The sequence below is a fragment of the Phaseolus vulgaris genome, chromosome 1 (assembly GCF_000499845.2).
Source record: "Phaseolus vulgaris cultivar G19833 chromosome 1, P. vulgaris v2.0, whole genome shotgun sequence".
NCBI classification, from domain to species: domain Eukaryota; kingdom Viridiplantae; phylum Streptophyta; class Magnoliopsida; order Fabales; family Fabaceae; genus Phaseolus; species Phaseolus vulgaris.
Window position 1 is genome coordinate 38,852,174 of NC_023759.2, and position 72,089 is coordinate 38,924,262.

Here is a 72,089-nt window from a genome sequence, read left to right on the forward strand (position 1 = left end):
AATTAAATATAATTTATATTTTATCTTATTATTTATTTATTTATTTTTATAGGTGGTCACTAAGCATTGGATTATCATGTCTTTATGTTATTATAAATACAGCTTGAAATTTCTAATCATATATATTAAATTAGTATATTTAATTAATTTAATTAGCATACTATATATATAATGATTTTATCTATTATATAGTTTTAGTTATATTCATTAATACATATTAAATATTATATTTATTAAATATACAAAATTTATTAAATTTAGTAAATGCAATGAATGTCATCATATATTATATTCACTAACATTAAATATATATGAAATGCAATTAATGGTTATTATATATTTATTATAACTATTTGAATGATTACACCAATCCATGTCCAACGCACACGTGTAAATGTTTGCAGTAGGGGTGGCAAAGCGGGCCAGTCCGCCCTGCATTGGCCGTCCCATGCTTGGCCCGCAAAAATGTTATTGCGGGTTAGAATTCCCAACCCGCCCCGTATAAGAGCTGGCTCGCGTTTTTTTTTTTTAAATTAAATATATTTTTTTTACATTTTGTTCTTAAAAAATTGTCAAATTAAACCTATATATTTGTTATTATCAAACCCAATTTTTTTTTCTTCCTTTTCAAACATAGTCAAACATCAAAAAATTAAACATTAAGATAAATATCACTATTCTTCCACTTCCAAAACATTAAACATAAACATAAACATTAATCCAAAAACATTAAATATAAACATTATTGACATTCTTCCATTTCAATAACATTGGATGTCGCCTTACAAGAACTTTCATCCATTTTTTCATAATTATAATCTTCTCCGTCATCTACACACATTTAAACAATGACATTTTTTTTTTCTTGCGGGTTAGCGGGCCAGCCCGCCCCGCTGCTGGCCCGCGCGGGCCGCGGACTAATGCGGGGCGGGTTAGCGGGTTGAAAAGGTTAGCCCGCCCCGCATTTTTTACCTGTGGCCCGCGGGCCAGCCCGCATGACCCGCCCTGCTTTGTCATCCCTAATTTGCAGATAGGTAAATATAAATATTAAGGTGGTATTTTAATTATTATTATTATCATTATTATATATAATATAGTAGTAATTATTATATTTATTAAGTGAAACATATTCCTAATTTTAATAATATTATTATATGTTGAACACCATGATTATTAATCATGTTGTATGTTTGGTAGAGTATATTCATTTGAAGTTTTAAGTAAATATTGTCTAGAATGTGGGGTTGTATGATTTGTTGGTTGTATGAAAGGTGAAACAAGGATGAATGTGGCTCGCTACAAATATTTGAAGAACTGAAAATGAATGTATTATAATCAATTAGAAATGAGTTCATGCCTCAATCTCAATCAATTAGAGTATTGTATTTAATCAATTATCTATGTAATCAATTAGCCTGTGATTCTTAAACGATTAGGATGTGGAGCTTAATATCATGTGACAGTGGATTATCGATTATAGTTCATTGTTTATATTAAATAAGGTGAAAATTTTGTAATGGATTGAGATTAGTATTCGGAATGTTATATGCACGGATTTAATTCATTTTTTTATCATTTGGTACAAATATTTGTTTACATTTTTTAACAAATTCAAACATTAGAAAAAAGTATTAGAATATTTGGTAGGTATATTTGTGGTGCTATTTTATTTTCATGTTTTTTCTCATACTTATCTCATTTACATTCGAATTAAGATGTTTCATGCATGTCTATTACCAATTTTATTTTTTCACAATACGGTATAAATTATGCTTCCGGATATTATTCCATTTACCGAGTAATATCGCTTCAAAATATTTAAATGTGATTTTCCTTCTTTAATTACAAATTTCAAACACAAATATATAAATTTTAATTATAAAAATTCTTCTTTATTTTAAATCAAATCTTGCAAAATTTTAAGTCAGAAGTATTTTTAGTAAATCAATTAATAATACAATTATATCCTTTATATCATATTATTAGTTCTAAAAAAATAATTATATTTTTTCAATTACAAATTTCAAACACAAATATATAAATATATACAAACCTTAATATATAAACATTCAATTTTTTTAATTCAAATCTTTCACAATTTAAAAAAAAATTAATAAATTAATTAATTATACAATTAAAATATTTTACATTTCAGTTGTATCATCTACAAATTTTATACTCAAATTTACTTACTCTCAACTCAGTTTTCCTACCTCCAAACAACCTAATTCTCCATTTTTTTTCTCCTTTCATTTTTTTTTCACTCCACCTTCATTCAAACAAAGCATTAATGAGACAAAAGTGTTTATTGAAAAAAAGAAATCTTACTTATAAAACCGTCTTTTTCAATTAATAAAAAAACTTTTGAAAACATTGTTACCTTTATGACTAAACCTAATCATACTTCTTCTTTACTCTCTATATTTTTTTACCACTCACTCGTATCACCTCACCTAGGGTACATACTAAAAAAAGTTTTTGGACAAATTTTATAGACAGCTTCTTCTTGCAACTCCATGATTTCTTCGGGCACCTCCATAAAGTTTAAAAATACCAAAATTATCCTTCAGTAAAAAGATAAAAATGAGAAAGGAAGTTACTTCGTGTGGTGGGGTGCATCTGGAGCTTGAGTGGTGGTGGTCCTTGAAGTGGTGTTGGAGGTGGTGCTGAAGGTGGTTGAGGTGGTGCACGGTGGTAGGTAGCAGCGGTGGTAGGTGGTGTTGGCATTGACACCGTTGGTGAGGTACATTCTCATTCTCATTCTCATTCTTCTGCCTTAAATAAATATTTCTACATTAGTTAATCCGGTGGATCCACGGATCACATAATCCGGTGCTTAAGTAAAGCGTTTCGGATTAGATAACTTTTGTGCATACCGGATCCGGAACCTGCCAAAGTCGTATTTTCGGATTGTGTAATCCGGTACCAAATGAACTATGGATTACGCAATCCGGAAGTGATTTTAGAACTTTCAATATGTCTTGCGTATTACGTAGTCCGGTACTCGTTTTGCTATATGAATTTCAATTACGCATTACACAATTTGGAACATCAAACATGACTTATGAATTACATAATCCGGTAGTCATTTTGCTGTGAAAATTTTGACTTATGGATAACACAATCCGGAAGTCACCTGAAATGACTTATGGATTACATAATCCAGAATTTATTATGCTGTTAAAAATTTGACTTATGGATTATACAATCCGAAAGTCAAGTTGTCAATCACAAAATCTTATGCTATTTTTGTTTTGCATATGTGAATTTATGGAAATTATAATAAAATGAAAATTTATGTTTTATTAATGAAGGTGTAAGTATGGAAGAATTAATGAATTATGTGCATCAACATGGATTGTTTGAAGGGGACTATGGTATCCATTTTACAACAGATGAGGTGAATAAAATTTCATTTCATTTATGTTTATTGCATTATAATTTGAAGAAGTGATTTTGTAATATTGTTAGAATAACTTTGTGTAGGTGTTTCCTTCGCGAGAATACTTACTTGAATGGGTCCGTAGGGTTGGTTATGGACTTGGTTTTGTTGTTGTCATTATTAGGTCTGACATAGCAAATGGTAAGCAAGGGAGAAAGACATATGTCTTGTTAGGCTGTGAAAGGGGGGGTAGTTACAGAAAGTATAAAGATGGTTTGGAGGTTAGTGTAATTGGTACTCGAAAATGTGAATGTCCCTTTAAATTGCGAGGTAAACCTGTTAGAAAGGGTCAAGGTTGGGTACTTAAGGTAATATGTGGTACTCATAATCATGATTTGTATGATACCTTAGTTGGTCATCCATATGCAGGCAGATTAAAAACGAATGAACATTCAATGCTTGTTGATATGACTAAAAGCATGGTTAAGCCAGGTAACATTCTACGTACTTTGAAGGAGAATAACGAGGATAATATGACAACAATAAAGCAAATATACAATGCAAGATACTCGTACAAGAGATCAGTTAGAGGACCAAGAACTGAATTACAACAGTTAATGATGTTGTTAGACCGTGACAACTATCTTCACTGGAGTACGTGTCATGAGTCTTCAAATATTGTTAGTGATATTTTTTGGACTCATCCTGATGCTGTGAAACTCTTGAATGCATTTAACATTGTATTCTTAATGGATACAACTTACAAAACAAACAAATATCGACTGCCTTTGCTTGAGATTGTTGGTGTAACTTGTACAGGTTTGTCCTTTTCTGCTGGTTTTGCATTCTTATCTAGCGAGAAAGAAAAGAACTTCATATGGGCATTACAAAAATTTAGAGGGTCACTTTTGACATCGCATGTGGGGCCTGAAGTCATTGTTTGTGATAGAGATCTTGCTTTGATGAATGCCATCAATATTGTGTTTCCTAAACCAAGAAATCTTCTTTGTCGGTTTCACATCAATAAGAATGTTAAAGCAAAGTGTAAAATGTTGGTAGATTCTGTCGAGGCTTGGGAAGTTGTGATGGATTCATGGAAGACTATCATTGACTGTACAGAGATTGGTAAATTTGATGAGTTTGTGAAAAATTTTGAAACTATTTGTTCACCGTGGCCATTACTTTTTGAATATGTGAAGAACACTTGGATTATTCCGCACAAAGAAAAGTTTGTCAAGTGTTGGACAAATTTGTTAATGCATTTGGGAAATACAACATCAAACAGGTATATGAATGTCTTTACTTTGTTTAGAACGTGTATAATGTGTAATTGTTTTATTATGTTTTATACTTATACATGGTTGAATCAGCTCATTCGTCTTTGAAACGAATATTACAAAATAGCATGGGAGACCTGTGCTCGTGTTGGGATGCTATCAAGCATGTTATTATACTTCAACATAACGAGATTAAGGCATCATTTCAAATGAGTCTATATGTGATAGGACACACATTCAATTTGAAATTGTATAAAATGTTGGTTGGCTCTATATATAAACATGCTTTAATTCTCATTGCTGAAGAGTTTGATCGGGTCAATGATGTGGGGTTTGATAGTGAACGATGTGGATGTGTACTCAGACAGACTCACGGATTACCATGTGCTTGTCAGTTAGCCAGGTATGCTATGGGTGTCATTCCTATTAATGAAGTTCATGTTATGTGGACGAGACTAAGTTTTTCAGGTTTATCTGAATGTGATTCATCATCTCGGTTGTCAATTCAACAAGAATGGGATGTGATTCTATCCCGATTCGACGAGGTTGATATTTGTGGCAAAGTGACAATTAAAAACAAGTTGCGTGAAATTGCCTATCCGGACATGACAACATTATGTGCACCACTTAATGTAGTTAAGACAAAAGGATCTCAAAAGAGTCAAGAAAATAAATTTCAGAGGTCTACAAAACGCACCCCTTCATATTTTGAGCATGTAGATCGCATCCATTTTGTAAATGATAGTTCATCATCTTTGAAGACTTGTAAGGGAAAGGTTAAGGTGATGACCAACACCAATGCAATTCCCATGCTTGATCAATTTCATCCGAAATGTCACCCTTATATTTTGGATGTAATAGATGTTAAAGCTTATGGACATTGTGGGTTTCGTGTTATTGCCTCATTGTTGGGGATGGGTGAAGAGTCATGGCAACTCATCAGAATGGATTTATTCAAAGAAATATCTCAGTGGCGTGAAGAATACGCAACATTGTTAGGTGGTCATCAACGAGTAGAAGATATCAAGAGGTCCTTACTAGTGGAAGATTTGTCAGTGGTAAGTGCATATTCATAAGACTCATGTGCATTGATTAATTGAACTTGTATGCAATCTAATTTCATTATTGCATTTTGCAGGCTAGTGTTGAAAAATGGATGACAATACCGGATATGGGATAATTAATAGCAAGCAGATACAATATTATCTTAGTTTGTTTGTCATTGAAACAAAATATTACTATTTTTCCATTGCGTATTGCACCCCCTACCGATGCTAGTCTACACCGATTACTATGTATTGGTCATGTGTATGATTCACCCTTTGTGCAGGTAAGGTTATTACTCAACACATTATATACATATATATATATATATTCCTTTGTTTGCTAATTTTCATTTGTGGTGCAGGTAAAATTGCTTGATGATTGTCCCATACCTACCGCTAACATTTTATGTTGTACACATTGTTACCCAGAGGCAAGGTTATGGTCATCATATTACATTGCTCGGATGCAATCTTTTACCCAATTAATCAGTATTATCCCGACATATGTGAACCTTGGAGACGATTGATGTAAACATAATTTATTATGTCGGTTTCTGATGCATAATTTATTACTTCAATTTCGATTCATAATTTATTCGCATTTATTTCAGATAAAAAATAAAATAACAAACACTATAACATAAATTAATTAAACCATATTGCACACATACAAAGTTACTATCATTACAATCATGTAATAAAAAAAATATCAACGACGTCCACGAACATTACGTGATCGTCTCGTGTAGACTGCCCCGTCATCTGTCACACTCTGGGCTAACTGCAGCGCTGCCTCCGTACTCTCATATGCGTCAGTGCCTTCAGTGACCTGACAACAATCTATCATGCACTGGAGGATACTAACAATGCGCCTAAATATACCCTGCACCAATTTCAAAATAAATTAAACTTGTTAAATATATTGTTTAATCACATAACAATAAAAAAAAAACTTACCGCATGTGCACGCTCATCTTGAGACGAATGACCTGCCTGCTCAGCATTTGGACTACGAAGGCGACGACGTGGTACAACACTGGGTCGATCTCCAAGTTCACCTCTGCGAATGTATGGGTGTGATACCGTCCTAAACCAAGACATGTACTCAGGAACACATGCAGATGGACTAGAAGCAACTCTCAAACCTGTCACCACGTGGTGATCAAACTGCAACCACCTTTGATCAATGACATGTGCACTAGGAGCCTCAACCGCCATCGGTGATGATGGAATGCTCTGTTCGTACCCAAATTGGCGCAATACACGCTCGGGCATATGTCTATGTGATAAGCTGCCCAATCGCAAGTGACCCGAGAATAAATAGATGGTCTCAAATGGTCTGCTCAATCTATGGTCCTTATACGGAGTCCAGATGATGTCATCGTGTGTGACCCCATCCAACTGCACCCGCACATCACCAACTGCGCAAATCTGATGGGCAACAATATACCGTGCTGCCCGCGGGTGTACATCGTCATATGAGGGATTAATATCCCTTCTTCCCATGCCCGAGAAGTGCTCATAAATCCATGCCTACGTAATTCAATCATATTAATTATAAAATATTTAATACAAAACATTATGGAATGTAACATGTGATTGTTAATTATTTGTATGGTTTCATACCTGAACCAGTGTCGCATAACTGGCCAACTGCTTCGTGTTAAAATAAGATGCATCCCCCAACTGCTCATATAGATATGTAAGTGTTGCTGCTCCCCATGCATATCCATGACACATATGTAGATTGTTGAATAACAATAAGTACGATATAGATACAGAGGTGGCACTTTTATCTGCAAAAATAGTGCATCCAAGCAGATGCAACAAGTAAGCCCTGGCAGCACACTCCCAAGCCTCTTGAGCGCAACATTCCTCATATATATCTCGAAGCCAACTCAATCGTACGTGGACGCCTCGACACTGCCTCATCTCAACCTTCCCCCGAGTCTCATCCACCCCTAGTAACTCAACTAAAATTGTTGCAGCTCCGTTGTACTCTAAGGGCACATATGTTGGGAATTGACCCAAAATGGGGAGGTGTAAAAGAGATGACACATCATCAAGTGTGATGGTCATCTCACCTACGGGAAGGTGGAAGGAGTTTGTCTCCCGATGCCACCTTTCGACAAAGGCTGAAATCAATCCCTTGTCACCCACTTCATAACTTATATTGCACAAACTAAACAATCCAGAATTTTGTACAAGTAGCTCAATATTAGCATGAGGCATCCCAAATTTACGTAATTTCCTACCGTGAGATACCAATTTAAGTTCTCCCCGATCCTAATATAAATTTTGTATATATTAAATATAATTAAATAAATTTAAACAATAATTAATAAAGATAATTTAATTGAAGGTTTTTTCGTTCTTACCTCACCCTCCCAAAGCTTAACAGCAACATGGTCAGCAAAATTTACTAGTAAAGACATATCAGAAGGTCCTCCAGGAAACCCTTCTTCGTGGTCTACTTGGTCATCATTCTATAATCCTTGTTCATTGTCATTATCAATATGAACATCATCATCAATCCTTTCCTCGACACCACCTCGATCTCTTCTACGGACGGATGCCGTCGGTCTTCTGCGATCATGATCCTGAGATCCACCACCTCTAGTTTTAGCCATATCTATCCACAACAGAATTTAAATTTCAATTATTTACAAATAATAAATAATATAATCATGAATTTGTGTACATAATATAAAATTTAAAAAAAGTTTTTAACAAGTGGGTTGGAAACTAAATATATAACAAAAACGCAAAATCACAAAAATGCAAACTTTGTAAGAACACTACCGGATTACATAATCCGAAACACACACAATGTAAACTTAAACCGGATTACATAATCCGAAACACACACAATGTAAACCTAAACCGGATTACGTAATCCGAAATTACTAAAATACCTAAACCGGATTACCTAATTCGGAATTACTAAAATAACCTAAACTGGATTAAGTAATCCGGTATTACTTTACATTCACAACTATACCGGATTACATAATCTGGTGCCTATTATGAAAAAATGCAGAGAGTACCGGATTACACTACAAACGGATTACACAGCAGCAGGTTTCAAAAGCAATGCAAAATCTAGAAAATTCAACTTACTAACCTGTGAAGAGGACACTTTGGATGTGTGAGTGATAGAGAATGTGGGGTTTAGAGAGATTTGAGAGATGAAGAGAAAAAACCTTCGAATGGGGGTGTGGAGCGGCGCCGCTGGAAGGAACAGAGAGAAAACGCACGAAAGTGAAAGTGAAGGTGAAGGTTAGGTAGGTTAAAGGTATATTAAACTATTATTTTAATTTTTTAATATTTTTACTGAGGGGTATATTAGTAAATGTACTTTTAGTATAGGAGTGGGAGAAGAAGTCGTGGAGGTGCAGGAAGAAGCTGTCATTTTATAACATACTCACTCTAATCACCCTCACTTAGGTTACATGCTAAAAAAGGTTCACTTTTAACGAGAATAATGATATTTTGATAACCCATTAAAATAAAATAATTATTGAACAAATTTATTTTAATAATGTAATAATATATAGTTATAATTTAATTTTAAAAAATTAGAGTACTGTTAGAATATTGATATAATAAGTTATCGAATGGTTGTTGTGTTATTAAGAAAGTATCATTATGTTTTAGCAAAATTTACAAAAATGTTACATTATATACAAAAAGTTACCATGTTCGTTATAAAGAAATCATTTGTATCACTTGTACTCTGTAGTTACCATTTCCTACAACAAATTATATATTTTGAAAGTACTTTAGCAGGAATCCCACTTCCCAACCGGCCTCTCTGAAAAAAAAAATAATCACTGAGATCCTTGTCGCAGTGTTTGTAACAGCTCAGGTAGCTCGAAATGTATTATTAAAACTAGTAAGAAAAGGATACAAGTGTCTCTATATTTTTAAGAAAAGTAAAATAAAAAACAATAGATATTTAAAAAATAGTGAATAAATTGTAGTATATTATATTATTATATTATTAAAAGATATGAATGATTTGTAACGTATTATTTTGTTAAAGTATGTATAACATTTCTTTCATTATTTGGATAGTTTATTTTTTCAATTTGAAAATATAATTAAGAATAAAATAGAAATATAAAATATGCACATCAAATAAACAAATATTATATAATAATAATAATTTATAACTATTATAAAATCAATAATTTTTTTATAAATGATCTATTCAAATTAAACATTATCTTAAGATTTTACCCTTCGGTTTTATAACTATTTAATAATAATAATAATATTATTATTATTATTATTATGTTTGTCCTCTAATGAACAGGAAAAATTAAGGTAAAGGGAGACGAGGGCAACTTGATTATGAAAGCAAATTTGAAGCCAGAATTACTTTATATGCTTTAAACGTCATTCCTCTAGACATGTGAACCAAATAAAAACCAAAACCAAAACCAAATTAGCTCAACATTTGGAAGAATAGAGGTAAGAATGCAGAGGAGAAGGGATGCGAAGCGAGTCAAGAATTTAGGATATACAAATTGGACCAAAAAGGACAGGGAATGGAGGGGGAAGAGAAAATACCACACTTTCCTGAGAGCAACAATCTTTACACGCCTCTCTCTCAAACCACTCCTATTGAAAGCAAATTGTAATAATGGATCCACTCAGAAGCCACTATTACAAGATCACATCAAACATCAAAACTGTCCATCTGCAAACTCTCTCTAGTAGACCCTGAAACATCAGTTTCAGTTCCTTGTGACTTTTTAAGCTTTGCTACAAGGACCCACATGTTCGCAAGTTCATTTTCCAGGTATGCTTCTTTCTGCTTTGACTCCTCAATCTTTCTTTGAAGTTCGGCCTCTTTGTGATCTTTCTCTAAAAGGGCAGCTTCATATGAAAGTTCCCTTTCTTTGCTCAGGGCTAATTCTCTCTTGATATTGGTGTTTGATCCACCCTGATCATTTCGTCTGACTCTAACATGACTTTCTCTTCGTCCATTTTGAACTGTGCCACTAGTTCTACGTTCAGTGGTTGAATTCTTGGATGCACCTAGCTCAGCAGCAAGTCTCTCGTTCTGGTTCATGAGTTTGGCAACTTCTTCTGACAGTGCCTTAAGCTCAACAGCAGCAGCTGAAGCAAGCCCTTTAGCATATGAACTCTCTTCTGCCAACTTCTGATTTCTGAATTCTAACTGCTCCTTTAATTCTGTTAGTTCTGCCAATTTCTGCTTCAGCTCCTCTATCTCACTTGTCTGATTAAGTGCACAAGATCAGTGGGAATGATGACCGTATACAAAATACTTTATGCCATTTGAAGTGCGTGTTTAATTTGATGTCGGATGAACTCAAACGTGGATCTGTGATCCACGTTCAAGCTGGAGTTACTTTCACTAGCTTTCATTTCTCACATTTGAACCATGAATTCGAGACTTCAAACGCCATACCAAATACACACAAATATAACTTGACTAAAAGCAGAATAGATGGCAGATAAAACAATCAATCAGTTAAATGGACATTTCTTGTCTCGGGAATAACGTAGATAGTATCTCTTTTAGGTGCGTAATAATTTAAACTTGATAACTATTAAAAGGTTTCCTTCACAGACTAAAAGCTCTTTTCAGTTACACTTTTTTAGCATGTATCCAAACAGATCCTTAAACCAACTACACTTTTAAATTTTGTCAGAGAAATAAATAAGAAATCAGGTACTTTGCTGAATCAAAATTGGCTATAAATTAAATCATGAGTAGATCCCAACCTTTTCAAACTTAAAAGCATGGGACTGTAGACAGGCTGAGGTTTTGATGTACATGTCTTGACCATGGGATTATGTACGTCGCCTAAGATTAGAACATAACGTCAAGTTGTGATTTAATGTAATTTTTAATCTTGATTATTCGTGGTAGATCCAACAGTTAGGAGTGGCTCCCCATGCCAGTTGCCACTCATAATAAGTCACATAACAAGATGGTGCTCTTAAAATAAATCTTTGCCCGGTGATAGTAAAGTTAAAAACAAGTAGTTTGTAATGATTACCGTATCAATCATAAAAACATTAAGATGCAAATTTTATGGGAAATTGCTGGAAAATTAATCACAGACACAGGAATGCAAGACTAAGAACTGTAAGAGCACCCGACAAACCAAGATTGCACAAGGGAAAAAATATACCTGTGCCTGCAAATGAATCCCTTCATTAGAATTGTTTATCATATTCCCCTTGTCAAGGTGAATTTCACCACGATAGTCTTTGGTCACAGAGAAATTTTGTGAATGGTTGACAACAGGGCTGAAATTTCTCATCTCCAATGCATCTGCAAGTTGCTGTTTCAGAGAGGCAATCGTTTCTTGCTGGCTTTCACATTCACAAATCTGATAATCCCATTACTCTTAGCTATGGACACGACAAAAAGATACAATAAGTATTTCACAGAAAAAATTATGCTAGATATTTCACCTTCTGATTAAGCTGTTCTTGAATTATACGATTATCTGCTGCTTTGACCTGAATTAGCACAATAATGTGCATTAGTTACTACTGGGCTCATCTAAAACAACCGAGTAAGGCCACATGTTCATGCAGTGGTAGAAATTTTAGAATTTGAAACGTCTATGCTACATAATCATAAAAGAACCCTACTGATGTCTAGCATGATCAGAAGCATGGCTTTAAAAATATTGATTGTTATCAAATTGTTGACATAACTAAAATGTATATTTTATTCCGATTGGAAAGTACTAATTTTATTAAGAACTAATAAAATGGATTTGGAAAAAATTAGCAAGGATTAAATAACTGTCACCTCGAGTTCAAAGGATTTCTCATTTAATTGTGCCATCAGATCAGCAACAGTCTGTTGTACAAATAAAGTATTAGGCTTGACTAAAAATAAGTGAAACAAAGCAATAGTGATGCCTAGTGAACACACCTGCAATGCTCCGGACTGTTCAGTCTTGTCTGAAGCAATGAAAGAATTAGAAATTTGCTTTTCCAGCAAATCTATTTGTTCACTCTTTGCTGTAATTTCATCTTTCAAATTTTCCATCTCCACCTTGGTATGAATAACACAAAATTTCCAGCCATAATAGTCAGAGTCATAACTCTAATCACTCAAATAAACACAATTACATCTATATAGACAAAAAGGTGTTGGTAACCTACATGAATCTGACCATTCTGAGGATTTCTTGTTGCTTCATCAGACAGCCTCTTCAAAGCACTAGAATGAAGTGCCACTTCTCCAGATAAAATTTTGTGATGCTCCCTCAGAAGATCAATCTGATCAACTGATTTGGTGCTTGTCTAGAAATTAAACCCAAATGCAATGAGAACCCAATCTAATGAGGTAAAAATATAGATTTCTTCCATATAATATATATTCATCACACATATTTGCCAAGAACATAAGAATCAGATATCCACCATGTTTCCTCATTCTAATATCATAGATATTTCATACAAATAACAGAGAATTAATACCAGCTCAGGTACAGTGTCTTCAACAAAAAAGTAAAATGAGATCAGCAGATGAAGAAGTATTGTAATATTTGAAAAAAAAGAGGTATAACTGATCACAATCCAAATAAATAATGTGGAACACCGAGTGAAACTTTTCTGGCTAGACAAGGACACTTATTCACTGGGCTGCACTTGAGGGTAACACTGGAGACCAAAAAATATAAGCAGTGCTAGCAAAAATGAGGTTTCTCTGGTGGTTTTAAAGCATTTTAGTTTTGACATGACAATCACTTTACAAATATTGGAAAAGCATATATACACTGCCTAGTTTCTTTGTTCTGTTCAATATAAGTGAACATGAAATTTTCTAAATGCTAGAAATTGGCCTTTTTCATCAAAGCTACAGTAAGTAAGAAACATAAATAACAGTCAATTACATACCAAAGGCGTGTCTTGACCCAATAAACTATTATCGTGAATATATTTATCCTCTCTTGCCTCTGATGCAAGATCAGCAGAGGGAGAGCTTTCTGCAGGTTGAGAATGAGAAAGTCTAGACTCTACATGATTACCACTTTCTGCTTGAGGTGTAGAAGGTGTACTAGTTGATTTTGCTCCACTAGATTTATCACTTGTGCCTGTCAAGGCACTATCTCGTTTCTGACAAAAACACAGTCAAAGACACTTAGCTTAAAGAAACAGAAATCAACTTGCAAGTACCCAAAATGAAGAGATCCATTATTTATACAGCTAATGTTATATAAGATGTTAAACAAGGAACCTAATCAAGCACACACCAGCATGCAAGAAAATGAATCTTACTTAAGCTAAATGTGATTATAAACTTGTAAAAAGTAACATAGTGTGACAAATGCACTGCCAAGAGAAAGTTTGAATTGGTGAAGTAAATGCAGTCAATTAGTTTTGGATTGATAATTGAAACTGTTGATTCTTAGTTTTGGATTGATAATTGAAACTCTTGATTCTCGGATGTCAAATATTACTTATAAACTTCGTAGATTCCAAGTGAAGAAACAAAACGGCATCCCAATTGTTAGAGATGCAATTGTTTACAAAACAGTTATGTATTGACACCTAACCGCTTAAGTTTAAGATTTTTTATTTCAGGACACCATTTTCCAAAGTGTCATTAAGAATAAGGGAACAATACCAAGGAGTTCATAAAAAGCTATTGGTAAACCATTCTATTATGTAATAAATATTCCTAATCTCAGCAAACTACAATGAAGTGATGAGCAACTTACACGTAACTTTAACCAATTTAGCAGTCCATGTTTCTTCATCTTTTTCTCGCCCTTAAATGAATCATCAGCTATTGCAGCATTTCCCTCCAGATTAACATACAAATCAACATTTTCCTCTTCTAAGATTAAATCCCGCCTTTTGTATGGAAGGTATGCCAGCTGAAAACATAACCGATAATTAAAAAATGAAGGGAATTATAAGTAACATAAAATCCTAGTATTTAGAAGAAAAAGGGAGAAACTTGATGCAACATGAGTAATACCTCCTCTTCCCCAAAGGAGTGTCTTCTACGAGGACCAGGTCTGTTAGAAAATCTTGTAGATGGTGACGCTTTTGAGGAGACCAAAATTAACTTAGTCAACCGTTGAATTCTTCCTAACAAGGCAGCTTTAGCATCTTCTTCTTGTTCCAATCTGGATTGCAACTTAACTTGACCATCTTCTAACTTGAATAATTGAAATTGAGAACAATTCAAGATCAGAATGCTAATTACAGAATACTGAGGAACTTAATGTGCCGCAAATTTACAACACAATAACTAAGTAAATTCATTTCGAAATTCATACCTTATACCTTTTAGAATTTAATAAAAAAGCCTAGGATATCTATTTAGGGTTCACTTGGGTACTCCCACCCAAAAAGGGAGTACATATTACATTTCTCTAAAATTATAGACTTTTATATTAAATGTTACAAACTAAAATAATAAAAGTTACAAGCTGAGTAATGGAAGTTACTGCTTTTTATTGCTAAGTTTGTAATATTTAGGTTTAATTACTCATGTGGTCTCTATAGTTGAAAAAGCTTAACGTTTTAGTCCTTATATTTAAAAATCATTTTTTTCTAATGCTCTCTTGCATACCTTTTTTAATCACTTTTAGTCCCAATGGTTTAGATGGTAAGGAATAAAAGGAATTAATTAAACCTAATTTTATTAATTAAAGTAATTTTGAAAAAGTGGTACAGCACTAGCTACCATGGAGGGAGTACTGAAGTGTACCCCTGTTTATGCTCTCTAGGAAAACACAGAAATTTCACATTTTGAAATCTAATAATATGTGTGTGTAATATTATCTTGTGATATCTTTGGTATATATCTAAGTCTCAAATTCAACCACTGAATCATGCGATATTATCCTTGATATACATTTAAATGAAGTTGATTGATGAAATATAGAATTATTTTTAAATTGTATGAAACTTTGTACGCTTGATCAAACCAAAAGTTAGATTCATGAAATTCAAGGTTTATAAAATGTTATCGAGTATAGTAAGTTAAACAAGAGTTACTCTTGGACTAAGTGAACCCCTTCCCTATATATATATAGAGAGAGTCCTAACAATCAAATAAAATAAAAGGCCACGATTTATATATAACATTGCCTACCTTCTGTTTTAGGAGCTCAATGTCATTATTCCCATATTCTTTTGGTTGAACCGTGACAATACCTCTCTTCAATTGTTCCAATTCTTCCTTTAAGCATTGAATCTCTTGTTGGTATTTCTTGATAAGTGACTTTTCATCAATTATCTGCAGGTTTAATTAAATTAAAAAAAATAATGAGAGCAGAAAGAATAAGGATAGAGCAATGAAGTAAAGAGAAGTCAACACCCTCTTGTTTCCAAAGTACACATACAATACTGAATTTTTAAAGATTAAAGCACCAACTACTGCATATATATAAATCCCCCCTCTAGAATATATGTAAGATATCTAATAATATCTTATCATATCATTACAGTTTTGAGTAATTTAGAGTATCTCTTAGAATTAGTATTTAGTTTCCATATATGTTCTCATTATCTCTTACAATTGGTTTCCTCATTTCCTTATTATCTTGTGATTTGTTTCCTTATAACTCAATCTAGTATTACTATAAATAAAGTGTTTGAAAGTTTCCTAAATTACAGTTACCCCTTGTCTATATTAGTTGCGGCCTATCAAAATTGGTTGCCAGCATATAGAAAAAGGGGCTACTTCCAGAAGGCCTGACCAAAAAGGCTAAGTGAAGCATCTTTGAGTCTGGCAGCTAGGATGTCAGCTCTCAAGGGATTGAGATCCCACTCAACCAGAGATATTACTAATCTAGTTCTTATAAGTTATAACACAGCACACCGCACCACAATATTATACAAAATCTCCATTCACTCCATTTTCTCCTTCAATACCAAAAACCCTATAATTTCAACATTTCCAATTGCCCTTTAAATATGGAGGTTCATAGAAATTCTTTCCAATGCAATAAAAAGAAAACCATTCAAAACATCTCTTATTCTCTTCCACTAAAATTGAGTGATAAACACCCCAGAATTGCACATGGAATTGGTAACAAACAACTAAGAACTTTGAAGCTAAATGAGGAAGTGGTGCTTGAGGACTGTCATTGGTGATGAATGTGAGAAATTTCCACTCTAAATGGCCCCTATAGGTAGTTTAGCATATGTCTATGCACCAAACTTTATTCTAAAGTCAAAAGCCATGTCTACTCTTCAATTTAAAAACCATTTATGGGCCTTCTACTCATAGCTTAAGCTACCATGAGTCCTGGTGATTGACATGGTATCCAAGCCTTTGAAGAAATGTATGATATATTAGATCCTTGCTGCCTTGATTCTTAAAAATAAATGTTGAATTTCAGCGGAAGGTTCGACATAAAAACTATTCATTAGTCTTCACCTAATAATAGTTTAGGCTTTTATAGGAGAGTAGGTCATTGACACATAGCAATTTAACAAATGGCAGGTCCAAATAGAACTGGCCACTTGCAAGAACATCCAATTAGTTGAAAATTCAAACTGAGTAGATGCTTATTTCTTTGGAATGGTTTTGTATAACCAAGTTGTATTTAAACCATGGATTACCACCAAAATGAGATTTAATGAAATGGGGTTAAGAAGGAAATATTGTGTTCCCACTAGTAGGGGTGGTCAAAGGCAGAGTTCTACTTCTGTGAACTAATACTATGATGGCAATGTCTTGAATTAGAGAATAACTTCGAGATTTAGAGGAAACAATTCTGAATCTGCTTGAGTTGCACTCAGCATCTATGACATTTATATACATCAATAAAGAGAAAACATCTCCTATTTACAGAACAACAGTGAGGAACATTTTGAGTGTTTCTTTTTCTATTTAAGCCATTTCCTATGATATTATTTTCCCAATAGTACATATTCCAAGGATGCAGGAACCTAAACCTAATACATTAAATGTTTTCTAACAAATTCCTATGTTACTAAGTACAATCTAACAGCCTTAATATGGGAGGTTGAGATAAAGAGGTTATTTTCTTTCAAAGGTTCTACTACAGATAAATTTGCTAATATACATTCGGCCAATTTGGAAAAGTTTATGTGTAAGCATTTCCAAGAGAGAAAAATATATAGAAAAAATAAAATCAACTTCTACATAAGCTAAAATTAACTTATCCATAAGCTAATATCTACAAGTTTTCTCATATAGTTTCTCTAAATTTTTATTTTTTTTAAATTGTGCATAACATAATTGTAGCTTATGGAGACACTCGTTTCATTTTTTTTTCTCTCCTATTTTTCTCTTCTAGAAATGCTTATGGAGAAATTTGAAGACAAGATGAATTACAGGGGTACTTTACAAATAGGGGGTAGGCCTACTATTGATGAGCAACATTACTCTTTACCTATATCATACTTGGAGGGAATATAACAATGGGGAGTATGGCATACTTGTTGCTCAGAAAATCTTATGAATAAGCTCATGTTCTGTACTTGTTTCTAACATAATACAAGTAATGGATTTGTGCAGAAGACAGATTAGGAGCTGTTTCTTGTTCTGTATAGTGTGTGCATGTTGTAGTGTCATTGGTAGCTATAAAATTCTGATTTAACCAAAAAATTTATCAAACTTACCTTGTTTTGTGAAGCCCGAATTTCAATGTACTTTGCCCGGTGAGCAAACTTCAATGTGTTATGTGTCTCTTCAGTGCTACTTGATGAAGGAGTTACTGTGCAAACAAGCTGTTTTTAAAATGCCAATAAACTATTAGAATTGCTGATTTATGTCTAAGCATTTCTACCACAAAGAAATGTTAAACAATATCCATTTTTTACAAATAAATGCATGCATGCAACAGTATCTACATGAGGGAAGCCTTACAGAAACACGTCCATGACCACTTAGCGAAGACTGAAGTACTCTAGTCAATTTGGAATCCCTATAAGGTATGTGACTAGCTTTATCTTCAGTCAATTTTGAAATAACCTGAGGAACAAACATAATTACAATTCAACACAGGCATAAACACATGTTCTCGAATATAACAGCATCCAGTGAATTATCTATGCTTGGAAACCACTGCACATCAATGTACTATCATTCTATCAATAGCAGAGGAAAATGCAAGTGGTTGTTGTTGAACATCTTAAGATGACTGAAAACATTCTAAAGTAAAGCAAGACGACCATTGCACAACAAACATATCCTAAGAGAAAAGCCATGAAAGAAAGAGAAGTCCCAAAATTTAGGATAAAAAAGGGAAATCATTGGATCAAGTAAAAGTGTCAATGGTAAAAGACAAAAGGATCTATTGTATTTAGCTATGGATAAAGCTCACAATGTTTCTAATTGAGAGGGAAGACTTGAGAAAGAGTCCATGCAGTTCAGAGAAAAAAATACCATGTCCTATTTTAATTTAATATTTCTAGCAATGAACTATAATCAACTACCAATGCAAATATATTTTCTAAATTGAACTTAAAAAGTAGATGCCTTCCCTTGCCCTTCTTTCTGAACATATTATGATGCTTCATTTGTCCACGTCATTTATTTTAAGAAGAAAAGGTTATATTTTTCTCTTTTCTATGCTTATTTTAGTTTACAAGAAATTGAATATTCATTACTAGTTTTGAAAATTTACGGAGGCAAACGGAAGACTGTAACATATTAATGACATATTTTGGTACAATTAGAGGACTAAGCATTCGTTTGGTCAAACTCTCAGATCCGAATTAAGTAACCTTCTGGATTTGCATATTCTTTTGCTACATAATTTTAAGAGTTTAAACTTTATGTATTATTTTTACACCGGCAATCAATCAGAAATTAAATAGTCTATTTTTAAATTTGGGAAAGTTCACAGACCTATCAATGTTGCTTCCTAGAGAGTTTTTCAAGTCTCTTTTCTCCCTCTTTAAACCTAAATTATGTTCTTCTTGCCCCTATTTGCCCTTTAACCTAATTTATCTAATTCAATTATTCAAATCATTATTAAATTGTTCAATCACCTACCACCACAAAACACAAGAGATTAGTTCAATGTTAGATGATGAATCCTCTTCAAGTCCTTCACCGCTATCTATTCATATACTGCCAATAATAAAAATCTTGGTTAGCCTATTTTTCTTTGAAAAGGTATACCAACAACAATCGTTGTCCTATTTACATTTTTCTAAGCTACCATCATTTATCTCATTCATTTTTCTCCTTTGTCTCATTTGTGTCATCTATTATCATCCCTAAAACTGTACATAAAAACACTTGATCATCCTGAATGACAACAAGTCATAATTGTTGAAATGTAAACTCTTGACTACTGTTAAAGTATAAGATAAAGAGAAACATTGAGTTGAAATGAAACTGTCTTCTCGATGACAACACTAGTGATTTATTTATATTGATGTAAAAGGGTCCAAACGAGAGAGAATTCTGTAACAAACTGAATTGTATACATTTCATTAACTTGTAAAAGGGGAAAGATACTAGTGTATTTATAGCTAAGCTTCAAGGAGATAGTTGTTGACAGTAATTAATTAGCTTTATTTTATTTATAAAAGAGATAGTTGGTAGCAATAGCTAACAACTTTGACCATACATACAATATTTACATACAAAATATAACTAAGTTTATTCTAATACCCTTCCTCAAACACAAGGAGAAGGTTTTCCACGAAAAGTGCTCTTCACATTGAGTTAGCCTTTGGGAAAAGCAAAACAAGTTGAAGAAAGGGCTTGGTCATTTTCCTACTAATCCAAGGCTGGAATGTGACAGATGAAAAGTTGCTTGCCCAAAATCTTTTCCCGCACAATGAAAACCTCATTCTCCATGTGTTTGGTGCGGATGTGAAACACTAGATTATTAGCAATAGACATAGCACTTTGATTGTCACAAAGAAGAAGCGAAGTACTAGATGGAACTTGCAACTTAGTGAGCAAAGCATATTTCCATTTAGTTCAACAGATGTTTGACCCAAATTGTTGTACTTAGCCTTAAAGTTGGAGAGAGCAGTAACTCTGTTTGCATGACCACCAAGATAGATGGTTGCTCTTAAAGTAGAACAATAGTCATCGGCAAAAGATGCCCAATCTGCATCACAAAAGGCTTTAAGTGACAAAAACTGTGTAAGATGCAGAATGAAGATGTCCATGAAACGAAGTACCTTGAGGTACCTTAGTATTCATTTAACCACAACCCAATGAGATTCCAATAGTTTGGCCATAAATTGACAGACTTTGTAACAACAAAGTTGATTTATGGTCTAGTGAGAGTGGCATATTGCAGAGCACTTACCACTGAACAATATAGAGTAGGATCTAAAAAGAGGTTAGACCAAACATAGATAATTTGCAATTAGAAACCATAGGGGAAGAAATGAATTGAACTTCTATCATATGTGGCTTGTGAAGAGTCACAATGTGAAGCCAATGATTTTTAGTGGGTTGACATCCTATATTAACTAAAGATATTGTTGGAGATCTATATCAACTAAAAATATGACCAAAATATAGCATAAATTGGTGCAAACTTATTTACAAACCTGTTTTGTGAGGTTGAATTAGACTTAAAGTACATTTTTTCAGATATATGACTCAAGTAGTGCTTATAAGACTTGGACAATCCTCATCTTACAAATTGGTTTTATGGGGTTAAGTTCATATTTTTAAATAATAGCAAGTGATTTATGATGACCATGATTTATAATTTGTTTTTTTTGTGTTTCATAAATTTTTATACATATTAGGATATGTATCTTACATGTATCATATCCTACGTACTTTTAGAACGATAGTATCGTTGTAATAGATATGCATTATATATAGGTATTGTATTTTAGCATGATGACTACTGGCAAAAAGAATAGAGACAATCTGGTAGGGATAAGCTAAAACCAAAGTTTAAGGCCTCACAGCTATAGCCATAACTCAATTCATTGCGCCATGTCCACCACTTGATCCCAAGGTTGAATCACCCCATTGTCGTTTTTTCTTGTGCTTCAGCCAACCATTACCCACCACAAACAAGGTCTAGAAGTCCTATGATGTCAATAAGGGGGGTGGTAATTGGATCTGTTATGCACCAATCACTCCAAAAGTTTAAGCTATTGGATTAAGGCACATAAATGGTTTCACATCAAATGTGCCTCTCCTTACATAAAAACCCTTTGGGCTTTGAAGTTTGGCAAATGCGTAGGCCCACCTACCTTGTGTTGAAATTTAACTTTTGTATGAAAGAATGAGCCAAAAAGATTGAACTCTATATCACATGATAATATGAGGGAAAACAAATAAACATTTTTATATTGCATTTTAACATATAATGAGAAGAAAAGGTTTGAGACCTCACAGTTCCAAGTGTTAGAAGACTTTTATTGATATAAGATCCTTCTCTCCTTCTCATGCCAGTAGTTTCAGCTTTTGAGCTCTCAGAACCTGCTAGATCGATGAGATTCTGCAAATATAAGCAAAATTTTAAAAACGTAAGAAACAAAAAAATATATGAAACATGAACATGAAATCATTACCCGTGTTAAAGCAAATCCAACCAAAAAAGTTTAAGTTGGTTACCAGTTGTGAAAGTGTTATAGCTTCTCCTTCACTGTTTTCACCACATGGACTACTCTCTATAGTCTGTTACAAAATTGTATGAAATTAAAAAAAAATAAAACAACATATACATAAAAGGAATTGATAAATATAGCTAACATCTTGGTGTTCCATTTTCTTGTTCTTGAATGACTCAAGGTCGAGATTGAACGACTATTTAGGATATATTTTTAATAACAACCCCACCTCCCAGCAGGTCCTCATTTTGGAAATAAAAAAACAATAATAAGCAGAATTCTTATCAAGTAGTTTTGAGTTGAATAATAGTCTGTTTTTATTCAAGAGTTTTCCCGTGGTAATTCCTTTGTTTACCAGGATAAATTACCAACTGTGTGGCTACATTATGTGCTTATTACAGTTAAGTGCTACGAAGTATCTATAACTTATAAGATGAAAACACAACAAAGTCAACATAAACATCGATAAAATTTGTACATAATAATAAGAACCATGTTGCTTAAAAGATAAAACAGGATGATTATTCCTTTAAGATGGTGTAAACGCACCAGGGTAAATATTGTATGGCTCCTGCTGCTGAGTAAGTTAAAGTTTGTGGACCCAACATGTCTGTGCTCTGTTATCAAATTGAAATTTTGTCAAGAATAGAGAAAGGAACACATTAAATAACAAAAAAATGGGGCATCAGTGGAATTGTAAAAGAACCCAATTCTTATGATCATTCACGTGACCAGTAAACAGTTTTATTTAGTTTTTATTATAAACACTAAATGCAACTACTCTTTGAGAAGACTATATTTGACAAATAATACACCTAGTATTTTAATGCGTTAGCATAACCAATTTCATGAAAGAAAGTAGCCAAACAAAGAATATTAAGGAGATATAGCTGGTTTTCTCCCTCACTCTTTACACAAGTACTCAATTTCAAAAGTACATAAAAAACAATTAATTAATTACAAAAGAAAAAAGACGAAAACATAACAGTCCACGGTATTGTGGTACTTGAAGACAGCAAACTAAAATAATCCACATATAAAGAAACCTAGCAGGAACTTTTACCTTCGCCAGCTGCAATAAGGGACAGTGCATGAGCAGGCGAGAGTACAACCTCTTCCTTTATTCCCTCAACATAGGTGCCCTACATATTATTCAATGTACAAATGATACAGGCCTCCTTCGAAATACTTCTGATTATAGAACTTTGAATAAGTATTTCAACAACTATCGTCTGACTTTTTAATATGCTGATGGCTTCAATTGTATTATACATTCTATATAAAGAAATAACAAGACTGAAGGTTTATGAAATAAAATAAAGGAGTCGTACACATTGAAAAGTGTTTGGAACGGTGTCTGACAAACAATTTAGTTATTTATTATATAAAACATAAAAATAACATTTTGCCTCTCGATTCACATTTTATCTTTCACTAGGTTTGACAACAAAATATTCATTCCTCCAAAACTGATCTCACTAATGTTCCAAACAATAAAATCCAAGAATTGTTAATAATCATTCATTACAGAAGATGGAGTAAATCACCAGCTATAAACCAAAAATTTGCTTTTATGCATCAAAATGTCACTTGGTTCAATTGACTGGGAAATGTACTAACCAATGGACTTCCCATGAAACACTATCAAGATATATCAGCAAGTTGAGCATGATAGATATTCATTCACTAGTTTGAAGGAGTATTGTAAAGGTTAATTATGTGTAGAATATTTCCTAATCATTATAATTAGCATTAATTTTCCTAAATTCCTTCTTACTGTTATCATTTAAAGATTTGTAGCCTAAAATATCTGCTATAATTTATTTCTTATGTCGATATATATGTTGTATGTATTGCTAACTTAAAAAATAATATACAATTTAAGTTCTCTTTTCAAGTATGAATATATCATTCAAATTCAGAAAAGAGAATCTTCACTCATAATCTAGTGGTATAGTTATAAATATAGAGGAAGAAAGATAAGAAAAACTATTATCAGTACCTGAGTATCCTCTCTGATTCGTAAGTTCTGTCCTGCTGGATTTAATAAGTCATTAACCACCTGAAGAAAAGAGAAGCTTTGAAATTTGCATTCATTAAATTTCTTCTCAGGGAAATCACAATGTCTATGGGAGACAAAATCAACATGAACATGGTATCACAAGTTACGAACCAGATAGCAAGAAAGCCTACCTCATTGTAGATCTCCAAGTATGAGACTCGAAGGAGAAACTCTCGGTTTGGAGTCTAGTACAGAGAAAAATCAGACTGTGTAATTTCTATAATAAAGGGTGCAACGAAGAGAGTAGTATTTGACATACCTCTTGGATAATACTAAAAGCGTCCTTAACGGCAAGGGGTATAATTCCAGGAGATCTTTGATCACCCTGCAAATATGAACTAATGAGCATATAGTGTCACATCAACTAATCCAAATTCATATAAGAACTTAACACAATCAGCAGTTGTCACAATAACAGATATTATTAATTAATTTATTATCAGATTATGTAGCATGACAGATTATTAAGTAGAAGAAAAGGTATGTAAAAGCTAAACAATGGTCTAAAGTCACATAAACTTCTTCAGGGGCCTGCAGCCATAGATTGTTCAGTATATGTATAATATAACGGCAGCCAGACTAAGTCCAAAAACCATCTTTACAAAGATCAATGTTTGGTAAGTTACAGCTTTGAACAAAATGATTTTGAGTTTGTTCAAGCAATGAAGGTTTTATTGAGTAAAATATGACAGTAGCTAGCTCACTAACCAACCTACTTCAGATCAGTGCTACTGTATACTTCAAATATAAGTTAACATGTTAAGACCCAAGAGAAAATAATAATACTTTTATGCATTTATCAGAAGCAAAAATTCAAAATTTTACTACTCCAAAATTAACATGTTACCTTCTATGGGATAGTAAGATTTTCAGTACTTGTTATGCTCACTAACCTAAAATTAACAGATTAAAGACAATAAGGAACAAATTAGAGAGTATAACAAATACTGAAAATTTTATTTTCCCACAAGACATAGAACACTTATGACTGAAAATAAGATCAGAAATAGAGCTAGTATTGAAAGAAGTTGCTCATTACTAAGAACACCAGAATCAGTCTTGACAACACATGACTGCCAGAATTTTCAAATAAAACCAGGAGTAGAAAAGATGATAGCAGGAAAGATAAAGTGGAGTCTTTGAAATTATAGCATATCCTGAATCCACTAGCAAGTTTTAACAAATTTAAACTGGAACAACCCATTAATATGAACAATTTTAAAGTAAACGGAACGGAATCTTAATGATCAGAAAGAGATTTGTTATCCTGTAATTTTATATACTTGATAGATACCATTGCTAAGAGTTCTAGCTGCAGCTGAAACCAAGTATTTCAAGTCTGTTGAGATAGCTCATAATGGGACTCAATGTCAGTCCAGAAAAACCATGAAACTCAACAAAGAGAAACAACCTCAAGCTACCAACCCACCAGTAATATAATAGAATAAAAAATGGCAAGTATCACAAAGGTCAGCAATTGCTCTTTTGTGAATTAAGTATGGTTTAAAGTTTAATAACCTTATGTAGCATGACATTGAAAGACCATTAAAAACATAAATATGTAATTTTTTCATAAACAAACAAAACAAAAAGATGAAGGTATAAAATAAGTGTGGTCTCACATGCATTGTGTGAGTCTTCCCACTGCTTGTTACCCCATATGCAAACACCGTACCTGTATGAAAACCAGAGAGGAGTTCATACGTTAATTATTCAATATGCCAGGTATATAAGTGAAAAAATAATCTGGAAGTTACTCAGCCAAATATTTCTCTATGCAAACTGATTGCTATGATGCCAATCGCAAACCTCTAGGGATTATATCATGATCTGGCTAACAGCCTAACCAAACATGGTTTGCAATATTATTTTATGTTATAAGAGGAGTGACCAAGAAAGCCAAATGATATGACATCTATACAAAAGGATCAAAATTTTAAGGGTGGCTTTGTCCCCCCAGAATTTTTCTAAAAGGTATTTGATATCATTGTTGCAGAATTATATCCGATTTTGTCATGTTCATTAAGTAAAATATGGACATCTTCGACTAAAATGCATTGCTCTTACATCTTTTGATGCAACTCAACCAAAGTCAAAATAACAACTTTAATTTTAAATGAGCATCAGTATCTAGCCAAGAGCTAATCAGCCATGTCAAAATACACTAAATCTATTACAAAACCCTAATTAGTTGACATTGATCAAGATTCAGTAATATTTAAAATCTAATACATCCAAAATGTGATATGTATTAAGGAATCAGGTTGACTTTATTAAAGCAAGAACAGATTTTATTTTTTGACCATGCTGAATAGGAGGTAAGTAGTAAATTCAATCTGTTAGTTACCATTGATGCCCTCCATAGCACCACTAACAACATGCTGAGCAGCAACATCATAGACCTGACGCGTGGTGGTTGTGGGACCAAAGACACGATCTAGAGACAAATAAAAAATAACATATCAATACACAGCATCAGCAAATGAGAGATATGGGGACTATTTATTGAGCATGAAATGTACATTACATGATGATCAATTGGATTTGAGATAAATGTACAACTTCATGACCTTGAAATCTTTCTATCTCAAATAGGATCGTGAAATCTTTGTGAATATCATTACTCTACCTATGTCATGAACACTAGAAGAACTATTAATCAAGATCTTTCAGTTTTACAGATGTTTTGGGTTTTGTTACGTAGAACCCGATGGATAACATTAATCCATGTACTACAGCTCTATTGTTATTAACTACTGTTTTTGTTGTTCACTTCAAAATTAATGTAACAAATAATAGGTTGCCCAGAATTAATATAGAGGATTATATTCTGAACTCTTTTGCTAATTTGATTGGATCCAACTGCCAAGTCCTCAAATGGCCTTTTCTCAGTAGAGCCTCCTACGTTAAGACATTCTCAACTGTTTTTTCTTTGGGACCCTGTGATCCAAAATACAAGTGAAAATGAGATACCTGGAAAGGCACACTTTTGCTCCCATTAGGTTAGATTATGCTTTCAGACTAGTTTTGTCTAGCATCTGTCATAAATAAAACTCCAGTGTGGTTTATTTGAAGAGTGGGTGTTCTATGTATGACATGCTAAAAATGCATTTAACGTTCAAGGGTGCTAGAATCAAGGAAGTTGCATCATTTATCATAATCCTAGGGAATAGTCTCCATTAATTAAGTCTTATGGATGATATGCAGAAACTATGTACTACATTCTCTTGAATAAGAATAAGAATAACAAAGTATTCCAATTACTAAATTCTCAGCAGATTGTTTTCTCTCTTTTCCTCACCCTCTAAATTAGACAGGGATTACTCAGAGGAAGAAGCTTCAAGATATTCTTTTATCAGGAGCAAGAGACAAAAGGATCATTTGGTCAGCTGTTGCATGCCATTTAAGGGAGAAGATCCTGAAAAATTGATGCCCAACAATACTGCTTCAATTAATAGCTGTAATGTCTCCCTTGTGACTTTCTCCTTATGGCACCAAAAAGAGAAAAAATGGTTCACATTAAAATGTTGAGAGAAGTAATCAAATAGCCAATCCAGAATACATCACCAAATAATTCCTCGGGAAATTCATTCTGAATACTCCTCATTTTGTTTGGACCATTATCTCCCCTAAAGGTATGTAATAGGAAGCACAATTCATTTGAGACTGTGTGGGGAACATGACATTCAGAAGTTTTTCCTAGTTCAATCCCCCTTGGCTATCTCAAAACTTGGAGCATTTTCTGAGGATTTCTTTTGGAGGTTAGCAATGAGGGAAACGTTATTATGCAGAGAGATACACTCACTGCACTTTGTTCTTGGTACATTTGGTTAGAAAGGTCGCTAAGATTATAAAAGAATATATCTTTCCTAAGTATGCTTTGTGTCATTTTTTTTATTTTGCTCCTCCTGGGATAAAAACGTAGATTCCTTCACTGGTTTACAGAAGGATAAGGATGGGAAATCTATTATGTATTAATATTGCTTTATTTCATTTATATGACTGGATCTTACGAAGATTTGGCTTAAGAAAAGTTTCTTTAAAAAAATAATCACGATGAGAATATCTTATTATATTGTAGCTATCATCATCATGAGATAGTATTCTCAAAATCAAAACACGGAAAAGTTTATAATACGTCAATGTGCCTATGAATGCAGAATAATATACGGTTCACCCTCTGGATACCATATGAACAAATATGTAAAACACAAAAAATCCCTATCCATAAATGTCAGTTTTGCATATTATACCGTACGCATATGCTATGGAAGGGTTATACTCATTTCGCACTATAGTGTCTCCATCTGCATACCAAGCAATCTCCTCTCCTTGACGAATTTCCCTTGGACTGTCCCAGGCATAGACCTCAATCAAATTAACAGGCTTCTGAAGAACACAGCCACAACAACGACACATTATTTGGAAAAGGTCACACTTACTTCAGAGGCCGAAATCGGACCGTCACCGTGACATTTTCCTTCACTCTCTGTGCCTCGAGAGGAGGTGCAGCTGCAGTTTCTGGATTAAAATGCCGTTGCTTACTCCGAGCCGACGAAGATGCGGGCGAGCTAAGGCCATCAACCGATGTCTCCAGAAACTGTTTAGAAGACGACGTAGTAGAAGACGAAGGCGAATTAGCAGCTTTGGAGCCACTCAATCCGAACCTTCTTGATTTCACACCTGGTTTCGACGCCATTGCCAGTTCTCCTCAAAGCTTCAACTATGAACACAACAAACAAGGTTTAACAACTAAGAGCGTGACCTGAATTGAGCATTAAAAGCAAATTCCAGAAAATTCGTTGAAGTATAACATGGAGAGGAGAGTATTGAAAATGGAAACCGAGCTTACTCCGTAGAGAGCGATAATGCATGAAAATTGAGGCGAAAAGAAGAATTGGTTGGGCGAATGCATAAGAAGAAAGTAAAGGAAGAAAGCGAGATAAATAGAAGATAAGAACGGAATAAAGGAAGGAATCAGAGGCGCATTGCGGAATTAGGGAAGAGATCGCATGGGAAAGTAAGCGACAGATCCAAAAGAGAAGGTAAAGTGTGCGTGAGGGAGTGGAGTAAGAGAGTCAAAGAGTTTAGTGAGAAATGGAAAAATAGCACATAATCTTCAACAGCAGAACAAAAGAGAGAGAATAGGTTATTCCTTGCCTTGGAAGCGATGGCGACGGGTTGGCCTTCATTAACAAAAGCGTAAAAGAGCTTATTATCGATCCAACTTTTATTATGGTGATGATTGACAATGATGATTACTACTATTATTGGTTTTATGTTGGAGGAGAGAAAAGTAGAGAGACTGAAGAATCCCAAAATTTGGGATAGAGAGAGAGAGAGACAGAAAGACGCTAGTTGGTGTGGTGGGTCTGATGTAAATTTTGTTTACACGAATCTCTTTCTCTTTCTCTCACTCTCTTTCTCTAGCTGTAAGGTGGGATGTGCGTAAATTAATTATCTTCTTTAGTTCCATTTTAGCGCGCGCAGAGGCAGAAGCCCAGTGTTGGGCTTCCTGATTTGTCTTTCACTCTTTCACGAGAGGCGCGTGGTGGTGGGAATGAATGAGAATGGGTATCTCTAACTACTAATACGCCACCAGTGACAGTTACATGTGTCAAGAGGTGGGACCCACCACACTCACAGCTTCTCTATTTTCAATATAAACAAATTTTCCACCTTCGTTCCTACTCTAAGCTTTTTTCATGTTTAGGTTTTGTAATCAATAATCAGACTTTCCAATAATTTCATAGCATTAACATACTGTATATAATTATATTTATTTGATTTTATTTATGTATGACTCAAATTTGTTATTATATGGATTGAGAAAAAATTGTTTGGACCTTTAATTTAGAGAGATAGTATTGTTATAATTAATAATCATATTTGAGATATTGTCGGTTTTGAAAGTTGATGTTTCATTACAGTTTTGTCTTTAAAAGACGTATTTGTGAGTTGGTGAGTTAGAGGAGAAAGAAGTATATAAATTATTCTTGACCTCGACTATTGAGTGACGTGGAACTATATTAACAAATCCTCCAGTCAACGGGAGTGGATTCCCTAGCGAGGGGCTTAGGACACACTTTCATTCTCACAGACAACATCACTGTTCCGACCTCAAATCCGAGAGATAACATCGTTAAATCAATCACTGCATTCGAGTTATTGTCTGCTTTGAAGGTTGTGTTTCATCATGATTTTGTTCTTAAAAGACATCTCGTATATTGAAATTTATTTATCTTAACATTTAGTTTTATTTTTTTCCATCAGAATAAAAATACAAGTAATTATTTCAATAATATTTGTATATGATAATAATAAATATTATTAAATATTTATCTTAGTTGATATTAAATAACTTATGTTAGTTTGGTATAGATCAATCTATACCAGGTAAAGATGTTTGAAATTCTCTTTATAGTAGACCTAGATTAACATTTATCTTTATAACTAATCTTTCTATTATTCTGACATTCACTACAAATTTTCTGTAAATTTCATATTTAAGTGACATATTATTTGCCTGTGGCGAAACACTATTTTAAATAGTGTCACAAAGTATCTTTTGGTCTTTTATCTTTTCAAAAAAGTCTTATAAGATTTTTTACTGATATTTCATGTGTGACTAAACTTTATTTGAAAACTGAGACGTCTTTCTTGTAATTTTTTTCAAAATGCTTTTTTATCATTATAAAAGTTCTGTATTGTGGAATTCAAGTTTGTTTATAAATAAATAAACTGATGCGAATCTTTTACGAATTTGGTGTGGTTTTTCGTAATAATGACCATGATGTTAAAATTTATAAATTCACACATATTATTCGATAATATATCACTATACCAATCCTAACGAGTGTTGGTCCATTTATTTACCACTTCCAGTGGAATTACTTTAGAATTGCATGATTTCCCTTCTGAGCAAGTTACTGTCATAGTTTTTATCTTGACATTCTTTAATATATAAAAAGAAATTATAATTTCTTTGATAAAAATTACTTTTTTCCTTAAATACATTATCATAGATGGTTAGCAATTTGTTTCTTTCAATTTATAATTTTGATTTTAAAACATTTATTTATTATTTTGTTTATAAAACACTTAGCAATTAAATAAATATTTCAGAAATAGTACAGATTTATGAGTTTAAACAAGTATTTATGTATATTTGTATTTTTTTTAATATAAAAGAGAATTATAAAAGGCAATTATAAGTATAAAGAAAGAATATGAATAATAAAAAGAAATACAAGAAACTAAAGGATAAGAAAACTTTAAATAAAAATAAAAGAGATGAAATGTTGATAAAAAATTATTTAATTGTTTGAATAATCATTTGTTAAGAATTTTATATTATATTATAAAATTTATTCTTATATTATAATGTAATATATATATATATATATATATATATATATTATTCAATCTTTAATAACTATTCTATGGAATATTTTGGATTTTAATAAAATCATCAATTTTAGATTTTATATATATATATATATATATATATATATATTTCATTAAACGTGGGAAGTTCGATGTTGGAGCTTATGGTCAAATTTACTTAAATGATAGTTTTCTTGTTCAAGCGATACTTTTGTGATAAAGATAACATACATACAAAGAATAAATGAGTAGTGATGTTTGAATATCCAACATTTAAAGAAATAATTGCATGAAAATTTTGTAAGATTATTACAAAGTTGACTTTAAGCCTAACTCAATTTCATAAAACCGGCTCATGAGATTGAGGTTTGCACCCACTTATATACAATGAAAGACTCTAATCTCTAGTCAATGTGGGATCTCCAACACACCTCCCTCACGCCGAGACTACCAACTCGTGCGTGAGACTATATATTATAGGTGGTCCGATAGCGGCCCGATAGCGGGTGGAACGATAGGCCCAACACAAACACTCGCTAGGATAGGCTCAAAATGGCTCTGATACCATATTACGAAGTGGACTTTAAGCCTAACTCAACCCCATAAAACCGGCTCAGTTGGAACAATAATTTCAGCAGTAGTATTGGGGTTATCAGACAAAAAATCATAGCTGAAATTATAAGACTGAGGAATTGGCAAAGATAAATTGTTGGGACTCTTTGTATTATCATCTTTCTATTTATATGGAAAATGATTTTCATACAAAATTGTGTGTCTTGGGATCTTAATTTTATGATTTTGAAGATTAAGAAAAAGATATCCTTTAGTATGAGGTTGAAAACCTAGAAAGATTCCAGAAACAGACCTATCACCAAGCTTCTTCCTGTGCGAAGTAATGGTGCTAGAATAGCAAAGACAACCAAAAACACGCAAATATGAAATATCATATAAAGAACCATGCAATTTTTCATAAGGAGTCATATTGTGTAATAAGGGAGTGGGAATATAATTAATCAGGAGAACAGCGTGTAAAACAGCAAAGTGCCAAAAGATAGGAGGTAAATGAGCTTGAAAAAGAAGAGCACGTGTTACATTAAGAATATGTTGATGCTTGCGTTCTACAATATCGTTTTGTTCAGGTGTTTCTATGCAAGTTTTTTTATGGATAATACCTTTTGAAGAGAAAAAAGTTGTCATGGCAAATTCAGCCCCATTGTTAGAACGTATAATTTTAACAGTGGTTTGAAAATGATTTTCAACATAGGATAAGAAGGTAGCTATATGAGTTCTAACTTCAGATTTTGTACACATAGGAATGGTCCAAGTATAACGAGAAAAATCATCCACAATAGTTAAAAAATACCGAAAACCATGCATAGATACAATAGAACAAGGACCCCAAATATCAATATGCAAAATCTCAAAAATTTTAGAAGTATTAGAATTACTCAAAACAAAAGGGAGTTTTCTTTGCTTTGCTCTATGGCAAGTATCACACAGATATGGTTTTTTAGCATAAACAAAAGAGTATCGAGATCTCAATACATCCAATCTTTTATTAGAAAGATGTCCCAGTCTATTATGCCATACATTGATATCTTTCAAAACACAATGAAAAGAAGGATCAAATCTTTCTCTGATGGGTCTTTGAAAAATAGAAGCATGAAAAACATACAGGCCATTTTTGGCCTCAACTGTACCAATCTTCTCTTTCGTTAGATTGTCCTGTATCACACAATTCTTAGATGAGAAAATCAAATGGCAGTTCAAATTTGAGGCAAGTTTAGAAGCAGAAATCAGATTGAAGGTGAATTCAGGTACATATAAGACATTTGTTAAGTAAAATCTATTACTGAAGGCAACAGTTCCAGAATAACTAGTATAAAAGCTATGCCCATTTGGTAAACTGATGAGAACAGGTTTGATACTTTTATATGAGGTAAAATCAGATAAACAGGTGCAAACATGATCAGTTGCTCTAAGATCCAGGAGCCTTTAATGGTAGTATAAAAATTTAAAACAGTAGCGTTACCGTTTGGAGAATCCTTATGATTGTCATCAACAATGAAAGAACCCACTTGATTAACTTGCACCGAGGGTTGATTTGCAACATTATTTACTACGTTCTGCTTGATAAGAGTAGATAGAACTTGGCATTGTTGTGCTGTGAAGACAGAACGCATGTCTCCATTTCCCTGTTCTTGCACAAAATTCTCAGAGGAAACATCATCAGCTAAAACAACATTAAGTAAAGGGGCAGTCCTACTATTGGGAAAATTATGGCCGGGGGGAAACCCATGCTTCCTGTAACATGTATCAATTGTATGACCATTCTTACCACAGTGGGTGCAAGCTTTTCTATTACCATTAAACCTAAAAATCTTATGTTCTTGATTCGGAAAACCCACTTTCCTAAAACAAATGTTTTCAGTATGACCCAATTTTCCACAGAAAGAACATGTGACAGCAAAATTACGATTTGTACCAGCATGGTTAATGTTCGTAACCAAGAAATTACTTGCCAATTGACGTTCTTGTTGAGCCACAAGAGAGAAGATTTTCGAAATAGGTGGTACCGGTTCCATGAGGAGCACATGAGGCCGAATGTTGTTGTATTGATCGTTGAGTGTCTAAGAAACTGCATGGCCTGATCCTCACATTTCCTTTTTCTAATAACAAAAGCCACAAAACATGAGCACTTGTGCTGACAAACACAGATAGGATTAGGTCGAAAATTGTCTAGCTCGTCCCAAATTATTCTTAGTTTCATAAAATAGTCAGTTACGAACAGATCATTCTGACATAAAGAGGATGCTTCTAATTGCAAATCGGAAACCCTAGAAAGATCACCTTGGGAATATCTAGTTTTTAAATCGGTCCAAATATCAACTGCTATATCCATCCAGATCACGCTTTGTCTAATAGAAAGAGAGACTAACCATGGCACGACCATGTTGTTGCACCTGACCCATGCCGAATGGGTAGGATCACTCGTCGGTGGACACGGATGGGTGCCCAAGACAAATTCTACTTTATTCTTCGCACTCAGCGTTGTCATGACGGACCTACTCCAAGAATGGTAGTTCGTCGAATCGAGTACTGTGAGACGAAAGATGTCGCGGGGTTCTCACCAGGGTGAAGATAGAGATAGATGTTTGAGGAAGGTTCCAACACAACCGAACTTGTTGTTCGTTCATCCGCCATCTTGCTGAAAGAAAGAACCAAGAATCAGAAAGTAAGAACTGATGAAAACATAAAGATGAAGATAGAAAGAAAAAGAGGACAGAGCACGCAGCAGAGCTCTTCAAAGGAAGAGCTCTGATACCATAACAAAGTAGATGCAAGCTCTTGATGTTGAATTACTGATTCTGTGGAAGCAAGGAGAAAACCTTGTGATGCAAAAGAAAAAAACAAGAAAGCAGAGGAACCCAACACAGTGAAGAGAGAAAGGGGATAAAGTGAAAGAGGAATAGTGAAAAGAGAAAAAGGATATTGAAGTATTATTATATCAGATTGTGTAATTACAAAGAGTATCTACGGTATATAAAAACAGTAAAGGGTCAAGCGGTGCGGTGCTATCTAGAAGAAGGGAAGCGGCCCAGTCGGCCCAATACAAGCCCAAAGGTACAGAAGAATGACAGAATAAAATACAAAGCATAATTAAAATATTATAAGTTTATCAAAGATTGGTACTCAGGTTCAAAAAGACCAACTTGAAGTGTTGGGTAAACCGTATTATTTGGGATAATGACATGAATTCGAAATTGGTGTGAAGTTTAGCTCAATTAAAACATGTTTGGCTTAGCTAAGAGTATAATGTTTTGGTGTAAGACTGTGTCATGGTAAAATTTGGTTAAGCAATGCTTTTCTCGTTTTACACAACACAGTTCTGTGAGTTTTGTGATAAAGACAATATAAATAAAGAATAAAATTCATCTTTTGGTCAACATGATTATACTGAGTACAAAAGGTTGAATACATAAATTTTAAACTATTCACCGTATTGTTCAACACATAGTTAAACTAGTAATATAGTTTGAAAATTTAAAACGAAAATGATGACATTACACATTTTTAAGGTAGAATTTTATCATTTTCCTCTCATATACATTATTATTGTCATGAGTTGATCTAATCCCAACTTTAGTGAATCAAACCTTATGAAAATGATCAACACGATTTGATCCTTGGAAGGTGTATGAGTTCCACCTCCAATAAACTTTATATTTGTCTCTATGCATGCAAAGATTAGCTTACACAAATGTAGGCAAATAATTTACTTTAATTTTCTTCAAAAATATTTGAATTGAACTAAGTCAATACTTTCAGTTAATTGAACTATATAAAAAGTTAAATTGAATTGCTATATTAATTTAATTTTAAAAAATTAAATTGCTATATATATATATATATATATATATATATATATATATATATACACGCACACAAACACACGAATCTCTAAACTAAACTAAAACTTATGACATTAAAAAATATACTTTAAATAAAATAAGATGTTTATAGGTAATAGTTCAAACAACTTAAAAAAAATTAGTTTAGCAGATTAAATTTATAATATAGTTTAGTTCAAAATTTATTTAAAATCATTTCGTAATATAATTAAGTTCCTTCAAACTATTTTCTAAATTTAGTTTAATTTTACAATAGTTTAATCTTAAAATAAATTTGATTTATTCATTTTATCCCATTCTAATTAGCTTGGATGGTATTTTTTAAAAGGACATGAATGGTGGACATAAAACTAAACTAGAAAAGAAAAATGCTTCGCAGTTGTTGAAAGGGAAAAGCCATTGATGAAATTGGTTTTTGGAGCTTATGAGGAACGAAATTGGTTGCACAAGAATCTTGACAAAAGCTCACTATAATCACTTTCTATATTATCGTTTATCATTTATTTATTTACTCAAATATCTATTATAAGTTCACTCCTAAAATAAAAACACATAAAAAATGTAGATTAATTATTTTTAATACCATTTTATATAATTTCTATAAGAAAATTGTATGTAAAATATGGAAAGAAAAAAAAAATGTATCATGTATATAGGAAATATATATTAGTGTAGGGAGTTTTTCCGTTCAAATTATAATCTAATTAGGTAGAGATCATATCATTATTATTAAATTAATTGCATATAATTAGATACAATATCGTATATACAATAATTACGTATAATTTAATAATTATTATTTTTTTAATAATTTTTTAATTTTTTATTTATTTCTGTAAATTTCATTTTTTTTTCTATTTACGCACTAGTTGGTCGTTTCTGTTTAGATTCATATAATGTCTCCTTTATTTAGAAAAAAAAAAGTAAAATAAGATTTATAGAAAACAAGACACAAATATGAATCTCAGCAGTTTTAAAACTAGTATTAATATGGTATTGGATTACAGAAAAAGGAAAAGCCAGAATTAATTTGGTTTAATCCTGTGGAGTAGTTCAGTTATAGCTCATTCTTCTTTCTAATGCAACAAAGTGATGTCTGGTGCGTCAGGTATAATTTATAACATGATTAGTTTTTCTTTCTTTCACAGTTGTAGCAAGTTACAGCCACTACAACAGAAAGAAAATATTATAAAATTTCAACTTCTTTCCAACTAACCACTACTCATTGCAACTGCTTTCGTATGAGGCAATTTTTTATTCATGCAACGCAAGCTTATATAATTTTTTTGTTTCCGCCTGAGATATTTTTCTAGCTTTTTTAATGCATATATAAAGGGATAGAATATATGGTTAATTAATTACTCAATCTTGAGATCCCACAAGTGAATATTAATGTTATGTTAACAATTCAAGATCAGTTTATCCAACATTATTAAATTATTGTGTTCAATTATTTAGTTAAAGACTCCCTTCTAAAAACATTATCAACGGTAGCTGGAAATTAGTACTAGAAACCTAAATCTGAAATAAAAAAATTGTTGAAACAAAAAAGCAATCATAACACCATTGTTTAACACTGTTGTAATATATGTTTTGAAAGTGTGTTATAAAGTTAATTTTTTTGTTATTATTTTTTAAATACATGTTTATAAATTTGTATGTTTTATCAAATAATAAGATTATTTTAATTTAATAAGGAGTAAAATTGTCGACTAAAAAATGAAACAAGATAATTATAAAAAAAATGTCCTTTATAGAAGGATTAAATATACTAATACTACTTAAGTAAAGAAGGAATTATGAGTTGTATTTTTTACATTGGAGTTAGAAAACATCCTTCTTTCTCTTCCACCATGTGTATATAGGAAAATGATACTTTCAGGACTCTTGTTTTTTTGATATCATAGATTTAGAAATAAATATATATAATAAAAAGTAAATTTATAATTAAATGATATAAAAAATATTAAAATAACAGTATTGAGAGTTATAATACAATTGTATAAAAAGTTGTATAAAAAATTATAGTTGACAATATATCATTACTCATGTATATAAATATTTTATGATTTGACAAATTATATATTTTTAAGATCCGTGGAAATGAACTTGTATAATTTTAATAATAAAATTTTAAACTAAATCAAACTGCATTATAAATTGTGATTTTTTTGTTTGTTTTAATTATTGGTTGTTTGCTTTTATATTCTTTTCCAGTTTTTGTTATGATATATTGTTACATAATATTTATAATGTTTAGTAATGACTACTTTTTATTGGAAAACTCAATTAAGTCGCCTTTGTTACACCCGTGAATCTTTGGCAAGTAGAGAAAATAATAGTTTGTGTTATCAATGAAATTAAACTAACAGAATATACCAACTGTTAGATATTAAAAAGTTTAGAGAACTAGAATAATACAAACAAGTTGGAGAGCAAAATAAAAAAAAACAAGTTAGCATGCGAAAATATTAAGTTTGCTTATTAGGCATATTTATATAACTTAAAAATATGGAATTAATTACATAACAATGATGATATTCATATCCATTTGGAAATTTTAGCATCTTTATGAGAACAAAAATTCATTTTACTGTCATTTCCCTCCCAAAATGTGTGTATTAAACAGCCGCAAAACTCAACCAAAGTATCTACTACAGCTAGTCTAACTAGGGAGACATTTATTTAACATACAACATGAAACCATTGCCAAATATATTCGTACGGTTGAACATGGATACTCAATGATAATGACTCACTTTCAAGTACTCTTTTACTTCTCAAACAGCCATGGATGAGTTCATTTCATTGAGTATGCGGCAATATCTATTATGGTCTGAGGTGTTTTTGAAGCCAGGAAGGAAATCTGTAAAGAATCTTAGAACCGCAGAAAGATGTTGAGAGTCATTCGAAACAAATGCTGCTTCTAAGAACAATGATGGCCGGATGGTATCCACCTGAAAATTCAACAAAATCATAAACACAAGCATTTCCATACTTGTTTTCCGATTATACTCAATCTCAATATTACAGTACTAAAAGTAGTTAGATACTAGATTTTGTATATCAGCTGGAACCCGAAACTAACCATTAAATAAGCATAATAATTGCAAGAGATCATTTTGACCCATAAAAATAAAATTTAAAAACAAAATAAAAATGTATTTTTAAAATTTTAGTCATTGAATTAAACTGATTTTAATTTTTAGATTAGATCATTTGATATATAAATTATAACATGTATTTACGTCCTAGTAAAATAATGTTACTTTTAATTTTTTAAATATAATTACTTTTCTAAAAAATGAGCTGACACGTGTTGACTATGTCTAAAGCCCATATGGGCTGTGGGCTAAATAGTCTGGGGGAAAATAGCTTAGTTCAATTTAAGTCACGTTTTGTTTACCTAATCCACTCTGTTTTGCGGATGCATATTTGAATACATCTATTTTGACACCTAACATCTACTTTACTGATTTCCAAAGTATCTATCAGCACCTCAATCTCCCCAAGCATTCCAACAACTTCAAACCCTTTGTGATCATAAAAAGCTGGTCGGCGAGGTTTCAATGAAATGAATAACAATATCTGTACGCGATACCATCTTATAGAAGTATAATCCATCGCAGAGATATTGACGTGGTTCAATCACTTCAACTACATAAATGAATTTTCATAGAAACATGTAGCCAGACAGTCATTTTGCTAGGCTATCTCCTATATTTGGTTGAGAGGAAAGAAAGTGAAGGAGAAAAGCTAGAAATTTAAATTGATGGGAAACTAGATGAAAAAAACGAAATATTTTTAAGAAGTCAAATTTCTCATCGTTTTGCTTTCACTTTTCTCACTAACAAACAAATCAAAAGGCATTTCTTTCCGTATTTTCTTTCTTCTCTACTTTTCTTCCTCCAACTGTAATCCCTTCCAAACGTAGCATTAACTGGAGACATGCCCATGAGAGCAAATGCAGAACTAGGAATTTCAGGAAATATGAAGCCTTTAGAGGAACATTCTATCACGAGTACGTGGGGGCTTTAAGCTAGGTGGTCTGGAGGTGATGTTTTCTTCAAAGCCCAGGATGAGGTTCATATACAAGATCTGGCAGGGATTTCTGGGACCCTTGCTCTCTGATTAAGAGTACCCTAATGCAATTTATACATGGGCGCCTTTGGATTAGCAATACAAGCTTCCCGATTACCAGGTTAAGGGCTACAGGGAGGCAGCTACTGCAGGTTGACAGGTCAAGTGTGGGAGTCCAATTTCCGAGATTGTTTAGAATGTCCACTGATGGGTATTTAATAGGAAACAGAATCAGGTCAATAGAGGAGATGTGACCTTGTCGGTTATTTATATTGAGAGGCTTAGACTTCCTTGACCCACTTCTCACAAAGGAACCCTTCTATCAAGGTGATGGATGAAGCCTGATCAACTGGTGGGGTTTCCTTTCCATAAAAACCTACCAATATAGTGAGTGTATGTCTATTGGAGGCACCTAAACCCTACCTCTATTGGATTTCGAAAACAATATAACACCTACACTTTATTTTCAGCAAAGGACTATCTATCTCCAGATGTTGGGAAATTATAACCTATAATATAGGGATAGCTGTTTTGTACAGAAACAATGAATGCAAGTATCAAAAGTGCAACACAAGAGTCCTCAGTTTTCCATTATCTCCGGGCTCTCTTCATTATTTAAAATATTATATAATGATTACTTCCTATACCAGGAGTCAGCACAGTAAGAAGTTACCCTATATTTCCGTGCATATCTTAAGGCTTCAAGGTAGTATCCATCCTGCACAAGCAACAAAACATAATCATGATGTAAACCCAATTGTCTCAGCATATCCAGACCAAGCTTCCTAGTTTGGGCATTCTGGCGACCAGACTCTAGGAGTTGCAGTGCAACTTCCTTAGAGGGCTCCAGAATCTGCAACGAAAAGAGACAGGTCTTAGAATCAAACAAATCATAATTAACATAAAAAGGCTTCCAAACTTTACACTTATACACAGAATTTTCTAACCTTGTTTAGGACAAACAACCCGAGCTCTGCATAACGTTCATTGCGAGCCAGAAGTTGAATAATTAATACATAAGCATTTGGGAGTACACGTATCTTGTCTGAATTTGCACTGTAATAAAAATAAAGAGTGAAGATTCAAAATATTGGAGGCAAAATTTTACTAAATCAAGAAAAATATACCATAAAAGCACACGAATGTACATCATTTAAAATGGACACATGGTACAATACAACTGACCTAATATATGTTTAAATAACATCCTAAATAAAGTCCATGGCTGGCTTATGGTAATTGTTAGTTTTTGGAGTTTTCCAGACTTGCCTTGTTTACTTACAAATTATGATATTATGGCAGTGGACCAAACAAAAATCCATTAGAATCTAGAGCAAGTATATCAAATGCCTTCACAGTTATTAAAACAACTTCTCAATTCTTGTAAATAGGAGCATTTAGTGTTTAGTATCTTTCTAAGTAGTTCAGTAAGTGTTTAGCATATTCAATATTCCTTAGGAAGTTGTGATGTAAGAATTGTTCTCTTGAAAACAGTAGTTGTTATTAATTATCTTTGTAATCATTCTTGTTATAAATAAATCAATCTGCTGAGTAGAAAAGATACTTCAACACATTCAGAAAATTTCCTTTCTCATTTTTCTCACACTAACTCAAGAACAATAGCATACCTGTGAAGGAACTCAATAATGATAGCAACCAAGTAAGAAGGGTCTCCCACCATCTCTTCATCCGCAGGAGAAAAGACAAAGCTGTACATCTCATCCGGTGAAATTGCTGCGGAAGTAAGTTGGGATTCCTCTTGCCCAGACTGAAGAGATGATTGGATAACATTAGCACTATGGGCCTCCTTTGAATTGTGTTTTGGATTTGCAGACTGAGACTCATCATCAGAATCCAAACTTGAAACAGTTGAAGCTTTATTAAGAGATCCACGGTCGACTCTTTCCATAGATTCATGGATGACTGATTTTCCAATTACATCTGTTTCGATAGCAGATACCTCAGCACCAGTATTTTGATCACCAGATGCCTTCTCAGGCTTCTGTCCCTTGAGATAGTTACCAGTTTTAATTGAATGGGAGTATGAGGTGACAAGTACATTTACAGCCTTGGCAACCACAGGCACAGGCCTGTGCTCAAGAATAAGTGTACGTGTTATACCCAAGCACAATTGTTTAGCCTGAAAAGCAGAGACGAGGGGACATTTGGTACAAAAATAATTATTTCAAACTTTCAAACAGACATATAGATGAAAATACTGTTAAAAACTGTAGTTTTTTTTGACAAAATGACATTCCAGGAAATATATATACAAAATCCTTTCCTTAAGGAGCTAATTAAGATTAGCTTTTTTTCCCCATAATCACATTCCAGAGTTGCACTGAAACACAAATAAATAAAGGATAAAGAGAATTCAGTATTCTCATGTCTAGCAATCCTGAATACAGCTATGTAACACCTTACTTCCATGATTGAAAACCAGTATAACTTTTCTTGACAATTAAAATAAAATTCATTCTTTTGCTAGGGTAGATGATACCAATCAACTGTTAAATGTCTATTCAATGCGCTTTAGTTATCATGTTGTACAGAGGGATACTAAGGTGAAAAGGTCCCTTAAGTAAATGACTTGAGCAAAAAACCATGAAGTCACAGCTAACTTTATTTCAAGGACTTAAATATGCTAAACCTAGCTAACGATTTAAATTTAAAAAAAAAAAACAGATTAAAAAAATGGATGAGTTTATTGCATTAATTATGCTAAAGCTGGGATACATAAAAAGAACTTAATGCATAAATCTATTCCAAAGGACAACTGAGAGTGGCAAGTGATATCAGAAAAAATTTATTGTACAAACTAGGTTAAAACCAGAATGTGTGAAAAAAATAAAAACATAACGCCTTTTAACTTAGTACCTTCCTTTCTCAGCTAAGCCTGTAATATCTAGAAGTGAGAGGTTATCATCCAGAAGGGTATAAAACTCGCCAAATTTGAGAAACTAAGTTTATTTAAGGATCTCAATCAACAATTAACAAATTAAGCTAACTACTGAAACTGTAATAGCAGCTCCAATAAATAAAGTTTTCAATACATATTCGTGGGCACCACTCCAGTTACAAACTAATTACAGGAGAACTGATTAGTGATTTGAATTGAAAAGAAATAACCAATAGAAACCGCTCACTATTGCACCCAGAAGAATTAATCAATTAGATACATTGGTATGACAAGGCAGAGAGAAAGATACCTTGTTCGCTTCCAACCTCCGCCGCTGCAGGAACTCTAATACTGATGGGACCTCTGAGCTACTGGCAGAAATTGCCTGCAAGGTAGAATTATTCATGAAAAAGAAAGCTCGTATATTCAGTATTGAAATAAATATAAACAGATAACTGACCTCTAAGTCTAAATTGAACTTCCACAATAACTTATTGGCCACATCGCATACGAGGTCAGGCACTAGGAAAGTCCATGTATTAGTGTATGTAACTGCTCCATGACTACTCAAAACATTACTGTCTGAACTCTCACTTTCTCTGCCACTCGATTGAGATGAAGTACTAGATCTGGGGAATCCCCTTAATAATAAAGGAAGTGGTGCAGATATAGGTGCTCGAGAATCTGCAAAGAGATCATAAAGTATAACAACCTTTGCATCAACTTGATGAATAAGAAGTACATTGTCGACCACACTCACGGCAATCCTGTTGGAATAAATTGGTAAAGAGCCCTGCATATACCATTGACATCAGTCTAATTTTTTCAAGTCTATAGTTCAATAACGAATTACATAAATACTACTTTCATACAAGCTCTAGGATAAAATTACATACCCCAGATACTTTATTACTATATGGCAAGTTTTAACATAGTTATAATTGTCTTAGATTAGAGAGTAAATTAGTATATATGAAATTGTATTATCACATAGATGTGTAGCTCATAGGAAATTGTAAGAAAATCAATGTGTATTATGTCTTGCTTATGCTGTGAGATATTTATGGTAACCTTCCTCCTTAAAATCTTTCAAAATTCCATTTTTGGTGTTTTTTATATTGATTGTAGGACTACTTGGAGAGGCTAAATGAGGATGAATCGAAGAGAGATTATCCACTCAGTTTTGGAGCATGAAAACATGAGCATTGGAAGGAGATTGTTCAAATTTTCTTGCTGTCTAGTGTGTTAAAATGCCTAGAAGTTTGTTTGAACATCCAGGACCATGTAACTACAGCCCTGTGCATGTTGAAACTTTAAACATCCAAAATTGCTTTTACATGTACCGAATTCATCAAGATTGATATAAATAGTTGTTCCTAATTTAGAAGATGAACTTTTAATGATTGAAAAACATTTTGTAACTCATGGAACACTTGAGAAATTACGAATCTATCTCATGAAATTGGTCAGAGATCACTTTTTTCTCATTTTCTCTCTGTAGTTTTTCTTTCCTTTTCAATTTATCACTAAATCTCTAGGTTGGGGAAGAGGAATCATCATTCAATTCCTGTGTGATTTGATGGGTTTGATCTAAATTTTCATTTTTACCCTCCAATTGAGTGAATTGCTTTGAACTTTAAGCAATTATTGGCTATCCACCTAGAAATTAAAATTAAATTCAATCTTTCAATTGGAAAAATGATTATTGGGTTGGATATTGGGAAATTTCACCATAGCTGTTGGAACCTACAAATAGGACTTGATAAACTGAGATATTCCAAAATACAAAACTAAAATTTAATGCTATCTTTGGTTGAGATTTGGGAATACCTAAAGAATTAGGGGTTTGGTTAGCACATAGGGTTAAATTTCAAGGAATTGAATTTAGCCTAAAGTAGCAAACTTGGGATTGAATTGAATTGGTTGATAATTACTTGGATTGAAAGCTGGATTTAATTACTCAAGAGGAAAATAGAAAGGAATCTAACCCTAGCTGCAGTTCATCATTGTTACTTACTTATATTTTGATCTATGGACTTGTGCTTTATGCTTTGCATTCTTTGTTCTGTTTTATTTTTGGAATCACTCAATGCAATGCATCTCTACCTCGTGATTTAAAATATTGTGATTTAGTACTTGAATCTAATCCTTGTGGGAACAACCACTTTATTATTTGATTCAACTTCAATAGAAAAGTTTTCCAGATTGTTATGCAAACAAGAAATCATAAGTGAACTGAAATAGTAAATCATTCAGAATTTGGGCAAAACCAACCTGCTGTATCACTGCATCACGATATAGCCGATAAGAATGGAGCAGCATAGCAATTCTATCAACTTGTAAGCAGTATATCCTACCATAACTGTGGTTGATTGTTAAAGACATAAAACGTTAAATAGGAAGCTATGGTGACCTTAAAGGTATAAGTTTGATGATGTAAATAACTGATACATACACAGTCACAATAAAGACATCTTCAGCTGCTAAAACAGGCTTACTATTTGCCTCAGATTTGGCCATAACCATCTCAAATCTTGGCAAGCGAACAATATCTGCAGATGAAATCTAAGAAAGGCATTGCTGTATTAGCCAAAAAAGAAATAGCACTGGAGCAGTATCAGTTGATATTCTAAATTAATACTCATGAGTCACAACAAGCACCATAACAGAAGCTGCATTGACACATGTCACTCTTTTCTAAATAAATAATGATATCTAACCTTATTTTCTTTTAAGAAAAAAACTATTCTTCATGGTAAATATCTTCTTGATCTAAAAATTACAAGAAAAAGAAGCAACCAATACAATTTACAAACTCTCACCTGAAATCCGTGGAATGTCTTGCACTGCATGCCGGAAGCAAGAAGAACCAAGCGACTTTCATGGGTGTAAACATACCAACTCACATTCAGTTTCTTTGTTTGCACCAGTTGCAGTGATTTTGACTCTGAATTATATGCATACAAGTCTAGACCACTGTTTAGGAAGTTTTTAAGTCAGTATATACATAAAAAAAATGAAAAAAAGAGAGTAGAGAACAGGAGAAGGATAGGGAAATATTGATAAAAATACTCGGAAAATCACATAAAAAGCTAGACATTGTTGGAAAGCCCAAGAACATTTAAACCCCAGACTAGAATCTCATAATTCTAATGTGGGACTGAACTCACATTCCAAAAAATTGGATCATAACATCCTACCACAGTTTGAGTCTTAGTGCCTATGTGGGTTGGCTGGGCACTAGCCCTTTAATTAGTCTCCGACAAACACTGCACTGGCAGCATCACCTACCACATCACTTGTTTGCAGCTGAGAGACAAGGTGAAAAGCTTCAATAAGAATTGATAAGAACATAGGGAGATTACTCTAAAAATACAGTTACGTAGACTCGAGCCCCATACGTTGAAACTAGATGCTAACAAATATTTGTGTCATAGTCGTGTTTAAAAATGTTTTATGTACTATATTATTTAGAACAAGATTCTTACAAATGTATACAAATATTTTTGCTCTCTGGCAGCACTGTTATTTGAAAAAAAATATCTTCTCGATAGTTGCTATGTTCTCTAAGCATTTTTGCTTTCCAACAGCTCGCGCATCCTCTAAGATTTTCTTCGTTTTGGCAGCCCTGCATCCTTTGAGCATTTTTGCTTTTCAGCAGTTGTCGTGTCCTATGATCATTTTTGCTTTCAACAGTTATCACGTTTTCTGAGTATTTTTGCTTTTCAGCAAACGCTGTGTCAACTTACCATATTTGCACTCTGATAGTCATCGTGCCCTCTGATCATTTTTAACAAGTTTGACTAGTATGTTCCACCAGTATGAGGGGAGAGTGCTAAAGATATGATTTGAAAGGATGAAACATATTGAAGATTGATTGTCACTTGGACAAAGAGAAAGTCATTTCTGGGAAATATCTAATAGCTTTGTCATTCATTATTTACTTTGTTAGCTTTGACAGCCAACTAACTGATATGTTTACTAAGTCTCTCAAGCAGTCCTGTATTGATGACATTTTGTAAGAAGTTTGTCTCATTTGATACATATGCTCTAGTTTGAGGGGAGTATTAGAGAATTGAGTTGATTTATAAGTGATATGATTTAATTACACTAAATAGGGAGATATGATATGATTTGATAGGAAAATATCTTACCAAATATTTCTCATTATTAGATATTGATTTTGTTCCTTACTATTATATCTGTTCTTCATTATAAATAAGAACACTCATGTGTGTATCCAACTCATGGAATTCATTATATTCCTTCTCAGCTACTCTCTTCTCAACATGGTACCAGAGCGGTACCATTTTCATGACTTGTTTTGTCACTAATCCTTTCAACAACTACCTTTTAGCATTATTGTATTGTTCAGCTAAAATGTTAGCAACTTCTTGTGGCAGACATCTGAAGGGCAGGGAACCAGATCACAATGATCTGAAATAGATAACAGAATAAATAATTCACTACTAAGACTAAAATAATTCAAGTCTCTTATTCCATTCAGAAATTCAAATACGTTGGCAAAAATGCTTGACCCAATGAAGCTTCCCACAAACCTCAAAAAATATCCAAATTGATTAATTATCCTCTAAATTTTCAAGATATTGTAGGACTGCAGATCTCCAGTCAGGAACACTATTACTAGCATTTTCTGGGTTTCTTCTGAATTTAACAATCAGGATATCTAAAAAGCATATGTAAATCAGACCAACAAAGAATAAATAAATAAGCTAACCATACCTTGTCTTAACAAGAACAATATCACACTGTTGACTATCTGTCCAAAAAAACCCAATTATACTTTCTGATTCTGGCCTGCACTTATGGCTAAAAGTGCCCCCTGTCTCTCTATCCCAAAACTGCATCTCATGATTGGATCGCTGGATTGCTATCACCTTTGTGTCTAAAGAATATCGAATAGCTATAATAGGGCCTTCACTTATTGAATCAGCGATTGGATCAATGAGAGGATCAAAGGGACCAACTTTCCATGAAAAGACCTAATGTTACAAACACAAGCACAATGTGATAATGTGATGAACAAGGAAATACAAAAAATAGAAAAATGAATCACCAATTTGAAACAATTCAAAAATCTGGATGTACAACACACATTATATTCACCAAACCTAAATATAGGAAGCATACCAAAATATAGTAGTCAATAACATGGTATAGTGTAGTAGTAAAGCCGAGCAGCCCTAGGCTGCATTGGGATTAAAAACCGTTTTTACCACTGAGACAACATTATTTCATTTTTTTCTTTTGGAGTAAAATTGTGATTTCAATCCCCATTTTCTAGTGCACTATTAGCTCCAGAAACATAGAAAGATCTGAAAAAAAAAATTGTTGATTATTCCACAAAAGTTACCTCTAGTTTGACATATGTCCTTTCACACTTAACCAAACTACTCTTTTCCATTTGTTCCATTCTTGCTTCTTCCTGTGAACTTCATAATTCACAAACTACTAATTTTTATATAGTTTGTTATGTTCTTTTCCTATTAATTTTACTGTCAGCCATTTTTTGACTTCATTACTATCTGCTCCTAGATTGATGATGATTATATGTTTATTATTTATCTTGAATTTCTTTAATTTTGGGAATTTTTGTAATTAATTTCCATGGACAGTGTAAATTAATTATATTGTATTAAAATTGTGTCCATCCTGCTATAACATTTTTATGCTGGTGGCCGTGTTGCTATATTCGATTGATAACTATCATAACTGTGTATCATATTACCTGGTCAACTGTTGGAGAGAGTACCAACTTATTTCCATCATCATAAAATAATCCACTAGATCCAGGAACATTGCACTGAAGTGGTGGATACTGAATGTAAGCATGTGAAAGACCATCAGATCCACTCAGACCTATATTAAGCTTTGATGTTGATGCTTTTCCAGACATGTTATGTTCCGTTTACACAGTGCGTAGCAGATGAAAAATAACAACTGCAGCAAAACTCCAAATTTTTTTATTTAAACTAGACAGTAAAAGGTAAAAGTAATGCATATATGATTAACAGGAGATGAAAGTGCAGAAAGTTAAACCTTTGCCAGCAACAAGTTGTAGGACTTCCTCTTAAAGTTATGATTGAAAACTTCTTCTACAAAAACTTCTATTCGTCACCATCAAGCAGCTCTCAAAACAAGGAAACAAGTGGGTGTTCACTTAAACCTTCTTTTTTAGCTGTTTGGAGAAATATTTTGAAACATAAGACATTTATTAGAAATGTCAAAAGAATAGAAACAATTATACAGTAAAAACAAGAAAAGGGTTTCACCAACAGAAACAGGAAAGCAAAAAGAGTATAATCAGAAGCAGCTCTAAATCTCAAAAGTCATGATCCATTTAGGGGTATGATTGTTTAAGTTTAAAGATACTGATCGTATGATACAGTACAGCTTTATTTTAGAGCATTTTTTTTCAGAAGCTACTATCCTTACGTCCTCACAAAAACACGAAAAACAAACATTTTTTAGGTTTCACTTTTTTTTTTATAATAAAATTACAAAATTATAATAATTTTTTAAACGTATGTTTTTATTAAACAAGCCTTTTGATCATAAAAACTCAAACAAACAGGCCCTAAATGAAGTGTGCAAAACGGTTTCCCTTCAGTCTTTCCAAGAATATCGATCAAAGAGAAAAACATAGAAGCTATTTCTTTTACTTAAAATGTAAGAAAGAACATAATAGCTGCAATGCCAAGTCAGACAAAAAATAAAAACTTTATTCCAACCCAAATGTAGAATGCAATACCATATTCTGCATACAACTTTTTAGTGCCAGAAATTCCTTCACACAGATATCACGTTCAATGTCTGGAACCTTCACTGCAACACAGCTCCCATATGCTTTTGCCTATTGGATGAGGCTTAACCAAATCAATGTTTATGTTTGTGTCCAACTATCAGAACATAGTACGGAGAAGACAAGAAGAGAAAAGGTAAGCACCTATACTACAACCCATTCTATCTCTTTTCCAACAACCTGACCTCAATGATAATCGAACTTTTAAAGCGTTTATCAAACTAAATAATTAAACTCAGTACTTCTGGCAAGTGAAAACAATAAAATCAACCATTCAGTCGAATGTACAAACAAATTATATAAATTATTCTGTATAGGATTCTGACCACCTAAACATTGTAACGAAAAGGTTCTACACACAATATTTCATCATCTAACCCAAAACCAAAAGCACATTTCTGGTTTGATCTACGTAAAACAAAATCAAACCTCAGATGCACAATTCACTAAAATACGCTTGAGAGTAGAGGCAGTATTCTTCTTCTCCTTCATGTCGACAACAGTGCAAAATCTACATAAGCCAAAATTAAACGACAATCATCTGTAACCTACCAAAAAACCAAAGCAAAACAAAATTATACACATATTCGTATTTGCAAGTTTCAAAGAAACTTACATTTACTTACTAAACCACCACCACTAATAATAATAGCTTAATTCAAAATTCTAGAATCACATAGATTTTCACACCGGGAATATCAGTAAACGAAGAAGATAAAAACCCCTAAGGTAACTTCGCCCAATTTGTTTGCACACCTAATCATGCGAGAATAATAGAAATTGAAAAAACATACGAGACGAAGAAAATCGAGAATCTGCACAAAACACGTAATATTTTCGTGCAAAGAGCGACTAGTAAACAACGGAAATGTGAGAGAGAAAAATTGTTTACCATCTCAAGAATTGGCCATCCATTCTGCAACGGAATTAATCGTAGATCACGAAGAGGGCTAATAGATATTCTTCTTTTCAATTCAATTCAATTCATAATATTAATAATGTATAAAAACGATGCTGCAGTGGAACTACCTACCAGTCGCATTGCTTGCGCTGCTGGTTGCGACTCACTGGATAGTTTTCCTTTCCTCTACGCTATATTGGCTGCTTCTTGCTGCACCTCCATATCTTCTTGAGGTACCATAACTTTTTAATTCCAAAAATACCCTCCTGTAAATAAATTAAATATTTGAAGTTATGATTATGGAAGTGTTGGTTCTATGTTTAAAGTTATGATTAGGGTAGTGTTAGTTGTATGTATTCGTGATGGTATAATATATGATGAATCTCCATATTACATTGAAAAAAGAATTTGGTTAGACAATCTGAAACTCATAGTAAAATTTAAAATATATTTTGGATTAAGTAATCGATAAAACAAAAATATATTATGGATTACATATATTTGGAAGTACTTTTTTAGAAAAAAAATATATTTTGAATTACATAAATCGAAATTTGATATCAAATGTGGAAGTATTTTTTTAACAAAAATATATTTTTGGATTACATAAATTGGAAACTAATATCAGATTTGGAAGTAACTTCTGGTTTATGTAATTCAAAATAGATTTTTTTTTAAAAAGTACTTTTGAATTTTCCAAATTGGATAAACAATTTTGGATTAAAAAATGACTTCCGACATACGTAATCCAAAATGTTCACAAAATACAAAAACAAAACGGCAAAAGGTACTATGAAAAATCAGTGGACGAGAATAGTAAAATATAACTTAAAAACTAATATTTTTCACCACAAAAACAAAAACGAATTGCCAAATTCTCCCTAAATACATAAAGAACCACCAAGAAAATCTTCAACGAACTCAAATGGGTGTTGGGGGTGCCTTGGGGTTGCGGTGCTTGGAAAAATAGAAAGAATGAAGAAGGTGAACAAATTTCTAGAATTTTAGGGTTTTAATTTTTTACTGCGATTAAATGAATTTTGGATATGGAAAAAATTTTAGATTGCACAATCCATAATGTATTTCTGAAGAATGTAATACATTTCCAAATTCCAAATTGCATTCCAAATTGCACAATCTATAGTGTATTATGGTCTTCAAAAATACATTTTGTATTATGTCATTCATAACACAATTATGGATCTGGAAATGACTTTTGAATTGTACAATTCATAATGTATACATGTTTTGAAAAATAAATTATCAATTGTGCAATATATAAACTTTCTGAAGTAGTCTATCTAGAAGAAAATTACACAACAACAAATGAAAATGTTTTCATTAATGAACCTCTTCAAGGATAACATCGACGCAACGAGAGAAAGAATGATCAAGATGATTCCTGACAATGATAAAAGGTTTAGATAATTGATTTGAAACAAGTACTAAAGGAGTAATGACCACAAACATTGTTGTTTTATGAGAAAGAAGAAGTGAAAAAGAAGGGAAAATGAAATATTTAAAATATATGTCATTAAAGACCATTTGGTCATTTCACCACTCTTATGAGAGTGCAAATTAAAATTATTTTGGACTTTTACTTGTATTCTCCTATGGTATTTTAAAAGGTCAAAATTATGTATATATATATATATATATGTGTGTGTGTGTATTCCCTACTTTTTTCCTTTTCATACCACAGTTCATTGTTGTGAATGATCATATTGCAATCATTATTAATATTTGTTTGTATTGTCATTATTTATCATTGAGGTGAGTTTTTTTTTTTTATCATTTCTTTCCTTGAGGCATATTCTAGATTGATTGGTCATGAATCTTTTATTAAATTCAATTTGGGATATCATTACAATCCAACCAATAAAAAACCTTCAAATTGAGTGTTATGTTATGGATTTTAGAATCTAGATGTTTGTCTAAATAATGTATTTTAGAAAAAGTTTTTGAATTGCACTATTTGAAAAAAAAAATATTTGGAATTATATTTTAGATTGCACAATCCAAAAGTTATTTTCATATTTCGAAATGTATTTCAGATTATGCAATTCGAAGTATAGGAAAAACATTTTGGATAGTGAAATTCATAATTCTTTTTTGTTACTTTTATCTTATATTATATTTTTTATTCTGCTTTTGATAGATAAGGTTAGGATAAAAGGAAATGTCTCTCATCACAATGAACGTCAAAGATCTACAACCTTCATTCATAAGAGAGGTCATGGTGGACCATTTGATGTGAGTCATGTTGATGACAATGTAGATGTAGAAGATGCACTTGCATAGGGAGTGGTGCACGAGGAAGGATCTCTCAAGGGACCAACAAATACATCCTTAGCGACGGTTGATTACAATGTCAAGACTTTGTGGGATGGTGAGGTAAGAAATGAAATTTATTTTATTGTGATATTTATTATGCTAAAAAATGAGTTTCTTTGAATAAAGATATTGAATATTGTTTTTGTAGGATCTCTTTGAGTTAAAGTTGATGTCTCATGGATGTAAGTTAAATAAATGTAGGACCCACATTAGCAAATGAAGGTTGTGGTGTAGAAATTTGGCTTTTTACCCTTCTGTAGAATTAGTTAGGCTTGTAATGTCTTCATACAAAAAATCAACAACTTGATAAAGTAATAATACATGTCCAAGAGAAATGTATATGTATATGAGTTTTACTTCTTACTAAAAATATTGTCGTATCTTGCTTTAGTGATAATAATACCAATATATCATTATATCTACTTGCAATTGTGTATCACAAATCATGTATAGTCGTCTACTTTCCTACATTAGTCTATAGAGATAACTAATTATAATATATCTTGTATCATAAGAAAAATAAAAGCAATAAAGTTCAACAAGTACACAATACATACCATTGACATACCATCCACAAGTAATGACCTTTGTAGTTAGTTTACACGTTTGTAACCTTTCAATATTGTGACATGTTCATCACGTCATTGACTGATTTATTTAAATAAGTCCATTATCACTAGAGGCCATGAGTATTCACTCGTGTCCAACATTACAACAATAATTGCAATGATCATCGACATTCACATAAATAATTTTAATTATGTGTGGATGAAAACCAAAACGAAATTGATCTAACATGGAAACATGTTTAATGTCCATCATCACCTTAGTTTTTTCTATCTCCTTGTTTAACTACAAAATGAATGACATCCACATGTTTAAAATACGATGATTCATGTTTTTAAATTTTTGCAAATCTATTCACTTGAGTCTTTTTGTGATCCTTTGGTTTTGTCCTTATCAACTAGAGCATACAATGATATCATATTAGATATGCAATTTCATGCAACTTGAATTTAATTTTGTCTTTATGATGACTATTTTACGGTAATCGTACCACATCAAAAGTAATAAATTGTTCCTAAGGACGGATATCGAATCCACAAGGCACAACTGAATTATCAAGTATAAGATTCACTAAATAGAAAATAAAATAATAAAGTTTATTGAAAGTTTGTTATGTGTAATTGCAAGAATTATAAAGAAAACAAGTTAAAGAGGTTGTTGGTTCAATTGGAAAAATTGGGATTGAGGTTCATCCTTCTTATTCTTTTATATTTTGAAAAATATATTAATATTTTATCCTTTGATTGATGTTGATGCCCATATAAAATTCATTTGTAACGATTCCTCGTATGTATATAAAATTATTAAGAGAGTCTCCTAAATATTTATTCCTCACATATTTATAAAAACTTTTTATCATTACGATTAGATGTTGATAGCAATTAACATTTTAAATATATTCCTAGCATTCAAATATGTTAAGCATTATCATTTGGGTCATAAACTTAGAGATACTTTTCACTCAAATCTAAGGATCTAAATCATGATAAACAAGCATTACAAATAAAATGGCAATACCAATCATCAATCAAGAACAAAATATTATATTTAAATATCACCTCAATACATAAGAGTTTGAATAGATTACTCTCAATCTCAAAGGGTAGAATTAGTCACTCATGTTGGCCATTACAAGCGTGGAAAACAATAAAAGAAGATCCAATATGTTTCTCCTTGACGACTACCTCCTCTAAGGTTTTCTATCACATTCTATTCTCCTCATTGATGTCTAAGGTTATGCCTCACGCCTAATATTTAACCTAGTTGGACTTGGGCTAAGTGACTTCTCACCTGGGCGTGATTGGGTTTGCCTGGGCGAGTTGAACGAAAACGGACCCAACGTCTCTGGAGTGATCTCCCCTGGGCGTGACTGAGCTACATGAAGAGTTTCAAGTGGATGTGAAAGTTACTTCTTACATAAAAGAATTTCTCATGTGCTTCATGTAATTAACCCAATGTGTCTCTCGTAAATTCAATGAACCACCTATGTGCTAATCTCGATTAGAAACTAAACATGAAATTAGTGAAGTGTAATCATTATCTTAATTAGTCTTATATTTACACTTAGAATTACCTTTTTTTAATAACATGCCTCTAATATTTTATTGACTCTTTATTCTCTTGACTGTGACACATAATGCTATAAACTAGATGCTAACTTTTTTTTTAAATCACTCTTGAAGAATATATAAAATCATTTTGTGAGATATTTATGAGAGAGTGTTCAGAAATGAAAAACTTTTTCAAACGACAATTCATCATTGCCCATGTACTTGGAGAGTCTCTTTAAAAGTGATGTATTCTCCATATCTTTTTTTTTAATTCTTTTCTATTTTCTTGTTACTTTTTCTTGTTTTTACATGAGTTTTCAGATGTTACGAATTTGACTCACTTACACATGCTTCGGTTTATATCAGCCAATAATATTGTTTTACCAAAACCTAATGTCCAAAGCAAGCGTTTATAGAGCACCAATGAAGAGTAGGACAACAATGAAACTTTTGAAGGTTGAAGAAATTATAAATCAAAATGTTTAAAATATGGGTACTTTTTAAAAATGGGGTGCAGGAAGTAAAAACCTACGTTTTAGCAAAAACTATGGACCTAAAACACTGACCCTGACAAAAAATTGGTACGTAAAAGTTTCAACTTCGGAAATAACTCAATTACAAGAAGCCTATTACACTATACCACTTTATAATATTTTTATTTTATTTTTTATTTGCTACACCTTTAAAATTTGAAATGATTAGTTTTTGTAAAATGAAATTTTATTCATTTAGTCTCTATAGAATATTTTTTATATTTATTTTCTAAAATTTAAAATTATTCTATTTTAAAAACTTTATAAAAAATTTAGATAACACTAGTAGTCCACTTGAGATGTTTAGTAGCATATAAATAACTAAAGGATTTCATATAATAATAATACTAGAAAAGAAATAGTAATTTTAAGTTTAGAAAATAAATAAAAAATATAAGGATCAAATTAAAAATCTTTATTTTCCAGAAACCAAAAGTATGCTTAAAAATTTATAAAGTTGTGAATGAAAATTATAAAAAAAAGTAAGCAAAAGTTATACTTCTATAATTTATAAATAATAAAAGTATATGAAAGAAATTATGTTTGAGTGCATATAATTTTTATTTCTAAATTTATTGTCCTCAACCTGAGTCAGATTGAGCCTTCTTGCAAATGTTTTCAATGCCTTACTTTGCAGTTAATCAGATAGGAAATATGAAGGAGAAAAAACCCACTAAAGAATATTGAAAAAAATTCAATAATGGAAATTTTAAAAGAATTTCTCTTTAAAAAAACCACATATTTTTTTGAGAGACAATGGTGCAAAAAATGTGTAAGATTACAAAAATTTAGTATTAAATTTAAATATTAAATGTTTGAAGGATGGCTATGATAGAGGAATTGTAGACTGTCCAGATTAGAAAATATTGATAATTAGAAGCATTAATTAATATGCCTTAGACTTGACACCTTAAGGATTGTGAAACCTTCATTCTAAGAAAGATTGATGTTACAAACACCAACATATTTGTGAATCATCTAAAAAGATAATTTGAAAAAGCATAGTCAAAAGGAAAAAAAAAATGTTATTTTTTAAAGAAAATATGCTCCGTTGACTTCTGGCTTTGTTTTTTTTAATTTCATGTACCAAAATAATTTACAAATACAATAGTTCGCTATTATATGCCAAATTCATCCACATATAGATAAGAAATTGTCATAAACTACATGCATTTATGTATCTGTCTTTTACACAAAAATGATTGATACAAATTGAGAAATGATTGATACAAGAAGAGTTGGTACAATAGAAAACTTGCAATATATATAATAATACTTCAATAATATAAAATAGTATACTAATATTAATATTAATAATATTAACTGAAAAATATTTAAAAAATAAATTTAAGTATAATTAACTTTATTTTTTTATTGATATATAATTCAACTTTATAAAACTAATTTATAAGTAAGATAAATTTATACACACTTATATATTATGAGATGAGATTATTTTTACTCAACTATCTCCTAAAATAAATAAAGAAAAATTAATAAATTTTTTTTTGGAGAAATTGATAAAAATAAAGGCAATATAAAACAATGAAGATGTGTGAAGGAAAAGTCATTATTTAATATGTAATAAATAGAATAGAGTAGCTAGTTTTGGTTCATTTCTTGGTTTGTACTTGGTTTAGGTTTAGAGTTTTGAGATGCATTATGATGATGCATGTGTAGTCTATTTGTGGGGGTTAGGAAGATGGATTTTGTTTCACCCACTTTCCATCTAAGGGCCCCTCTACACTCTTAACCATTTAAGATAAGAAAAGGTGAATAAGTTAATGTGGAGGAAAAGTGAGGGAGGAAGATTAAGGCACAGAGCCAAAGAATCTTCTTTCTTGCTTCTTTTGGACTACTTAGAAATGGCAGAAGGGCAAGGCACAGAGAAAGACCTAGCACCGCTTTTCAATTATGCCTCGTATAAATATACCACAAGAAAGAAATTTCAAAGTATAGACTATGTATGTTATTATGCTACACACATGTTACAGATAAAGACGTTGTGAGCACCAAATGCAAACATAAATCATTATTTCTCAGAAGGGGTAGTACAATGAAAACCAACGAGAAAGCTGGTACCACTTCTAAATTGACAAAGGAGAATGATATTGTCGGAACCATAAATCTCAATTAATCAGATACCTCTCAGAAGGCTTTGATTAATTAGAACCCTAATGTCAGGAAAAGATGTCTAATAAATCTGCAAAAGCTATCCATTTTTTGTTTTCTTCTGATTCATATTGTTAAAAGAAAACATGTATAAAACATCATGATCACTACAAAGATTTAGGTCTCAGTGAATTATGCACAGAATAATTAATGATAATGACTATATAGTTAGTAGTCAATATTAGACTTGAACAGGTTCTAGTGTCAACATCTTGAATTATGGATGTGGACCAGTGTTCAGTCATTGAAGTAAATGAAAGGAGACATCATTCATGTGAACGTCGTTAACTTACAACTACCAAATTTAGATACTATTCTGTACCATATTTAATGCCAAACTCAAAGAACATACAAATTTGAATCATTTTCTTCTTTCTCTCTCTCTCTCTCTGTCATGAACAGCGACAAGTGAATGAAACTTACCTGGGGCAGTGGGTAAAATGTTTATAGGAATACCTGAGGAACCCAACAATCAAGTTCATTATCCATAAATCTTCCAACAATCAAGAAGATTTATTTGCTATTTAAGAAGTTGCTTTTATAAAAAAATTACGAAAGATGAACAATTTTTTAAGCCATGAGTCTCTTCACACTGTAATTACGTGTGAAATCAAGACACAGGAATAGAAATCTGGAGCAATACGACAGATGAGCAGCTACTCCATCGGAATCAATCATATCAAAAGCGAACTATTAAAATTCACTGGAATGATGAAATGATAAGTTTGAAACTTCCTTAAAAACTGGTGAGTCAACCCGACAATATTTCGATGTATATTTTCATGTCTTTTCTCGGTTAAATATGTTTTTGAGTGTACACAGGAGTATTATAAGTTACTCAACTATCGATTAATATATTTGCTTCCTCAAAACAAATAAAATTTAATGAAACTAAAAAAAATGTTATCATATATTATTGAACAATATATATTTTTTCGATGGAAGGGAGTTTCCTAGTTTAAGTACTTGCATAGTTGTTTGTGTTTAACTTTTAGCTAATTTAAGCAGTTGGGGTTAATCTATCCGTTTCATCAAATGTCAACAAACATATAAATATATTAACAAGGTTATTCAAATTTTGTAGTAAAATTTTTGCTCTGTATTCTTATTATTAAAAAAAGTTTTTTGGTTTGATTTTTTTTTTTTTTGGATTTTGTGAGATCCCATAAATATTAGTAGGAAAAAATCACTAAATATGAATTTTTTTAGTAATATGTACGAGTTAATCTTTAAAAAATGAATAAAAAAAAGCTTTTGTTACACTATTTTTTAAGTTTATCATGGGAGAAATCTATTTTTGATTTCCTTGAATAAGTATGAGTAGAATGAAAATAGAGTTTATAGTTTTCTGTTTTTCTACTCCTGGACTAAAACTAAATTTTGAAACGTGTGAATACATGTACTAATACATTTATGCAAATACGTTATAAGAACAAATAATCAAAGAAATTTTTTTTTGTTTAAGAGATTTGAAAATGATTTGGGAGTTAGAGGAGTGAGGAAATACATTAGAATATAACATCATTTGGGAGATTAGAGATGAGAAAAATAAAAATTTTGGAAAGACAAGAGGGTAGATAATGAAAATTTAAAGTTAACTTCTCAAGATTATTTTCCTTATCTACTTGCAAAGAAGCTAAGTTAAATAAGCTAGAAGTTGGAGCAATAATATGCGGAGTTAAAAGTTGGAGTGAAGGAGAAATTTGTTTGATTGAAAAACCAATAAAGTATTTTAGCTAATGCAACAATTATTTATTAGAGGGTAAATGATTGATTAAGGAATGAGAGAATAAGTGGTTGTGGAAGAAAGGAGAATCTTTTACCAACACGGTAAAATAAGATATACTATATTAAGGAACATGCTAAGTGGTGAAATAGGACAATATATGAATTTTTGGAAGGTCAAGGCTTTAACTTCAACACATGTAGTAGCTTGAAGGGTGCTACAAAATAGAGTAGCAACAAAAGATAATTTGCTTAGGTGAGGGATGATCATGGATAGTACAATATGTGTAATGTGTGGTGAGAAAAATGGAAACAACTAGCTAAAATAGAGTGTCATTATCTTCAAATAGAGTGTGAGGATGTATGTGGGTTGCTCGGATTTGAAAATAAAGGAATAATGTTATTTCTAAGAAGGATAAAATAGATCACTTAGAGATATACATGATGACTCAATTAAAGATATGGTTGTGGATTACATGTAAGGAGCATTTAACAAATTTTACATATTCTGAATGGTGTATTGATTCAATGACTTGTTTGAAAATTTTGAGAATGAATGATTTATAATTTACAATACTAACTATTTCTTGAATATGCAGGTTGGATTCTTTGCTTTTGGAAGTCTCAGACTTTGTACATTGGAATGTTGGTTTCATAATTTTTTCATATACTTAATCGTTTAACAAATGATGATTCGTAAGTCGCAAAGATTGATTTAGGAATTTTTTGGGATTTTTAGGCTGATAGAAGTGAATGTGTTTTTTGTGGACAACCATATACTATGTGGTAGTTGCTCTTGCTAATTTTGGTGCTAGAGGGTAGGTAGATTAAGGGATTTTGTTCTTGTAAATTTTGGTGACAGTTTTGTCCAATTTTTTTTGTATATAAGTTTAGATATTTCTAATGTCTAAATTTATTATTTTATTTTTTATTAATAAAAAAAAATTATTTTTATATTAATATATCACCGAACCAATTAAAACATTGATTTAAGAGTCAATGATTTATACATATTTAACTAGAATTAAATCAATATTAATAAAATAATAAGAAAATTACGCATAAAGTAGTGTCAAACATCATAATATCGTAACTTAAAATATTAGAAACTAAAAAAATAACATAATTTTATAATTAAAAGTGAAATAAAATGTATTATAATTAACACTTAAGTCGAAATTTCAATAATATATACAAATATTTACTAATAATAACATGTTTATTGAATAAAAAATAATAACTATTTTAGGTTAATTTTAATTTTAAAGAATAAAAAATGTGTTGTGTTGCACATTTTTTTATTGATTTACTGCAAACTTATTTTTTTTTGTCTTTTTTTTTCATTCTTTCCATTTTTCTTTATCAATCTTCTAGTTCTTTACAAAAAAAATTCTTATATTTGAATATTATTTGGTTAGTTCACTAGTTTTCTTGTCTGACCAAGTACTTTTGAAACAAAAGGTGCATGCATGTTGGAGTTAAATTGTTGGATTCTTTCCCATTTCTGTCCCAGATTTGTTTGTACATCTGAAAGTTAATGCTTTTTTTTTTTTTTTATCAGCAATAATGCTTTTGTTGAAGTTGCCATTAACTGCAAAATCACCAGTGTTGCTAGTCACTTAAAAACTCTAATGTTTATTTCCCCCTTTTTTTTTTTTATCTGGAACAAACATTTCATATAAAAGATACAACTAGTACCATGAAAGAATATACGTATACATATAAAATTGTAAAAAAAATAAATTTTGATTATTTCCATTATTTTATGAAAAGTTGGTTTATATACTTGGTACATAGTTAAATAATATTATTTCTCTTCCATTACTTTGTTATATATGAAAAGAAAACTCTGGAATTTTTTTTTCTATAATATTTTTAAATATACTATCTTTTGTAAATGCAAGATTCCATAGTTTATAATTCAATTTCTTACTCGTGAAAACAAAATTATAACTGAAGGAAAATTTGCCTACAGACAAAAAATTAAACATGTTAAATCTGAATTAATTAAGAACCAATTTCTGAATGGGAAACCACTATTGATGATAAATAAATAAATTATAGATATATATATATATATATATATATTATATCGCTTAATTCAGTGGATCCACGTGCTAATTGAATTGAATATAGGTGAAAAGATGATGGCATTTGTGGTCCAAACCTTAATTTTCGACATCAATACCCTTCAAGCTTCAAAGTTTAAAGTTAAGGAATTCAAAGGACAATTCTCATATAGGGTCTTACCTATATAGACAAAGTGCCCATATCCATCATGGTCTTATGTTAGGTTCATGCATATGTTTGTGAGAATGCTATTTAAATTATATTTAAACATAAAAAAGTTCATCCAAGTACCAAACCCTTTTTCCTTTAGGTGGATAAATGGTGGGTTCTCCTGCCATTTAAACCTCATTTCTTGTTGCTTTCTCTTTATTATTATTAAAATCTTTTATTTTTTATTTTTCTTATCCTATAAATAAGTAGCAAGAAAGAAATTTCCAGGATTAATTAACAAGTCTATATTAAATAAGACATTAATGTTTTTAATCATTACCTATATGTTAATTTTTTCTAATGATATTATTTTTCCTCACATGTATGACAAGAAAATCATTAAATAGCAATCAAATTTAAAGACAAAAAATAATTAGTCACTGTATTAATTAAATTAAATATCATTTTAGAGACTCAAAATTTATTGATTTTTTTAATCGTCAATCAATAAACTGAATAAAAAGGGAACACAGAGGGGTGTTCCAACCCTTTTACAAAAAAAAGATATCATACAACTTCTCTAAGAATCCTACAACGAAGACCACCCTGCTTAGACAAGCTTTTGGGACAGATGCCTGACTTCTCAAACCATATGAAAAATCAACGATTTGCTACCATTTTAATACAAGTAATTGGGCATTGGGCCCAATGAGAGAAAGAAAAAGACACTCTTGGAACCTTGTTTTTTAATCAAGCCCACGACTGCACTTGAGTCAAAGAAAAGATTTTGCTTGCATCCACTTTTGCTTGGTTAAACACTATCTCATTCATGTGTTTCCAAATGCACCAAATGATGGACACTCACACTCCTTTCCACAACTTATTACCTTCTCTGCTGAACCAAGTACAATGAAATTATTCGAAGTGTTCCTATAAAGCAAAGTGGTTTTAGATGTAACTCCTATCCATTTACTGCATGAATTCCAAACAACATTCGTAATCGAACAAGATATCAGGAGATGGGAAGCCGTTTCCTCCTTGCTCCCGCATAAAGCGCACAGAGAATCCATAAGATGTACCGACCTTCTAAGCAGGTTTTGCTTTGTAGCAATCTTGTCTTGCAATGCCCTCCAAGCAAAGCATTATGCTGATGGTGGAATCAATAGGCCCCACAGGACTATGTGCATAACACTATAAGCACCTGAGGTTGGATTAGAGAAGATTTCATATGCATATTTGATAGAATACTTACAAGTTTGCGGGTCTCTCCATAGCTATTTGTCGTCCCAACCTGATTTCAAGGTTTGACCTTCCAACACAAATTTGAATTCATCTACTTGGGACTTCTCTCACTCAAACCATTCTCTTCTCCACCTGAATTCCCAACTCCAGATGTCATTATGCCATTTAATAAAGCAACATAGGAGGCTGTCAATAGAGAGGGAATTATTAAACAACCTTGGAAATCTGACTTTTAGTTGACAATTATCCACCCAAACGTCTTCCCATAACTTGATTTTTTCACCGGACCCTACTGCCCATTCCAAATTAGAATCAAACCAGTTGATGCCCTGCCCAGCCTCACACGCCTTGTTTAGGTCACACCACCATCTAGATGCTTGCCTCAACGTTTTAGATTCACAAAGATTCCTCCAAGAGTTGTATTTCGAATCTAGGATATCTTTCCATAGTTGTTCTTAGTAGACCTAAATCTCCATTTCCATTTACCAAGTAAAGCTTTGTTGAAAGAATCTAACTGCATGATACCTAACCCTCCTTCCGCTTTAGGCTTGCATATATCATCCCATTTAATCCAAACAATTTTCCTTCCCTCAGAATCCTAAGCCCATAAGAACTTGCATTGAATCTTTGTAATCTTCTTGCATATAGAGGATGAAACTTTGAAGAACGAAAGATAATATAGAGGAATAGCATTTAACACAGAACGAAACGAAGGATAAACTTTCACCTTTCTCGGTTGATAGCCTCTTCATAAACTTTTAATCACCGGGTCCCAAAAAGAAGCTTTAGAAGAATTTCCCATGATAGGCAAACCAAGATAGACAAACGGAATATTCATAATATTGCAATTTAGTATCTTAGAAAACATTTATAGCACATTACTATCCACTCCAAGGGCACCAATTTTGCTCTTAAAGGAAGTTAATTCTAAGCCCAAAGCAAATTTCGAAAAGTCTGAGCATAGCTTTAACAACACGAATATTTTGGATATTCGACTCACACAATATCAAAGGGTCATCTGCAAATTGAAGAAGCTTTGCCTCCACATTTTTGGCACCGACTTTTGGTCTAGAGAACAACTCCTTTCTAGCGGCTTGATTCACCAAACCTGAAAGACCTTGAGCTACGATTAGAAAAAGGAACGATGCAATTGGGTTCCCTTTCCTGAGACCTCTAGTCGGTTTGAATTCCTTAGATGGACTTCCATTAACTAAAATAGAAATAGATGAGGATTCAAGACACTCTTTGATCCAATGCACTCATTTACCACAAAAGCCCATCCTAGCCAACATGTAAAACAAGAACTCTCAACTGACAGAGTCATCCGCTTTTTCGAAGTCAATCTTTATAATCAGCCGCTCTTCTTTTTCCTCTTCAATTTATCCGTTAACTCATTAACAACTAGAAAACTGTCTAACAAACCTCTTTGGGATAAAAAAAGTCGACTGCGAAGAGTCAATCAAATTATTAAGAACTTTCTTTATTCTAATAGACAAAATCTTGGAAATAGCCTTGTAGATGATTTCGACCAAAGAAATGGGTCTATATTCATCCAGAGATTGAGGGTTGGAAGATTTAGGAAAAAGAGAGATGAAGGAAGCGTTACAACCTTTTGGAAAACAACTGTTGGTATGGAAACCCTATATTACCTCAACAAAATCCTTTCTGATGATTTGCTAATTTTTCTTGATGAAGCTAAAACTTACCCCATCCGAACCTGGTCTTTTATCGCTCTTGCACTCCCAAACAACTTCCTTGATTTCTAATTCCTCTAAAAGTGCCATCAACATACAATTCTCATAATTTGTTACCTTTTGAAACGAGATATTATCCAATCTGACCCCAAAATCTTTGAGAGTAGACATCCTGTTACAAAAGAACTTTAAAACTTCATATTTTACAATGTTTGGTTCTTCGATCCACTTATCCTGGTAGAACACTCCATTAATTCCAATTTTCCTTCTTCTCCATGTAATCATAGCGTGGAAAAATTAGAATTTGAGTCCCCGTGCTTAAACCATCGAGTCTTGGAATTTTGTTGGAGAAGAGATTATCTCATGTTGATGTGACTTTAGATATCCAAACGAGCCTCATTCTCAAAATTAGTAAGAATGTTGTTGTCGTCCTTCTGATCTAGCACCTGAAGTTTATACAAAAGCTCTTTCCTTACCGACTCAGTATGATAAAAAAACCTCTTTATTTCATGCCCTTAGGTCACTTTTAAGCATTTTGAACTTATCTGTTAGGTCCAAAACCTTATTACCTTGCCCACATACTTCTCCCACTTTTTTTGCACAAAGTCGCTGAACCTCTTATCCTCCTGCCATATGTCTAGAAATCTGAAAGGTTTAGGTCCCCATTCCACCACGTGTGTTTTCAGAATTAAGGTGCAATGATCTGATACTTGCCGGCCTAAAACATATTGTTTACTTCCTGGCTAGGTTTGTAACCACTAATTAGGGACTAAAAATCTGTCAATCCTGCTCTTTGTCTTACCATTTGGTGTGTACCAAGTGTACTTTCTCCCTACGCATGGAATATCTAACAACTTCATCCCCTCAATGAAATTATTGAAACCGGATATCTCTTCTACGCTCTTCCTTCTTCTTGATTGTGTTAAAATCACCAAGGATACACCAGGATTTGCAAGTCTCATTCTCTCTTAACTTTTCTAGCTCCATCCATAAACTGATTTTATCCTTGATGTTGCATGACAAATACACATTCAGAATGACGACGGGGATATTCTTATCCAAACATTTGCCAAAGACGATCACAAAGTGTTTACTAGAAATGTGTCTAGAACATTGAATAAAACTACTATGCCAGACAATGAGAATCCCTCCATAACCGTTCAATGCTTCACTATGAACAAAGTCGATGTCGTTATCCTCCCATAACTGATAACATTTTTGTTTGTTGATTTTAGATAACTTGGTTTCTTGAGTATAAAGCATATTGATCTCTTCCAATTTAGTAAGCTCTTTTAAATACCTCAAATTTACCAGATTCCCCAACCCTTTAGAATTCATGGATGAAATGATCAGAAATCTTGGAAAGCCCCCTCCCCAACCCCTTTAAGTTTTTGTTTTTTGTTTTTGTCTTCAAGTTCTTCTAACCTGACCAAAAGCTTTTTTTCCTCCCCTTCAAGGGTAACCCCAACCATTGATAGTATAGGCACCCTTTATATAGGAAGGAGTGACTTGGAGGACAAGATTAGTGAGGGGTAGAAAAGGAAAGGGAGAGGGGTTACCTAGGGTGTTGACCATGGTCAAAACTGCACCTTTGGCATAACTTATAGAAACCCTAATTCTAGGTGCATGTGTCATGAAAAGTGGGCTAGGAGCAAGCCCATTTTGCTAAGTACACTCCTATTTATGCTATGTAAACCTACTCTAGATTACTCTTCTATTTAGACCCCTAAAGTGAGCCCAATTTATTTACAAACATTTTGTCTTGTAAGAATACCAGAAGAAAGAACATCTGATTGTCTGATTTATGCCCAATTCTTCTTCTGTCGTGGTCCTTCTGACATTTGGTGGGGCCTTGTCTTGGATGCTGAGATGGCTTACAAAGTGTGAAATGTCTCTTGTGTCCTTGGTCATCTTCTTGGCTATTTGAGTTGTATCATTAGGTGCTTTGTTTTTTTTTTTAGTTCTCAAGGGGATGTGTGATTGTTCTATATAAGGGTTGGATCACCCCTGAAGTGGTTCATATTTATTTATTCTTTCTTGCTGATAAAGAAAATAAAAAAAATAATATAATATAATATTAATAAAATAAATTATAAATAAAATTAATAATAAAATAAAAAATAAAAATTGAATAGTAAAAAATTTAAATATTAATAAAATATTAAAATAATCAATATAATTAAAAATAATTATATTAATATGAATAATAAAATTACAAAAATAATATTATATAAAGGAAAATAATAATACATTTTTAAAACATTAATAATATTAATATTAAAAAGTAAAAATAATAATAAAATCTTAAATTAATAATAATAATATATAAAAATAATAATAAAATTATAAATAACAATTATAATTATAAAATTATAAAATAATAATTAAAGTAAGAGTAGTAAAAATACAAAATAAATAATTAAAATAAATTTATAAAATAATAATAGTAATATCGATGATTATAATTTAGGTTTAATTTTTATTTTATTTTATATATTTTGTTATACATTTTTATACGTATTGATAATGTGAGATAATTCATGTATTTTTGTTTCAGTCAAGTTTACAAATCATTATATCTTTTTATGTTTAACATTTATTTTTAACAATTTTTCATAATATTAGATAATTCATATTTTTTTTCCACTAAGTTCACATATATCATAGTGGGAATAATATTTTAACTACATCGTGAAGGGTGATGAAATAAATGAGATCATCTTTAAAACACAATAATGTAGATGAAGAAGAAAGTTTTAGTAAAACATTCCTGAAATTTTCATGATTAATCTTTGTCATGGATACTAAAGTGAAACTTTGATTGTAATTGAAAAACAATACTAAAAACATGTATTAAACCATATGAGATTTTTCCGTAACCAAATACATGTTCACTTTTGTCTAAAAAAAAATACTTTGTTGAATTCAAGATATTCTTTTCCGTTTTATTGGTTTCAGGAAGGTGTGGGGATCTTCAAATATCAATTTTTATGTCAATTTTGCTTTTAAATGAGGTGTGCATAATAATAAATAATATTGTTGATGTCAAATATGGAACTTTTCATGTATGTTATCATTGTTTTTTGCTTTTTTAATGAACAATATCAACAATTTGAAAGGTAGTAAAAACAATTTTGAGTCCAAAATGTTGTAAAGGAAATATGTTTTTTTATGTAACAGTATTTTGCGATTGATTATAGGATTCTTATAATCTTATACCTTAAGAAAAATAAAATTAAATAAGAAGAAAAGGTATAAAAATAAGAATAATAAGCTACTTTAATAGTTTTTTTTATTAATATTTATGGTCATAAAGATTATGTTGTCAGATAATTTAGAAACACATGACATCATATGACAATTTTTATCATGAAAATAATGAGATTCATATGAAAAATATATTATTAGAGAAAGTTATAGAGAAAACATTGATTAATTCACATGTCCTAATTCAAGAATGAATTAACATTATAATAAGTATTATTCTTACAACTCTACAAAATTGGATTAATACTAAGTAGAATGGAGCAAATAACTAATGAAGTTTTATGATAAAATACTTCTCCCTCCTAATAAATTACTTATCACAATTTAATCATCTCTAACGCACAAAAAAAAAAAGGTAAAACATGGAAAAGTTAAAAGGTTCGAGTTTGAAGATTTATTGCACTACAAGTAAATCAATAAATAAAAACTAATTTTGGAGACGAAAAATAATTAGTTACTACATTGACATAAATTATATATTATTTTAGACTAAAAACTATATTGATATCTAAAGTAGTTTTTATTATTAATAAAAAATTTATAAATTAGTTTTTTAATTAATATCTAATTAAAAGTTACTAGAGACTTTCGAAGAAAAGGGAAAGAGGGGAGAAAGGAGAAAATTTTTAGAATCACACTTTGTGTTGAATATCTTTACAATTTTTTTTTTGTTACATCAACTCAATAAGTGTTGGTTAGGCCGGCGCTCCAATCCAAAATAAACAAAGTGTTGATCAAGTCAACTCTACAGTATAAATAATTTATTTTTTCCTCAATTAATCCCATAAAACAATTTTTAGTATTTTATTTGAATTATTATTTTTAAATATTTTGTTTTATGTCGGCTAATCGAAGCTACACTTTAATTATTTATTAACTAGTTAAACCTTAATGTTCACTTTTGCATTCCAATCCCTATTGCAAAAAAACTCTTAGACAATAGTGTTTCAAAACGGAGCCTATACTATTGACTTATTAGACAACAATTCAAAATTGTAGTGTATAAAGACACATCTAAACGATAGTTATTTTGAGCAATCGTCGACTATAACTTACATCAAATATGGTCAAAGTATACCTAAATAAGGGTATAGACTACGATTTTATATATTTGTGACCTTTATTTTTTCAAATGATCCCATAATAGACGGTGGTTTTGGTCAAAACTATCGTCCATAGTATCTTATAAATGACTATTTTGGTAACAAGCACCATCCATTATGGTATTTTTTTAGTTCATTTTGTTTTATGTGTTTCCTCCTCTTAATTAACCTGTTTATTTGAAAATCCAACCAAATATAGATTCAAACAAATACAATTTTTTCCACACTTTTAAATTTATTATAATTATTTATTTTAACCATAATTAACGTCAGTTTAAATTTATTTTAAACCACTAAATTTTTTAAAATTAATTTAATGTTATTTTAGAATCGATTTTAAAAGTGTTCTACTTATGATCACTTAAACTTTTAAAATTAATTTAATATTATTTTAGAGTTGCCTTAATCCACTTATCCTACTTATGATCAACACCTTTTTGTGGTGACTATTAACTAACAATTTTAGTGATAAGTTAATGCATTAAAACATGTAAAAATTTCTGCCATGACTCTACCAATTTGGTGTTGTATATCATTATTAACTTTATAATATTCTCTATTTGTTTCGCTACAAGAAAATTATGAAATAGAAACTAATTTTAGAGACAAATAAATTAATTGCTATAATGACTAAATTAGAGACTATTATAGACACTAAAAAAAATTAGTTTCTAAATTAGTTTCTATTACTGTTAAATAGTTTCTAAATTAGTATCTAATTAGCAACCAAGATTTTTGCTACCAAATTTAGAATCTAAATAATTGGTAGTTAAAACTTTGGTAGCTAATTAGATACCAATTTAGAAACCATTTAACAATAATATAAACTAGTTTATAAACCATTTTTTTGGTTTCTAAAATAGTCTGTAATTTAATCACTATAACAACTAATTATTTTTTGTCTATAAAATTAGTTTATATTTTATGATTTTCTTGTAATGTTTTAAGCCCAGCACTCTTTATAATCCTTGTCCTCAGTAATACTTTCAATATTCTTTCCTCTAACTCTTTCAACTTCTCAAAACTTAAAACTTGTAGAATCTTCAATTTTTTCTCCAACTCATTTAGTCTCTTGTATGCATGTACTTTATTTATTTTTTATTTGAAAATTTCCTATTAAGCCTCACTATGAAATCTAATACCTACTTCAACAATCATTTACTATTACATAAAAAATTACTATATAAGAAAAAGGAATACAAACCAGTATAGGAACTAAACCAAGATCCTTACAAAGAAAAAAAAAACAAAAAACCTAAGGAAAGCAAAATATAAAAATTTTACACCTATTATAAAAGAAATCCAGATAAACACCAGTAGGAGGTTAAGTACAATGTCAGACCAATCAAGCTAATGAAGAAACTCGAATTGGCTAATTTATCTGCACAATAGTTTCCTTCTAAATTTATAAGAGACTTTAAAATCAACGCTGGAACAGAAACCAATACATTTATTTCATCTATTCCGGAGTGAAAAAAAGTATTTTTAAAAACATGACGAAGCATAACCATTTTAAATGTGAAAATGTTTTTGCCATGATTAAAGATTTGAAAGTTAGTAGTTACCTAATAGTTTGTGGCGTAGAGTTGCATGCACAAATCTCAAACAAAATGATGTACAGTGATGTTCTTGTTATAGGTCCTTGAAACGTCGCTGATGATGTTACCCAATGAAGAGACAAAGTTAACGGGCAAGGGTTCATGGTAACGTGAGTTAGTTTTCTACTTTATTTTGGGCACATAAATATGGTGCATATTTGCAATGAAAACCCTCCACATGTAAATGAAAGTTACTATGGTCCCCTTGTTCTCAGATTTAAGCCTCTCTCATTTGAGGCTGACCTTATTGGCAAAGAGAAAGTTTGCATGAACAACAAAGGGTAGTTGCTCGTGTTGTTGTTAGTATTAAAGGAGATATCAAAGGACGTGCCCAGAATGAAGGCCCACTCTCACTTTCTGATCGATGCAAATTTAAATCTCTCATATTTTACCTTCATTATCTTTACCACTTCTTTCACTATGAGAGAGAAACAATCAGAATGTGACGTATCATGGGGATGGCAAAGAATGCTCTAGATTTTATAATTGTCAAAGAATAAAAAGCACTGGATAGATACATATATAGAAAAACAATGAGACCATAGAAATAAAGCCACTCATATTTCATTGGATCTATTCTGGATGTGAAATTTTATTAATATTAACATGTAACTACCTTTTAGGTTTTTTTTTTTACCTTCTTACTTAACCTTAAGATCTGTTATGGCCATAGTAAATAATCGAAAACACGTTTGGTAAAACCCCCCATAATTAACATGAAGAAAACAAGCTACGACGACAAACACTATTAAAATATGTTTGAATGAATTTTCAAAAATATTTTTAAGAGAAAAAATGGAAAGGAAAAATTAATAATTTTTTAAAATTTAAATTCATCTCATACACTCATGTTAATTTTATAGATATTCCTTCATACTAACTTTTCCAACATTAAATATTTAATTTGTATATAAATTAATTTTATTTAATTTTTTTCTTGTCTTATAATGATTATAAAAAATTATTTAGAAATATTTTTTTATCAGCAATATAGAATTTATTCTTTAATAAAGAAGCACCAGAATTGCTCTAACCCATATAAATACTTAAATAAAAAGGAAAAGAAACTTAATATATATATTATTTTTCCTTTTTTGTTTATGACCCAGGATACATTTTTGGAGAATTTGAATTAATATGCATGAGTGGATACTTTTGAGTAAAGAATAAATAATAATGTGAAAAAATTGTGATAGTTATGTGGACAACTTATTTGTCATTGAATCCTTTTTACTCATGATTGGATTAAGCTTTTAGGTTGAAAAAAATATCATTCC

At 31.8% G+C, this 72,089-nt stretch overlaps 4 protein-coding genes and 1 long non-coding RNA gene across 10 annotated transcripts; 1 reads left to right on the forward strand and 4 right to left on the reverse strand.

Annotated features, from left to right (window-relative positions):
- The first annotated feature begins 3,322 nt into the window (after positions 1-3,322).
- On the forward strand, positions 3,323-5,839 carry LOC137816021 (uncharacterized). Its single transcript, XM_068619123.1, has 4 exons — positions 3,323-3,400; positions 3,487-4,667; positions 4,787-5,717; positions 5,798-5,839. Exons 1-4 carry the CDS (start codon positions 3,323-3,325, stop codon positions 5,837-5,839), a joined length of 2,232 nt encoding a protein of 743 aa, XP_068475224.1.
- Positions 5,840-6,375: 536 nt separating this feature from the next.
- LOC137816176 (protein MAIN-LIKE 2-like) lies at positions 6,376-8,925 on the reverse strand. The gene is made up of 5 exons (XM_068619258.1): positions 8,830-8,925; positions 8,084-8,337; positions 7,332-7,991; positions 6,663-7,238; positions 6,376-6,588 (listed from the first exon to the last, which is right to left on the reverse strand). Exons 2-5 carry the CDS (start codon positions 8,138-8,140, stop codon positions 6,415-6,417), a joined length of 1,467 nt encoding a protein of 488 aa, XP_068475359.1. The 5' UTR covers positions 8,141-8,337; positions 8,830-8,925; the 3' UTR covers positions 6,376-6,414.
- A 1,134-nt stretch (positions 8,926-10,059) lies between these two features.
- Positions 10,060-29,868, reverse strand: LOC137814156 (kinesin-like protein KIN-7K, chloroplastic). 4 transcript variants are annotated; one of them, XM_068616745.1, is made up of 24 exons: positions 29,467-29,868; positions 28,749-29,029; positions 28,560-28,657; positions 26,654-26,743; positions 25,929-25,981; positions 24,566-24,631; positions 24,438-24,491; positions 24,247-24,306; positions 23,308-23,386; positions 22,794-22,861; positions 22,249-22,311; positions 22,028-22,132; positions 18,565-18,669; positions 18,318-18,425; positions 15,817-15,960; positions 14,692-14,874; positions 14,429-14,587; positions 13,605-13,823; positions 12,867-13,007; positions 12,634-12,756; positions 12,508-12,558; positions 12,162-12,209; positions 11,876-12,076; positions 10,060-10,953 (listed from the first exon to the last, which is right to left on the reverse strand). In XM_068616745.1, the coding sequence occupies exons 2-24, from the start codon at positions 29,003-29,005 to the stop codon at positions 10,390-10,392; spliced, it is 3,039 nt and encodes a 1,012-aa protein (XP_068472846.1). In that variant the 5' UTR covers positions 29,006-29,029; positions 29,467-29,868; the 3' UTR covers positions 10,060-10,389. The 4 variants fall into 4 exon arrangements, with proteins under 4 accessions (XP_068472846.1, XP_068472845.1, XP_068472848.1 ...); XM_068616744.1 differs by having other exon boundaries at positions 29,159-29,835; XM_068616747.1 differs by lacking the exon at positions 10,060-10,953 and adding an exon at positions 11,330-11,544 and having other exon boundaries at positions 29,467-29,745.
- Positions 29,869-33,110: 3,242 nt separating this feature from the next.
- On the reverse strand, positions 33,111-35,244 carry LOC137816177 (uncharacterized). 2 transcript variants are annotated; one of them, XR_011081776.1, is made up of 3 exons: positions 35,018-35,244; positions 33,725-34,900; positions 33,111-33,417 (listed from the first exon to the last, which is right to left on the reverse strand). It is a non-coding gene; the product is annotated as an uncharacterized lncRNA (long non-coding RNA). The 2 variants fall into 2 exon arrangements; XR_011081775.1 differs by having other exon boundaries at positions 33,725-35,244.
- Positions 35,245-38,625: 3,381 nt separating this feature from the next.
- On the reverse strand, positions 38,626-50,410 carry LOC137814157 (uncharacterized). 2 transcript variants are annotated; one of them, XM_068616748.1, is made up of 14 exons: positions 50,336-50,410; positions 49,856-49,957; positions 49,144-49,282; positions 48,833-49,044; positions 47,827-48,086; positions 45,906-46,059; positions 45,539-45,648; positions 45,358-45,445; positions 43,544-43,876; positions 43,394-43,468; positions 41,813-42,324; positions 41,132-41,240; positions 40,858-41,037; positions 38,626-39,061 (listed from the first exon to the last, which is right to left on the reverse strand). In XM_068616748.1, exons 4-14 carry the CDS (start codon positions 48,998-49,000, stop codon positions 38,885-38,887), a joined length of 2,166 nt encoding a protein of 721 aa, XP_068472849.1. In that variant the 5' UTR covers positions 49,001-49,044; positions 49,144-49,282; positions 49,856-49,957; positions 50,336-50,410; the 3' UTR covers positions 38,626-38,884. The 2 variants fall into 2 exon arrangements, with proteins under 2 accessions (XP_068472849.1, XP_068472850.1); XM_068616749.1 differs by lacking the exon at positions 50,336-50,410 and adding an exon at positions 50,051-50,069.
- Between the last annotated feature and the right edge of the window lie 21,679 nt (positions 50,411-72,089).

What these genes read in the sequence shown, in the direction of transcription:
- LOC137816021 (XM_068619123.1), top strand. Translation starts at nt 3,323, where the DNA reads ATGGAAGAATTAATGAATTATGTGCATCAACATGGATTGTTTGAAGGG. An exon ending in TCCATTTTACAACAGATGAG is followed by an intron (nt 3,401 to 3,486) that starts GTGAATAAAATT and finishes AACTTTGTGTAG; the next exon opens with GTGTTTCCTTCGCGAGAATA. An exon ending in TAGTGGAAGATTTGTCAGTG is followed by an intron (nt 5,718 to 5,797) that starts GTAAGTGCATAT and finishes TGCATTTTGCAG; the next exon opens with GCTAGTGTTGAAAAATGGAT.
- LOC137816176 (XM_068619258.1), bottom strand. Translation starts at nt 8,140, where the DNA reads ATGTCTTTACTAGTAAATTTTGCTGACCATGTTGCTGTTAAGCTTTGG. An exon ending in TTAAGCTTTGGGAGGGTGAG is followed by an intron (nt 7,992 to 8,083) that starts GTAAGAACGAAA and finishes AATTTATATTAG; the next exon opens with GATCGGGGAGAACTTAAATT. An exon ending in GTTATGCGACACTGGTTCAG is followed by an intron (nt 7,239 to 7,331) that starts GTATGAAACCAT and finishes TGAATTACGTAG; the next exon opens with GCATGGATTTATGAGCACTT.
- LOC137814156 (XM_068616745.1), bottom strand. Translation starts at nt 29,005, where the DNA reads ATGGCGTCGAAACCAGGTGTGAAATCAAGAAGGTTCGGATTGAGTGGC. An exon ending in TTGAGCTCCTAAAACAGAAG is followed by an intron (nt 14,875 to 15,816) that starts GTAGGCAATGTT and finishes CAATTATTCAAG; the next exon opens with TTAGAAGATGGTCAAGTTAA. An exon ending in CTCAGAATGGTCAGATTCAT is followed by an intron (nt 12,757 to 12,866) that starts GTAGGTTACCAA and finishes ATTCATACCAAG; the next exon opens with GTGGAGATGGAAAATTTGAA.
- LOC137814157 (XM_068616748.1), bottom strand. Translation starts at nt 49,000, where the DNA reads ATGTCTGGAAAAGCATCAACATCAAAGCTTAATATAGGTCTGAGTGGA. An exon ending in ATTGTTCTTGTTAAGACAAG is followed by an intron (nt 46,060 to 47,826) that starts GTATGGTTAGCT and finishes CTTCCTAAACAG; the next exon opens with TGGTCTAGACTTGTATGCAT. An exon ending in GTGATGCAGTGATACAGCAG is followed by an intron (nt 43,877 to 45,357) that starts GTTGGTTTTGCC and finishes TGGTATATGCAG; the next exon opens with GGCTCTTTACCAATTTATTC.